At 37.6% G+C, this 72089-nt stretch overlaps 1 protein-coding gene and 2 pseudogenes across 1 annotated transcript; 1 reads left to right on the forward strand and 2 right to left on the reverse strand.

Annotated features, from left to right (window-relative positions):
* Nucleotides 1-13070: 13070 nt before the first annotated feature.
* On the reverse strand, nt 13071-42608 carry UGCG (UDP-glucose ceramide glucosyltransferase). The gene is made up of 9 exons (XM_016126354.2): nt 42064-42608; nt 25562-25703; nt 21067-21169; nt 20307-20408; nt 19320-19432; nt 17761-17939; nt 16694-16780; nt 16031-16220; nt 13071-15595 (listed from the first exon to the last, which is right to left on the reverse strand). The coding sequence occupies exons 1-9, from the start codon at nt 42159-42161 to the stop codon at nt 15425-15427; spliced, it is 1185 nt and encodes a 394-aa protein (XP_015981840.1). The 5' UTR covers nt 42162-42608; the 3' UTR covers nt 13071-15424.
* Nucleotides 38213-38330, reverse strand: LOC118600834 (annotated as a pseudogene).
* Nucleotides 42609-63449: 20841 nt separating the features above from the next.
* LOC118600390 lies at nt 63450-63799 on the forward strand (annotated as a pseudogene).
* The last annotated feature ends 8290 nt before the right edge of the window (nt 63800-72089 follow it).

Genomic DNA, 72089 nt, shown 5'->3' on the forward strand with positions numbered 1-72089 from the left:
CCTTCTAAACTAGCAGAGCTCACAGCTGTAGAAATGAGCATCAAAATTTTCCTATGTGGGTTGACAGATGTAATAGTAAAAAATAACTCACCCACCATTTCATTTTTTTTCTTGCTTTCTGTCCTGCTCAATCCTGGAAGTATTGTAGCTCATATAGTAAAAAGGTCAAAACGGCATGCTAACATGTGGTATGCGGTGCCTCCAAAATCTAAAAATGTCTGTCAAGGAACGCGCTTCTTTCTTAATGGTAAAAGTTGCACCTACTTCTTCCTTTGACCGTGACATCCAACACTCCAGACTTTATTAATGGGGTGGCAGCCCTTACGTTTTCATGGGACACCTCTCTCACTTTACACACATATGTATCTCTCCCAAGATAGCTAAAGCATCTGCTGTATCCTGACCTCCAAGTCCTATTAATGTGATGTCATCAACATAGTGGGCCAACATCATATCTGTGGACTACGACAAAGGTAAAGGATGGTAGCACAGAGGCAGAGCTGATGTAATGCCAAGGCAAGATAGTGAAGGTGGGCAGCTCTGCCTGCCAGGTGAAACCAAATTGCAACTAATACTTTCCCCTTATTTGAATGGGCCAAAAACAGTTACCACATTCATAGATGAACACCAGATGTTAGGAACTGTGATTTGCTCCAGTAAAGAAACCACATCTAGAAAAGCAGATACAATTTGAATTACTACCTAGGTAAGCCTATAATAATCCACTATATATTTTTGAGAACTGACAGCTACATAGGCAAAACAGATATGTTAAAAAGAGATATGAAGGGAATTTTACCCCTGCAACTTTCAACTCTTTTTTGATTGCACACACATTTCTGAGAATCTCCAGGAATGTGGCATTGCTTTTGGCTTATTCTCGTGGTAGGGAGGGGACGCTCTAGAGCTTTGCTGTCCAGTACCATAGTCACTAGCCACATGTGGCTGCAGAGCAGCTGAGATGTAGTTACTCTGTGATGAGATGTTCTGTAAGTATAGAATATGCACCATATTTTGAAGGCTTAGTACAGAAACAAAAATAAGCTGTATATTGATTAGATATTAAAATGATACTGTTTTTGATATATTTGGTTAGATAAAATATACTATTAAAATTAATTTCAACTGCTTTTTTTTACCTTTAAAAATAAGGCCACTAAAATTTTTTTAATTACATACGTGACTCGCGTTATATTTTTATTGAACAGTACTGCTCGAAGGCTTAATTTGCTCTTCTTAGTGTAATGGTTATCGTGAAAGGGGCTGGGAAGCAAATTTGGAAATCATGCCAATTGCTGAATTCATCTATTCCAGCTATATCCTCAATCACAAGATGGGTTTAGCCTCATAGGGCCCAATATGAGGCTGATTAGAATTAAAGCATTTATAATGTGATCGCCATAGGCTGCTACTGACTGGTAAATTTATAGTGACATTCTAGTTTCCCATTATCTCAAAGCCAAAGGTGTGGATATTTTTCCTTCCTAGTGTACATTTACCTTGATAAGTAGCTATCTCTTTGGAGTAAACAAGGAGGAAAAGGCTCAATATAAACCTGCCATGTTATCACAGTCTTTTGACAAGGGTATGCACCTTTCATTTAAAGGGCTCAGAGTTCTGAAATAAACCAGACTTTGGAATTGAATCGGGATTCTGTATTGTAGTAGCTCAAGTAAGGTCTCTTTCTACTCAACTTGAGTTATTTTTTTTTTGGGGGGGGGGGAGGGGAGGTCCTTAAATCAAGAAAAACATTGTGGTAGGCTGCTTATCTGTTTCACTTCTGGATCTTCTGATTAATTAATTAGATATCATCAACATTAGACCATTCAGATCACCACTATAGTACCTTTGCCAATTACAATAATTATAGACACCATGCCTCTGACGGTTAAGTGTGGTGCTTGGACTTTCTCCAGTACCCTGCCCCCATCTCATCACCCTTGTCAGAATCAGAGAGACTATTTTACACGGGCAGTTCCTCCCATCTGCATCTTTGGTCTACATGTGATTTACAAAGATTCTGGCTTTCCTCAAACCAAGATATTTCTCAACGATTTGATGATATAAGTATACTCTTGATCTTTAATGGGAGCTGTGCTGAATCACATGTAATAAATCTGCTCCAAAATCCCTGAATTCCTCAGCTTTTCTATTCTTTCCTCTCCATTATACTCAGGAATTTCTGACTTCTTGGTCTCCTTTGGTGGTCTATTTTTGAGTCAGTTTCCAGTCAGCCAATTGAGATAAACCATTAGACTCACTCTCAGCTGCTGGAGCTAGGATTTTCACCCAAAATTTCTGGAAAAAATGAAAAACAAAAAAACTCCACTATACTGAAAAATATACCCTAATTTTATTTATAAGTTTCTTTTTTGGTCAAGCCCTTAATCTTACACACATTCTACACAGTTTTGCTGACAAAAATTAGCAAAAACTTAAAAATCTTTCAATGTCTTATCCTTCTTCCTGGTCCTGGGCCCCTGGGTACATGCTAAGATACAATTCTGTTTGCAATAAATTTGAAGACGATCAGACATGATAAGGGTAAGGCAAGAAAGAAATTGGCTACCTCTTGCAAGATAACACCCTACAGAAGATTATGGGTGAGGAAGAAACTTTTCTCTACCCTCAAGGTTCTTTTGGCTGATCTAATAATCAAATAGGAAGTCAATTCAGCAAGAGAAAAATGACCAAATTTAATTACATACATATGTATGGGAACTCTGCATACAGGAGAGGTTTTAAGACAGGAAAGATGACATTCTGAGCTAAGGTTCACTTTGGGGCTTCAGCAAGGAGGAAAGTCATTGCAGGATGATAAGAAGAGCATAATTTCAGTAAATAGAAGTTGGCCCTGTCCTATAGGTAGGTCAAAAAGTTTATTTCTAATAATCTCTTATTATGGGCAAAGCTTCTAATTCAAATTCTTTTAGGTAGTTAAGTGGGGGAGAGGGGAGAGAATTTTCTATTCAGTCTGCAAGGTCTTGGTTGCCTTTAGCTCAAAACAATCCACATACCATAGAGGCACATCTTGGGGTGACTTGCTCTGAACCCCTACAAGATCATGTGGGCTCCCCAATGGAGAGGAATAGGAGTAGCTGTATCCACTGGCAGAAAGTTCAGTGGGATTTGGGATACTCTGAATTACATGAATTACATGAATCTCCCCTATCAAATCAATTTTTGGGACCTACTTCTTTCTGGTCAGTGCCATAACTTTTGTAACAGACCTAATGAAGCTATGAATTCAACTAAGGTTTTAATTTAACATGCTGTACAATCAAAGTTTGAATATTAAGTAGCAGCAGGAAAAGTGAAACTAGTCATCACGTCCAAGAGTGAGTAGGAGATGGAACAGAAAGACAACGTCAGTAGCACTGAAAGCCAATCATACTCGGGGTTGTAGTAACGTCCCGGAGAGGCCAGGTAAAATAAAGGTGGGAAGTCAGATGTAGTCAGCTGTGATCCTGACCTGACTTTTTCTTGGGTGTCAACCTCCTGAGACTTTGGGAGGTCACATCCTAATAAAGGCCAACTTAGTGTTGGTCTGGAACAAGGAAGGATTCCTACTGTAGAAAGTAAGTAGTTTCTAAGTGGCCCATTCCCATCTGACCTGCACGAAGGGAAAAAAAAGTTTCTAGCCACACTTATACCGGCAGGAATGGTTCCACAAATAAACAGAATCCCTCATTAGAATTAGAACGACTTTCCTGTTGGTTTCTCTACCTTCAAGTTCATTATCATTACAAACTCATTTATCTCCGCATAGCATCCAGAGAAATCTAACACAAAACCTTCAGGATAAAGCCTAAGTTCTTCATCCAGGATTTCAAGGCTCAGCACACTCTGGCCCTGCCACCCTCTCCCATCTTCATCTCAGTGTCCCCACCTCCACCCCTACTCCTATTCTCAGCTCTACGGCCTTTCAGTGACCCTGAACTTCTTACAGGACTCTGTAACAGAGTGGGAGAAATAGTCTTTAAAATAAGTGCACAGGCTTCTAACGGGGGTGGATTCTATAAAAGGAAACACCATAATCACAGCTTTCCACTAGTCTTCTTTATTACTAGGCGAGCAATTTTTCCTTTAGTTCAGCTGAACACCTTGATGGGTTTTGGATCTGCAGAGGTGAGCCGAGAGCTAAGTTTGCAATCTGGTTAATTTGCCCTGTGTAAAGAGTGAGACGAATGGGTAGGAAAGGATGAGGAGTTGAGAAGGTAAAGAAAGGAGACAGCTAGGTTAGAGAAAGGGGGGAGGGATCGGGCGGGGGAGGGGAGAGAGACAGGAGGGATATTACTGCCAGTAGTAAATCCTGTGTGGAAGAGCATACTTTTCGTGTCTAGGAAGCAATTTTAAGTTGTTTTCTGTGCACTGTGTAGTGGCATTGCAGGCCACCCCCCGAGACTCCTAAATCTCGACAAAGCTGGAAACCACAGTTACTTACCCTTTTTCTGTCACATCTCCATCCCTAGGTTTCGAGGTAACTCAGAATTTTAGCCTAGGCTATTTAAATTTCCTCTTATCTGATTCAAAAATTGTTATTCCACATCACACTAGCATCATCCGTTTAGGTCACATCGAATAAATACAAGATTCATTATTCACACTGTTTTCTTGTATTCTTTCTTTCCTCTTATGCAGAGACTTTTGTTTGGAATTATTTTTTTTGGGTGGTATACTTCCTTAGGAGGTCCTACATGTCCAAAAATGCTTCCTCTTTGCCCTCATATAATAATGTTTTGACTGGATATAAGTTTTTGAGATCATTACCCATTTTCTCCCCAGCAGCCTGTAAATATCATTCCTTTATCTCCCAAGAGCCTCCAGTATTGCTGGTAGTCCATTGATGGCCTGACTTTCTTTCCTTTGTCAATAAGTTGTTCTTTCTGGCTGATGAGCATTAAATTTATCCTTGAAGGTCAAAAATTTCACCAGGACACTATTTGTGTGAGCGTATGTCTTTTCATTACATCCACCTAGGACTAGGGAGTCTTTTACATCAAAACCATTATTTTTCTTTCTCCTTCTGCAACTGCTATTATTAGTCTATTAAGTTGCCACCTAATTGGTCCTCTTTGTCTTATTTTGCTCTGGATTATTGGGACATCCTCATACCCTCAAACACTAATTTGGTTTCCAAAGGTAATCTTTCTCTTTAATTTTCTACATTGAATTTCTAAATTTAGAAGTTATGCTTTTTACTTCCATAATTTCATTTTTTTTATGTTCTAATTCAATCTTCTTAAAAGTTCTCATTATGTTTTAGTTGAATTTCTCTTCTGTGTCTCCCATTAACTCTGCCTCAATTTATCCATATATTCTGGCCATTCTGTTTGGTCTGATTCCTAAAAATGACACGTTCCCTTTGTTTGTAATAACTTAGGCCTGATAATTTGGCAAGTCGGCTGTTGAAATTCTTCAAGCAGTGGTGGGTGGACTAACTGCCGCTGTAATATGGGCCGGGAAGCAGGGACTTTTCTATTGAGGCTTTTGTGGGTAGGTCTCTGTTCTTAGGTGCAAGAAAGCTAAACCTCTTTCTAGTGCTGCCAGCATCAGTGAAATCATGTCAGATTCCCCAGAGAAGGTCACAGTAGGGACGTAAGGCAGCCAGATCTGGACCCTCATCCCTGTGTCTGGACTCTTCATTTCCTGGGTAGAAGGGACTGTGATCTGAAGTGACCATACAGGTTGCCACTTTCCTAGAATTCCCTGAGGACAGGCAGTGCAGCATGGCTGGCCCAAATTAGTGGGGACTCTGAGGAGGGAGACTGCTTCCTACATTCCCCTGGCAGGTTTGGTTCGGTCTCATTGGATAGCAACTTCCTTAGGCTAATACATGAAAACAAAGTAAAAATTTGAAGTTCTAGTTATGCTGGTGAGAAAATTTTAAATTGCTAAAAAAAAAAAAAATTGAAAACTTCCTGTTAACGTTCCAACAAGTGTTTCTCTTTCCTGTTACCACACCTCTCGTTTGCCAGTCCACCTCCGCTCTTCCACATGGCCTGCTTTGCAGGCTCCTGTGTGTTGTTGCAGCCTCTGGTGATTGCATTTATACTGGGCCACTATTTAGTTCCCGTTTAAAACTCCAACGTCTGGATGGGGGAGGATTCCCCCTCATACTACCAAGCAATGCTCAGGACACAAGCTGGGTAGCCAAGAATTCAACTTGCTTCTGATACTATGTACCTGGAAATACCTTCAAATCCCACCGGTTAAGGGCTCAGTCCTACAAGACTGCCCCCTCCCTTTCATTTCAGATGCCAATCATAAGTCCAGGTTGTCACCCATGCTTCTAACTGACTGGCTATAGATTGAAGGTTCTCATATCCCTTCCTCCGGTTCAGTTAGTTGGCTGGAGCAGCTCACAAAACTCAGAGAAACATTTTCATTTACTAGATTACCAGCTTATTATAAAAGGATATATATAACTCAGGAACAGCCAGATGGAAGAGATGCACAGGGCAAGGTGTGGGGGAAGGGGCGCTGAGCCTCCACTGCCTTCCTAAAGATGCCAGTCTCCCCAAATCTCCATGTGTTCCCCAACCTGGAAGCTCTCTGAACCCCATCCTTCTGGGTTTTCATGGGGCCTTCATTACACGGGCACGGTTGATTAAATCATTGGCCATTTTGGTGATTGATTCAACCTCCAGCCCTTCTCTGGTCCCAGAGGTGGGGGGGGCGGGGGCGAAATTGAAAGCTCCAAACTTCCAATCACATGGTCTGTTCTCCTGGCAATTAGCTCCCATCTTAGCCGCTTTCTAAAAGCCACCTCATTAACATAACACAAGACATCTTTACATATCTCATTGCTTAGGAAATACTAAGGATTTTAGGAGCTCTGTGCCAGAAACCAAATATATGTTTCTTACCATACATCACAATATCACAGCCGCTTCACCTAGAAATCAAAAAATGATGCCCTAAGGCCTGAGCCTCAACCCTCTAGCCCCCGAGGCCTTCATTTCACTATCCTTGACTTGTGTAAAATACATCCCTGGTGATATGTCTTCACTGTAATGTTCCTCAAAGTATACTAGAAAAGGCCTACATCAGAATCTTAGGAAAGTTTAGAAAGGTTTAGAATTCTTGGCTTTATCACATGGGGTACTGCAACTGGCACTTAAAATAATTCTTATTCATACTACGGGTTGGGAACCATAGAAGATACTAAGCCATGTGGAAGAAAATTCCCTTCCAGATGACCAGTTCCCTCAGTGCCCCGTGCTCACTGCTCTCAGTGCCTGGAGTCATGGAACTCCTCAGAAACCATCTTTGAATTATACAGAACCAGTTGTCCATTAAAAGAATAATAGCTGGACATGTTCCACCCAGGTAAAATTCTCTGAATGTTGCCCATGCCCTGGGTGCATCTCATTCCTCATATGCACATGTTCAGTGTTCTGCTGTGAACACCAGGTTCTCCCAGCCTCCAGATTTTGTGGGTTATTTTTGCAAGATATTCAGTGCAAGCCTGTGCAATGCAGTCTTGCAACTGCCTGCCAAGCCTTGCAACTCAGTCCATTGGCACTAAAATTCTGGACGGTATTATATGGGCTACAATAGCACTGTTTATAACAGACCAAATAAATCAGATTGATTTTGTACTTGAACACTAGAATATTTACTCTGAAGCACTGAGGGCTGAGGGTCAGTTGCCCCAGAAAATATGCAACGCTCTCCATCAGATTGTGAACAATTCTTTTCCTCAGGACTTGAAGGAAAAAGAGCGACTTTGTTCACGGGGTAACCAAGCTTTCATTAGTGACCTAGCACTTGAGAGCCTTATTAGAGTGACACAAAGCTTTTATTGAGAATGTGGCTTTCATATTCATTTTCTCCTTTAATTCTCATACTGACCCCGTCCAATGAGGCACAGAGAGGTCCAGGAAGGCAATGTAGATGCTGGAAAGTGTACCCAAGCAGTCTGCACTCCTACCATTATGTAATTAGCTATAGGCATGATATTAGTGATAAACGCATGCTTATCTTTGTTTGCTCATTAATTCATTCACGAGAGTGGACTTTGTGTCGGGTCCTAAGCGAGGTGCTTGGAACACAAAGTCGAATGTTACTGACCTCCCTGCCCTTGACATTTTCAACCTAATAATCAACAACTAAAGGGGCAATTAAAATAATGTTAAGGGCTAAGGTGGACCTGAAGGGTGAGGCTGTGCAGGCAGAGACATGGGAGTACATAGTCTAAGAAGATAAGTCATAGAGCACTTGGCATCTGAGTTGAGTCCCGAGGGCAGGATGGGGTTAGTTAGAGGAACTGAGGGAACCAATAGAGGAAGCAACACGTCCAAAGGTCCAGAGCAGGAAAGGGCAGATGTCAGGGACACTGCGGGACATTTATTTGAGGAGAGTTTATGGTGAGACATGAGGCTGAAGATGTTGGCAGGGACTTCACCCAAACAGCCTCTCTGCAATGAGAAAAGCGTGAGCTTTATCATGAAGGTAACATCAAGCCATTTTGTGCTAAAAGAGGGAGGGAAATAACATTTGGGAAAACTGATCTTTGACCTGGACAGCTACGTGGGCCATTCAGTTAGTTGCACAAATGCCAATCAATTATTTCCATGCCTACTCCATCTTGTCTTGGGAAACATTATCCTAAATACAATGATTTTAGCAGTGTTCTGTTCGTAATGTAAGTTGTTTCACATAGTTAAAAAGCAAAGCGATATAGAAAGAGCACTAAGAAAGCATTAAGACCCTCATTTAAATAAGATTAATAAATGGAAGAAATTCCGATGACTAAAAATCATACATACAAAAATATTCAATCTTACCGGTCACTACAAAAATCAAACTATTTAAACAATAAGGTGCAGTCTTTTCATCTGTCAAATTTAGAAAGATCTAGAAAATAACAATTCTGAGTTCTAGTAAGGATGCCAAATAATGAGCAGCTACACACATCCTCTCTGAAAAGCATTTCGGTAATGTGTCAGAACACTGGAAATAATACGTTAACAGTAATTTTTCCTTTTCCTTTATTTAAAAATTGAGATATAGGTCACTTAACATAAAATTCACCTTTTGAAGTATGTAATTCAATAGTTTTTAGTTATGTTCATGAGGTTGTGCAACTATCACCTCTAACTGCAAAACATTTTCATCACTCCAAAAAGAAACACTGCATCTGTTAGGAGCCACGCCCCGTTTCTCCTCCCCTCCAGCCACTGCCAACCACTAATCTACTTCCTGTCTCCGTGGATTTGCCTATTCTAGACATGTCATACAAATAGAATCATATATTATGTGGCCTTTTGTATCTGGCTTCTTTTACTTAGCATGTTTTCAAGGTTGTTTTGTGGCATGCACCAATCTTCATTTCCTTTTTAGTGCTGAATAATATTCCATTGGATGGATAGACAATTATACATATTTTGTTTATTCATTCATGAACTGATAGACATTTGTTTCCATTTTTTTGACTATTATGAAGAATGATGCTATGAACATTCATGTTACAAGTTTTTGTGTGGACATATGTTTCTTGTTTTCAGTTCTCTTGGGTGTATACCTAGGAGTGCTTTTATTAATTTATGTTTCAAGCCTTCTCTAGTAAATACATACTGTTTTTATAATTTGAAAAGCAATGTGTTACCTTAAAAAAATAAAACACAAGAACCAACAGGCTTGTAGGGTGCTGGTGAGTGTTGATGAGAGGATTTACCATCGCCATTTCTGATTCCTTCCAATAACCACTGGCCTCTTAAAGTAAACAAAGAAACAAAAACCAGAACTAGAAGTTTTCAGAAGAGTGCAACAAAAATTTAGTATTTTACTCATATGCAGATAAATGCTTTTGTTAAGCAGAGGGAGGAAATGAAATAGCCAATGCATCGCTAACACAACGAGCAGGTGAAAAGTGTTACAAGACATTTGAGCCTGAATTAATGAGTTTCTCCTAGAGTATCAATAAAATACATTTCCTGAGTGACTACTATGTGAAACTACTGGAGGTTAGGAAGGAGTGAAAAGAGTAAAGGGCACAAAAATGCCTATGAAGCCATGCCAAGTTCAAGCCCTGAAAAACTGGGAATAACTTGCAGACCTGAAGTAGAATGCCTGACCGAATAAAGCAGACGATAATGTAAGTACACAGAGCTCTGGAGAAATTCTGGAATGTGAGTTCAGGGTTAAAAGACAGAGGATCCCAATGGGCCGAGAAAATGAAAATAGAGGGAAGGACGGGAAATTTCAGGGCAAGGAACTAGCAGGAGAACAAGGAAGCTCTGGTTCAGTTTGGAGAACAGTTGTCTGGTGACAATGGGACACAGAGTGGGGCTGGGGGACAGAAGTTCTAATGAAATGAGAAAAGGAGGGACCACCTTCCACTGGGCTTTGAGTAATGCTAAGGAACATGGAGTCAGAGAGATGCCAAAGCAGAAGTTAAGCTCTAGGTCAATATAGGGACAAAACAGGAACTAAAACAAGCGAATTAAAAACAAAATGAAAAGGTGCAGACTATGGGCAGGGCTGCAGAGCCCCACAGTCCGATCATGGGGTAGGGAGATTGGTCTAGGAAAAGGTCGCAGGACTGGAAGATGTGGATGGACAATTACCCTTCATCATCTCTTTCTGACTTGAATTCTTGAGACGTCCTTTCAGCGTTCATTAAGGAGCTGTATTACTCGCCTGCTGCTGCTTCACCTATCGTTTTCTGAGACAATTCACAATGGACTGCTATCCAACACCGCCGACGACGCTGCAGGAAGCATAAGGGGCGTGCCTATTCCAGAATTCACCAGCCCTTCTCATTCGTTGTCCACGACCCCACACTTAGCCATTTCCTTCTTGAAATCTCTTTCCAAGGCGCCTGGAGCATGCTTACGATTCTTCTTTGAAAGGGGAACTAACCATCACTATGCTTTATGTACATTACCTTCCCATGCCACATGGTAACAAATTTGGGCTCAGAGATTAAGTAAACTGCCCCAAGTCCCACAGCTACCAAAAGGCTTTGTCGGACCTCAGGATTGGCAGCCTCTTTTCCTGGATGTTTTTCTCCTACTGTGTATGCAAATTTGTCCCCAAGATTCTGTTCCTTAGCTCTCACCAGTTTACACTGTTTTGGGTTATCACATTCAGTCTTGAACTGTCACTTCTATGTAAATTAATTCCAAGTCCCCACTTCTAAACCTACTCCTTTCTGCGCTCTAGGGCTGCGTGTCCATTGTCTGCTGGACATCTCCAGCACTCCGCCCACGCTCCCTTGGCTGTCCTGGTGTTGGTCAGCCATGAGGGGAGATGATAGAAGTTCCAGGGCTGATGACAAGTGTTAAGGACACAAAGTAAAAACAAGGTGTCAGTAGGAGGTGTGGAGGCAGCAGGGGAAGGTAGTATAGAATACTTCCACTCCTGGAAGAAATGGCATCTTTAATTGTTTAGATAATTATAAATCCATGCTATTAGCATGATTGTCTTGGTGACTAATAGTTTAAACAGCATAACCACATGAAACCATTCCACAGACACCCACGGTCTCTGCCAATCCCTCCCAGGACTGCGGAGGGGCCATGCCAAGGATTTAGCATACAGTGGTTCTTAGACAACTAGTTCCTTAAGAAACTTTTTAAGAATCTATTTTTGTTTTTAGAAAATGTGGAGGTAGTGGTTTTAAACTATCTTGCAGATATTAGTATTTTTTCAGCAAATGACTCAATTAAAAGCATATCCTTGCAGCTCCGAGGGGTTCTTACTTGCTCACCATTTTGCAAGGTTCATTTTCCCTCCAATAAAATGAAGTTGGTGTAGTCAAACTGTAGCTTGAAATGAATAATTCAGATGATACATCCCTAATAAACTTTAGAAGGAAACATCTGAACTGTTATTTTCATCTATGTGAACATAGTCTTTTTCTGTATCAAATGATGTGTATAAAGCATTTTATCTTAAACTAGCTTATAATAATTTATATTCTTGTTCTGCAGGTTTGAATCTGGTTCTCTATAACAACTTTTAAGACTTGGAATATAGGTGGTTACTAAAAATAAGGACTTAAACGTTTATTTTTAGGGTTTATATACCAAGTTTTAAAACTGTTGTAGGCAGAACTTTAAACAAGACCTAGCGGAGTAATGTATAAACTGGGGACTGATCCACGAAGGAGCCATTCCCAGCTCAGCTAGCAACCGTCTGTCTAACCCTTGCGATCGTAACTTTCCCAGCAGCTGTCTCAGCTTCTTTAAAATAAGGCGAGGGCTCTTTGAAGCTTGCCTAGCTATAAAATTCTAAGACTTACCCTCAACTTTTTGTTGATCATTTTTTAAACTTCAGGGTTCATTACAAATTACAAACTCGGAAGGATGAGCTTCTCCACTGGGCCAAGATGCCAGACCCCTGTTAAAGAGTCTCCCCGCCCTTGCCTTTCCCTGGGATTGGCTCTCCACCTGGGAGTTCTCTTCTCTCACAGGCTGGTGGCGAAACAAGCCTGGGAGTGTGTCTCGCCTGGGAGGAGCCAGCCCTGGACAGTGTGTAGGGTGCGGCTCAGTCTACCCCCCATTCAGGCCTCCAGCAGAAGTGTCATTCCATTCCTCTCCTTGGATCTGCCTTTTCTAGCCATTGGAGTTGTAAGGTCTAGATGGCTGAGTTCAGGCTGTGACCAGATGAGAGGGGGACCAAAGGGACCAATGGGACTTCTCTAAATGCTATTATGGGCCAGTGCCTCTCAGGGCTGTGTGCACAGCAGAATGGAGAGCGAAGCTCAGACTCCACCCCAGAATTAAACCAGAATCTCTGTGGGCCGGGCCCAGGCATTTATATTTTAAAAAACGTTCTCCAGGTGATTCTAACATGCAACCAATATCAAAAAGCCCAACTTTAAGTCATAAAAGTCTGCCTGTGGTGCAGATAAAAGCAGGATTTCAAAATTAACACTTGATAGAAGTTTTCCAATAATTCTGATGCAAATGGTGGAACATGTTAAGATTATAAAAATGTAAACTAAAAGGAAACAAAAATACATCACTGTTAATATTTTGATTGTATTCAAATTTTTATTCTTTGAACAAAAAACTTAAGACAATGATTTTAAATAATAAAACATGGTATATTCTATACACTTTTTAAAGACAGTTTATTAAATCGGGACTCCTACAGTTCTGTTGTGAAAAAAAGTTCTTCAACATTTACATTATTTCTTATCATTTTATCATCACTCTAAACTTGCTAGACAAAGAATCACTCTTTCGGCTTAAGTGAAGCTTCACTTTAAAGAAATATTCCACTACCACATAGGGACATACAGACGGAACAGTCATTTTTTATATTTACAAAACACAAGAAGTCTGTCCAGCCATTTTGATTTTGTTGTTCCCTTGCCCACACTGAGATCAGCAAAAAGCTAAGTAATAAGCAAGATTTCACTTCAGCAGTGCAAAGGATGGCATCAACCAAACTTCATTAAACAAACCAACAAAAAATTACAAACATGGTCAGCAAAATTCAACTTATGTAATAGTGATTTAAAAACATAAACACAGAGTGGGTCACAACTAGACTGGTTTTCACTGTGCGACTTTCCTCAGGAAACAATACTACCCATTTCACATAGAAAGGAATATGCATCAAAGCCTTTGTTCATGAAGAAGATGCCCTTCAAACAAATTCATCATAAGGCAAAAAAAAAAAAAAAAAAAAGAAAAGAAATAAAAAAAAAGAATGCAGCAGTTTGGCCCAGAAAAAAGCTGTTGTATATACTGTGTATACACAGTATATACACATTTATAGATATATTACAATTTAAACCATGTGTATAGTCATTAGACAATTAAATGAATTGGCTCAGTGAAGTAAAAAAGTGTTCATTTTCTATAAACATGTAGTTATTGCTAAGATGCTACACATTATGGTTTGAAATGGAAACTATGTTAACTTAGAACTTAAAGCTGCCATATTGCCAGTGTCAGCCCTGCAGCAGGCGTTCATATGGACAACATGCCACCCAATCCTACAGAAAAAGCAAAAATCCCACTACAAACAAAAAAAGGAAAAGAAAAGGAAAGGCTTATGCACTGTCCCTTACCTATTTGCCTATTTTTTAAAACAAAAACAAGTCCAGTTCACCACAAGTTAAGCACAACCTGACAAGCAAGTTTAGCGGCATGATGGGAAGAGAAGAGTGAAATACAGCATGCATTTACAACTAGCGTGGATCTAGTCTATTTTGTTGGACAAACTGGAATACAAAAATCCAATTTAAATAAGACTAGACTAACTGTAACAGTAAAAAAAAAAACCACACACAGTAGACTTAGTTTGATACTGATTAATTTTAAGAGTTAAATTCATCCTGTCCCCTCTTAATACTCTACTGCAATTTATTTATTGATGGCTAGAATATTTACTTACTTAAAAAAGATATTAAATACCTGTATCATGAAATTACATTCTTTTTAACAATAAGACATACTGTGTAAGAAAATAGCTGATTGAAATGTGTCTGAAATGCATTTCTCCTTGCGACTATCAAAACATCCACTCACACTAAAACAAACACCCCTACCCACCACCCCACCCCCCCAAAAAAGTTAAGGAAAGATTGGAGGGGGTGGGAATCAGGTGAGGAGCAGGGAAGGAAAGGTTTACCAGCACAGTGATTAACAACGGTTCAAGACAGAACCAACAAGCGTTGGTCAAAAAGATGCCTTCAATACATGGCTACAATTAAAAACCAAACTCAATCACTTTTGGTTCATTGCAGTGAGACCAAAAAAATATCTCTCACAGATTCATAGAATACTAGACTTCAGCTCTTTTATTATTATTGTTGTTACAGTTTTTCTGTTTGTTTTTGCAAGGCCTAGCTACCTTATTACAATTTATATCTGCTCTGCAACAACTACAAGAGGTAGGCGTAAAGCATGAAAAAGTTTCTCAGTTAGTACCTTGCTGTGGATTGTTCACTGTTCATCACTATTCCCTTTAGGCAGGAATAGTGATTACCTTCTCCTCTTCTAAACCCCCAAACAAAGCTGCTGCCATCCCATAAATGTTCTAAAAGAGTGTACTCACAAATAAGAAACTTTCTCTACTGAAGGATACTGTCAGTATTTGTTGCAGAGCACTCAAATATATATATATATATATACACACACATATATATATACACGCACACACACATATATATATATTTATTTAAAAAAATAAACGACAACAAAAACCTAACCCAGGTTCCTAGAACCGATTCTCTTGATTCCCTACTTCCACAAAATAAAGTATACCATTTGGCCAAGACTACAGATGTGTTGGTTTTTTTTTCCACAGATGCAAATGTCATGCAAAATAAATTAAAGAACAGATACCAAAACATACATGTGATAAAACTACTGAAGGTAGATCTTTAAAAGCATTTATATAAACATAATTTATAATACTTCTCTTTTTTCCTGTATGTACAGTCCCAAAGCTGTAGTTATACATCTAGGATTTCCTCTGCTGTTCCTCCACAGCGCAATCTGTAGCGACCAGTTCTCCAGCTTATAGTAGGGTCCCATAATGCCGACAAAAAAATGTATATTGTCATGGATTCACGGATGAACCAAGCTACTGCATAATCAAGTTTTGAAAAACACAGTGTGCCACCCTAGGAATTAAAAAAAAAAAAAAATTGATATACTGTCAGACAAAAGACACAGTTAAAAAATTAAATTCTTTGAATTCACTCGTTTAACCACACTACATAAAATTAAGTCTGTTCCTTTAGATAATTCAATTGTCATGCTGTATCAGTTAAGAAAATGTTTATTATGAGTAGATGAGAAGCATTAAAAAACTGCTATCCTAATATAGTCTGAGTTGTTGGAGTCTTAATAAAAGTGATTGTATAACCAACTGAAAGTTGAAAATCAAGTTAAGTTTTGTGCCCACATTCCATTAAAGAAAGAAATGTTTAAATCTGATGTTAACCTTCAATGGGAAGCTGAAGAATGGCTCAGGTAGATTTTCTTTGACCTTTTCTAAATTAAAAAGTTTTAGTTGCACCAAATGATTGCTAACCTCTTCATGTCTATCCACATACCTGGACACCCCTGAGTTGAATGTAGTCAAATATAAACCATGCCAGGCAATGACACATGAAAAATACCATAATATCCCATCTGAATACATGGTGGGCTGCCCATCCAATAATTAAGCTGGCAACGAAGCATTCTGAAATGGGCTCACAAATTATTGTAGCAGGAAGCATGTTAATTCGTAACTTGGTCCACCTTAAAAAAAAAAAAATTCTTTAAATGATAGTTATAAGGCTGGTTATAAGACTAAACAATCAGCTCTTTATCCTGTGATATAAAGGCCCACCTCTTTAAAGAGTATTTAATGAATATTTCTTCTATTATTATTTAGTACATAAAGGGAAAAAGTCTACAAATTCATTTGCATGGTCTATACTCTGATGAGTAAAGGTTATAAACGTCAAAGTACAGAAAGTAAGAAAATAGAGACATGTAAAAGAATCCAAAGTCTTAACATCTCTTTTTTGAATGCTTCAGTGTTACAGAATGACAAAAATATATTTTGACATTAAATTTACTTTAATAAAGAAGCTAAACTTTTTTTCTGGAATGAAACCAAAATACGACGTTTAGATTTTTTTTTTTAAACCAAGTTAGATCATGTAAAAATTACTCCCCTTCCCTCTTCCTTGCACACAGTATAAAAAGAAGAAAGCCAGCTGATTCACCTGATCATTCTGGATTGAAACTGAGAAATTGAATATGAGCCAGAGTTTTGCATTGCAACTTGAGTGGACATCGCGAACCTCCAACCTCTGAAAATTAAGACAATTATACAATGAGCTATGATGATGAACACGTGCATGTGTCACTCGTTATGCAGTCACTCATCACTGTAAAGAAGGATCAGGGCGAGCCTAGTCCTCAGGATTAGCACCCTGCTTAGGGCGCATCATAATTATGGATGTTTTAGCAATTATGCAGGTCCGTGATAGTACCATCTAAGAGCTGGAAGGAGCCACAATCCTTCAGTTCACGGTTTAAGGAACTTAAAAAACAAGCATTCTGAGAGTTCCACATGGAACGGGCTCTGTATTTAATAGTTCAGTCTCTGTCACTACTGACCAAAAGGGGATGGGAGGGCGATGTGTGTGCACAGTCAACGAAAAGTAGCATGATACGTCTCACGTGAATTGCTATGAAGCCATAAACCGCACTGAACTACAAAAGAGAATTTTTAAAAACCGACTTCGAGTTTTAAAATCACATCTAAATTATCACAGTAAATTATCACAAAGATGAATCCCCTTTAAAAGCAAAAACAGTATCATTTGGTGATAGAGAAATGTTAAGTCAGTCATGTGAACCATTAGTTGGCTTCTTAGCAAAGTATCGAATAATCAGAAATTTCAAAATTTAAAATCATATTCTTTAAACTTTCACCTACTGGCTTATGACTGCACTGATACTTTTAATTCTTCTAAAACACAGAAATTTACATCCATAATAATGAAAATTCACAATTACAGAGACGCTTCCTTTCAATCACTTCAAACCACATTACTCTGAAGAACGTAGAAAAATAAGAACATTTACATGTTTCATTAGTCTAACATGTCTATAAATAATTAATGGAAATTTCTTTCTAAAAATATTAACATATTTTGTATTCATTAGCAAAAAAAAAGAAAAAAAAAGAAGATAGCCCATAATACATGGGTTTAACAAATATAATAAACCAAGGTAAGTTAGGTCTAAAAAAATACTATAGCCTAATGTAATTTAGTTTTCTTACCGGTCAGCTATTGCTTTGGCCATAAAGTAATCTTCAGCGATGTACTGAGCAAAAGCTATAAGCCCTCCTGCTTGATCTAACACATCTTTTCTCATTAAACAAGACATTCCTGTCACACATTTGAAACCAGTTACATTGGCAGAGATATAGGACCTTGGATGAGAAGTTCCAAAGTAAACCTGCCAAAAACAAAAACAAAAATCCAAAAACCTATGTATACAGTTAGAATTTTATGTTAAAAGTATGATGTTTATACACTCTTATTCTTAATGAATTTTCCTTAAGTATGACTGAATGAGTGTCTTATTATTCTTACATAAACTACTTGAAAAACATTGGTACAAAATAAGTCTCTACATATAGTAGGCAATTTCTTATTTGGTTGAATACTCTTGCTATTACTTCTATTCTCAAATAAATATTATCTCCCCTAAAACAGCAAGATTCAAAGATTTATCCAAATAATACTTAATTTGGATATAAAATAAGGTAAAAATATCACTGTCATAAAAAATATTAATATTTAATATCCTTCTTCCAGAATGTTCATTTAACTACACACACACATCTACACATATTGGTGTATGTATGTGTATACATGCGTATGTATGTATGTATGTATATAAGCATGGGCATACGCACATGCTTATATACACAAACGCTGCTTACAGTTATATCAATCTTTAGGACAATCATATTTCTTAATCCATTTCTTGTAACCTTTCATAGCTAGCTGCTTCCTGTCCTCAAGTCACTGAGCTGAGCTTCTTTCCAATTTCTCCCATTTCATTTTTCAATGTAGTTTTCATAAACAGGGCAGACACTAAAATTCTATCTCCCATTTTACTGTCCTTTCCCTCAATATGCTCTGAAGTCATGAGATATGCAGCTGCTAAATTAATGGTAAAAGAAGATGGTCATCACCCTAATTATTAGATATAATTTTATTTATTATTTACATCTTAGATATGTTGCCTTTTCTAATTAGCTTGAATCATAGAGGGCAATGATCTTTCTCAATGGCAGGAGTTACACACACTGCATGGAACATGAGAATCATCAGAACTAAGGATATGATTCTTGCCACCTACCCTATCTCCAGACTATAATGAAGCCCTTTGTGGTACCTGAATGAAACCAAACTTCTAAGGCCAGAAGCACACTTAACTTCCTTAAGTGTTGTTAAGTGAGGTTTTAGGAAGAAAGTGGGACTAGGGACTTGGTTTCTGCATAGAATGGGATAACCCCTCTGGCCTATTTCCATTCACTCTGTGGCTGATTAAACCTAACCTATGGGAATGGGTATAATCAGGGAGATGTTTATCATTAGCATATAAATCAACATGAGTATTTCAAAAACAAAAATGCAAAGTGGAGTATAAGAATACAAAAGTTTTTTATTTTGATGTAACTACCCAGGGTTTCTTTTCAAAACAAAAATTCAATTAGCGGACAACTGGCCCTGTCCAAAATGTCATCCCCACTCTCACAATAGTCTCAGGCTTCTGGAAGATTAGGAATCTGATAACAAGAATATTGTCTATGACCATCACACTTACCTGTTCCAACGTGGCGGCAAAGCCCTGTCTGTCTGCTACATAAGGCAGCCCATGAACCAGGCCTACTTTCTCTGTCATTTGGTTAACCATATCAGTGAGGGTGTCTGGAATTACTGCAATAAAAAAGACAAAAAGGTGGCAAGGGAAAGAGAGGAAAACTTTTTAGTAAAGTGCCCATTAACGTAAAATGTGTTTTATGAGTTGTTATTAAATGATTAAGAAAAGCAACTTTTTCCTTCAAGTCTTTAAGAACTAAATTTACTGTATAAAAGTGTATTTGGACCTTAAATACACATATTCTAGGGCAGCGGTTCTCAACTGGCACTATTTAGAGACACTTCTGGTTGTCACAACTGAGAGAGGGATCCACTGGCGTCTAGCGGGTAGAGACCAGGGATGCTGCTAAACATTCTGCAGACAGCTTCAATGACAAAAATATCCAGTAGTGTTGAGATTGAGAAACCCAGTATAATCAGAATATAACAGAACGCTGAAATTATTTTAAGTATAAATATTTAAAAATGCAAATTATAATTTTGGTACATAAAAGATTTTTTTGTTAAAACCACCTAAGCAAAAAGCCATGAATGTGTTCTAGTAAAATACTCACTTATTAATTTCTGTCCCTTTGTGTGAGACAGTATATTATGCATGCCACCAACAGATTAAAGTAAAAGGTAAGTGTCACATGAACAAGACAAAATTTACACCTATGCAAAAACTCAGACTGCTTAAAGGATCATGACTATACTTCTTAAATGGTTGAAATTTTCTCTTCAAAACGAAAATGTTTTTATACATGTAACATTCCAGGTTAGCATAAAAAAAGTCAAAATCTTAATATAACTTGACATATAACCATGAAACAATAATGAAACGAATTTATTAGGAAAACAAATTTATTTTCAGAAAAATTTATTTTCAGATTGCTTTTGGCATTTTTTTCATCAAATGAATAGTTTTATAAAATAAATAAGAAAACCTTACCTCTTATTCCACTATCACAAATCCAAATAAGATCATACTTTGCAACTTCATATCCTGGCATTAGATTATTAATTTTAGGATTAATGCCAACTTTTTTGCCACCTAAAAATTTAAAGGTACAGCAGTGAAAAATTTATGCAACACTGAAAATTTTTTACTTTTTTCTACCATGTATCTAGACATGGTAGAGAGAAAAGTATTTGCATATTTAATAATTTAAATAAACATACTTTAAAATTATATTTTACATTCCTTATTATTCATAACATATTTATAAAAAAATTGTTCATTCTCAAAAAACATTACATTACTTATCTTTGAAAATGTATGTTTGTTTTCTAATTCTTAAGTTCTTGTATTAATGGTAAATATGAATCACTATTTTAAAGTCTTTAGAATAAGCCTATAAGCTTTTAAATAAATATTCTTTTTGCAATAAAAGTAAATTCTATAACTCATTCATAATTACGGTCAATGAGATACAGAAAAGGCCACACAGTGAAAATATGAGTACATATAATTTGGGGTAATTTTTTTTGTTGTTATTTTGTTAATTCCAGATATGAAAAAAAGCTCTTTGTTTTTATAACTTAAGTTTTCTCGTAAGGATATAAACACCTTGCACTATTCCAATAAACATGCATAAAGCAAGCATGCCAATAACTTCAGTGGGTGGCTAACACTTTATAGTTTAATGCAAAGATTACTGAAAGCAAATACTGCTAAAGCAAAAACAGTTATTGTAGAACTTGTTGCTTACCTATAAACAACCTGGCATCGACATTTGGATATTTTCCAAGAAGCTTCTTACATACATCAATGGCTGGATCATCATGATCTTGCACACAAAGGAGTACTTCATACTAGTCAAAGAACGTATTTTATGTAAATTAACCCCTTTTACAAAAAGAAGCACTTATTAATATTTACTGACTGATCAAAAAGCATTAAGAAAAACAAGCAATTGTACAAAATTTAAAAGTTGAGTGAGTATTCATAATGGATGCAAACATTTATGACATATAGTGTTGGCTTTAACTGAGAGCAGCTTCTCCAGAACAGGCACCTATTTGTAAGCAGGAGAGATGGGCAGCACCCACAGCTGAAGTCTTGCCATCCCCAGAGAGGCAGGACCTAATAGTTCAATTGGATCTCAAGCTTCTCTCCATGCCCTGCATCGCTGAAGATTTACTAAATGCACACAGGGTCCCTAGCAGTGTTAAGAGCAACATAGAAAACAAACAAAATAAACACACCCTCTATTCTCTAGCATTTTGTTTCTGAATGTAATATTATTTCATAAAGGTGCTATAAATTACATACTGCATCCCATTATGATAAATTTAAAGGGCTTTCCCAAACTCTTCATGTGAAAAGGATAAAGTGATATTAGACTTTTGTCGCATAATAATTTTTGAAATAAAATAGAATTTGATTTAAAATGTATCACTCTGAAAAATATGCTTAGCCTTTTAATTATGACAATACTCAGGATTTTATTTTGCCCAGTGCTGTTTACTCTTTGGTAGTAAATTAAGGAAGTCATTTCTTAGCACTTAACTGGCTGTGTCAAAGATGCTCTGGGACCTTTATTTTAAAAAGAGAATACTGGGCCCCAGTCTTAGCCTTTTGAATCAGAATCTTCAGGGTGATTCTGACATTTAACCGGATTTATAAAACCAGATTTACAAAACCAGATCTAAGTTCCCATTTAGTAAACCACTAAATTTTTTAAAAGTGTTTCCTTTCACATACAAAGGCTACTCTAGTATTTTGTGAGATATGCATTCTAAGTAGTTCTTTTTTTCAAAAGCGGTAATAAATTGATGCTGACTCAATGACAAATTTCCTGCCAATTTTCTTTCTAAAACAGGTTGGACATTTTTAAGCAAAGGAGGGAAGTTACTCGTGTCCATGCAAAAATAACAAAGTTACATGTTCTAAAACATAAAAAGAGCTAAGGACACAACTTTTTAAGTGTCTAACACAGAGACTAATTCTGGTAAAGGGAAGGCTGTTTTATTTACTTTCGCTGGTTAGTATACACAAGTAAAAAGTGGAAATCAAATTTTTACAGTGCCCTTTAGCACAATAATTACTATTTGCGTAATATATAGTATATCTCAGCAAAAACTGGCAATATAGAAATTACTGACTGAGCACAAAAGAGCCAGGACTAAGGTTCATGAAGAGGGTAATAAAGTTAAGACTTTTTTTTCCAGGTGAAGAAAATGTTTTCTCAATAATTAAATAGAAAAGAAAACAACGTATACTTTCCTCCTTTCTACCTATTATATATTCTATTCATTATCTACTTTTAACAATGACTAACCAAAGTGCCACTCAGAGGTACTGAAACCAACTTTACGGCTACCTCGTTTACAGAGATCAGGTAAAAACCTGAGAATATAAGGGCATCACTCTTGCCAGACCCTTGAAATTTCCCAAAGGGTTGACTCTAAGTCCCATAAAGTATCAGCCAACCTCCCAGTTTACCTGACTCAAAATGGTAGTAGTGACGGTTAGCTTCCTTACTATAATGAGCTGCACAGCCAGGCTTGCTCTAAAGTGCTCCTTGTTTTGCCAAACATAACAGTTTCTTTAATGTTTTTATAATTGATGCTGTTTCAGGTATGAGTGAATATAGTGAAAAAAATGTTTATAAGCAATACAATCCCATAAAATATAATTATAAAGCTAATCTTAACCTTTTTCCCCAGTAGGAGAAGACTTTGTAAAGTAGAGTACTAGAAATTTACTCAATAGGAAGAAAAAAAAGCTATACTAGGTTATACTAAAAAAATTTTTGAGAAGTATATGGTGTTAATGTTAGGAACGTTGTAGTTTACTTTTATAATTAGAAAATGAAATTATGAGCCAAAAAAACTAAAAACAATCTCTTGCATATACTGCTCCTTGTTTTATGAAAAGTACCAAAATAGCTTTCTCAACCAATTTAAATGCCTTGATGACATAATTTAAATGGAAAAGGAACTAAGTGAAACTAGAGCTCTTGAGATAATCCCAAATTGTAAACCTTCATTCAGAAGAAATCAATGACTGATTCATCTTAAACGTTCATAATTAATGGCTACGTATGTTCCCGGAGTTATTTTTTAAAACTTTCTACAAATAAAGCCCACATTAACTTCTCCAACCATCTAAATTCCATGGGTATCATAAGAGCTGGAATATAAAAATTCCATAACTAGGTTTTAAGAGAAGTTGAGTGGGAAAAGGGGAAAGGGTAGAATGATGGGTAAAAAGTGAAATGTGAGATTATGTTTCACAAGAATAAATGCATATGATTCTAAGCTATGCTGAGATTTACTCATAATAAGTGAAAATATTCTTACATTCATAAAAATTAATTCTCCCTTGCATTTATTTATATTTATATAATGGGGTAACTGAAACGGGGCTAAATATATATATATATATAAAATGAGGCTTGAAAATTTTCCATTTTGCTCATTGCAAAGCCTTTTTTACAATTAATTTTATTTATACAATTCTTCCTGAATTATAAAAGGCCACCCTTTGCATTTTTAGTTTGAAAAAAAAAAAAAATCAAGTACAACTCAGCCATAAAATAATAGGAAATACTGCCATTTGTGACAACACTAGCATGCTAAATAAAATAAGTCAGATAGAACAGGATAAGAACTATGATTTCGATCATTTGTGGGATATAAAACAAAAAAGCAACAAACAAACTCACAGACACAGACAACAGTATGGTGGTTACCAGAGGGGAAGGGGATTGGGGGAGGATGAAGAAGGTAAAGGGGGTCAGAAATACGGTGATGGAAGGAGACTAGATTTTGGGTGATGAGCACACACGGGAATACGCAGATGATGTATTATAGAATTACACACCTGAAACTCACATAACGTTATTAACCAATGTTACCTCAATATATTTAATTTAAAAATTAAAATTGAACATTTTAAATCAGGTACCTATCTTCTTCTTTTAAATTACATATTTAATTTATCAGATAGATTAATACATGCAAGTAATTCAGCTCTCTAAAATTATTCACTATATAGCAACACACACAAACGAGGATTTTTGGCTCCAAATTAGCTTCAAACACCTAGACTCCAAAACTCTGAAAGTGATAATATATAACAACAACACTAAAAAGTAACTGAATGATATTCATGTCTACATACTTAATAAGAGCTGGATTAAGGCTATCACATCTGTCTTCACCATTCTTTTCACTGGTGTTACTGAGAAAAATAAGGGCTAAAAGGAAAAAGAGCATGAAAACTGTTTGAGACATGTGGTGAGTAGATCACCTTCCTTTTCTAACTACTTGGGCAACACTGTCCTAACGAAATAAGAGAGAAAGAGTCTCCAAGTGGCAAAAACTATCAAAAAAGTGAAGCAATAAGGGTAAAAATTGAGACAAGTGAATAGAGACCACAGAGAAAAAACTACACTGGACTGAAAATCAAGCAGGCAGAAATTTAAAGACATAAACTTCTTAGAACTATCTACCTCCACCAGAACACCCTTTCAAAAGCAGTGTCTCCAACAGGCAATTTAAAAAGCAACAGTAAACTAATAACATTAAGAACTATTAAGTTCTCCCAAGAAACTAAAGGGAAGAGATAAAAAGAATACTCCCAACTCAGGAAAACTAGAAGTTCTCCAATGAAGAAAGTACTCTCCAATGAAGAAAGTACGTACTGAGTTGATAGATTTACAAATTATGTAAATAAATGAGATGAGCAATACGATTATGTAGTAAAACCCAGAAAAACAAAGAAATTAAAAATTAGGTCTGACAAAGCCCCACCGTACCACTAACATTCTTGGCACAAGGCCAGGTTCTCAAGGGGAGTCCATTTAGCTCTAGCTGTCCTGCACCCCAGTTCGGGGCACTGAGCTCTGCTTTCTCACTTTCACCCACTCCTCTTCTACTGTTCACATGCGACTCTCATGGAATAAGATTTTTATACTCAAACCACCAGGTACTTAATACTGTCAGAGTTCCAGGAGGTTTATTCCGGGACTTCTAATTCAGATAGACACATAGGTGGTTAGAAAAGGAATTTACATCCCTTCTTCAACCCCATTTCTGTGACTACTGCTTCTACAACATACATTTTATGAGGTTAACATAATGAACTTTCAATACCTTCACTTTATACACTGTCAAAATACCTCTTTAAGTACCATGAAGGGGGGAAAAACAAAAACACGGTCTAGCCCATTTCTGAGGAGGACAGCATGGACTTACCTTGGGATAATCCAACTCAAAGAATGTTTCCAAGTTGTTGATGAGGTTAGGGTCCACCCCTTTCAGTGGTTTCAGAAGAGACACACCTGGGAGCTTGCTATATGGCTGTTTGTCCGTTGCCTTCTTGTTGAGGTGTAATCGGCTAAAAAGCAAATGATATATACATTATTTCTAGAGAATATCTTAGTGCCAAATCTATATATAGTATGTACAGAGTTGTCAATAAATTGCTAAGTTGTAACTTGAACTATTTCTTAATTGATATCTTTCTAAAGGGGATCTGAAAACAAAGAAAAGCAGAACCAAGTAAGGTTCAAGTTTAGGAAAACCAGAACTTAGCAGAAGGAATATTCCAGTGTGAAGGCCAGACTAAAGACTATTGTCTACTGCTGTACTCTCGGTGCCTAGAACTATGCTGGGCATAGAGCAGACATTCAATAAGTACCTGGTGAAAAAAATGAAAGACAGTGTTAGAGCCCACACATTAACTATTCTTCCTCCCCAACTGCCATCGAACTGGCCCAAAACTATAAAAACGGTGGGGGAAGGGGGGGAACCCCTATCTGCACTGGAAAATATGGAAGAATAACCAGAAGAATGAGAAATTTCCTTCACAAACGGCCCAGATAGTATGTAACTGAAAGAAGTACGAAGCCACTTGCATGACAAGCAAGAAAATGGGATAACTAGTAGAACTCCCACTATTTACAAGTTCCAAATGGCAAGGGTGGAACAGGGGGAAGTTGAATGTAAGAAAAAGAAATCTTAACGATGAGAAAAATGTCTATGAATGACACCGGAAAATATACCAGTGCCAGCAACTCACAGATAAGTTTGCCAAGGTTCTCAGGGCTGGTCCACGCCAAGAGTGCTGCAAGCACAGGGCTTAAGAGGGAAGTCAAGCCAATGAGGGAAGAGAGAATGTACCCAGTTAATGTCAGGCTGCTGACACCATAGAGAGATGAGATGCCTTCAGCAGAGTAGTGAAGTTTCTAGAGGAAATCACCAAAGGCTTCCTTCCCCCTTCTCGTAAGCATCTCCAAACACTCAACAGAGGCCAGAACAATCAGGGGACATCTGCCAGATATCTTAAGACACACGTTCTTCCACATTTCAACACATCTGAACTCAATGGCATCTTACCATTGTTGGCAGCCATATGGCAGTCCTGACTTAGCAGCATGAAAACCAACCAATGAGACCTTCTAGAAGATGAAGAAAACACCAGCATCAATATACTATTAATCTATGGATGACTTCTGAAATACACAAGTGCTATCACCCAGAGCAGTCAGCCACAGGCTCACTCCCAGCTAATTAAGGCAGAGAAGTACGACAGTAAACAATGTTTCAGGTAAGGCTGAACGAACATCTTTACAGAAAGAAAACCGGTTACCCACAAAAGAAAAAAAAATTTAAACCAACAAGAAATTAAAGGACAGTGTATCCATTTCCAATCAACATGCCAAAAGCCAGAAAACAAAGAGCACCATCTACAGCAGTGCTGCTCAGTGCAGTCCAGTCCACGAGTTGCTTTATACTTGTCGGTGATGAGAAGAAACCAAGAGAAAGCACCCGCGAAGTTTTAACAGCCATTTAACATTGCCACGACACCTTCGGGGGGGGGGGGGGTGACCAGTAATTTATTTTTATTGTAGTTTACCGAAGTATTAGTCCATGACGGATTGGAAAATTTTCAAGGACTGATCCTTTGTCCCAGATAGGTTGAAACACAATGATCTGCAGAGTTTATCTAGAGGGTTGGACAGAGAGATTACACCATAATCTAAAATTTATATAACCACAAACATGACCACTATTCCATTTCTAACAAAAGAGTAGATGTCTAAAGAAACCCACCGAGTACAGTACATCAAGATTATATACTTGATTGAACAAGGAATATAACCACATGATTCACATCATAAAATATATTAAGATGTTCATTAATATATTGTCTCCCTGTCCCTCATTCTGCCTCATTCTTGTCACCACCTCCCCAGCATTAGTAGTGTCTTACCTACCCTTCTAGAGATTTAAAATGTATATATACAAACCAAAACATATACATATATATATAAATCCTTATATAATGTTTATAATTTTATCCCCTCCTTTTTAATACAAGTGCACTAAAAGCATGTTTTTAAATACACAATTGAACTGTTAGAAAAATAAACGAAAGCCTCCCAGGACAGAAATGAGGAGAAATCTCTGAGTGAGTGAGTGAGTGCTGGAGACATTGCTTGCCCTGGGGCCGTCTGTTGGCCCTGATGACCTAGAGATGGTGACAAACCTGAGACAAGAGTTACAGAAAACCTGTTCATAGAACCTTTTATAAATATGGAATCACTTAAGGGCAAAGTAGGAAATCCTGGCCCAGCGAGGGAAGATAGGGATGCTGCCTATCTCAGATTCATCGTGAGTAAAGTGAAATAAAAGGAAAAATTCTCTCTGGAGAACACCTAATCACATGGGTTTGGAACCCGGAAAGCAAACTACCTGTGCTGGTTGAACAGATCTCAAGAGACGGAATGACAGAGACCATCCTATGTGACCACTAGAAATGAAAATTATGATCCCTGACATTAGGAACTCAACAGACAAGTAAAATGGAAGGCTGCGTATACACAGTTTAAGAGAGAACTGGAGAAGTGGGACCAGATTTGAAGAAATTATCCAGAATGCAGCACAAAGAGGAGCAGAGGCAAAGACACTGAAATCACGAAAGAGTCTGAGACACGGAGCACAGAATAAAAGGCCTCAAATCCCAGGAATTTTTATTTCTTGGTCCTGTTGTGTGATCACTAAGTGCGATTAAACGCTATCAAAACACGCACGTGAGGCGATGACCAATCACAGAGAAACCCGGCCCACAGACACACTGCATTTGGCAAGGCTTTAGATTAAAAACAAGGATAGTTTAAACAGTGCTCAATAGTCAGGTGCTGATCTTATTTCTCCCTTCTTCCACCTCTTCATTAAGATGTTTTACTTTAAATGCTAACACAGCGATGCCGCCCTCTGCTTTGAAGAGCTTTTCACGACAAGAATGCAGTACTTTATCAAAGACTCACTGTGACTTGCCAACAACAATGATGCCCTCTCCAGGTTTATGGTGAAGAGAATTGATCACAGTACCCCTTACTGGTAGCTCAAAAGTGGCCTCAGTGGTAGCGTCCTCCAAGTGGCCTGGTTTTATGAGTGGCTCTGACAGGGTCCTACAAGGTTTACTGGTTTCAAGCCATGGTTCCTGTATCACCTAGACGGCGTGAACTTGAGCTTACTGCACCCACGTGCTACACAGGATTTCTGGGGGGTGCCCATTTCTACCCGTAGCCTGGACCACGTGTTTTTTGCTTTCTTCCGGGATCCTGGGTACGGAAGGTTCTCAGTTTCAGGTTCTATACTGGGAATCCAGTTCAAACTTCCTATCAAGCATTTGGCTTACAGCCCTGACCTTTTGGGGGAAGGAAGCTGGGGAGAGCACTTTTAATAACGAATGCATTACATACATAAAGTTACATATAAGTATACAGCTCAATGAATTTTCTCAAAAGTGCAACATCCATGTAAGCAGTACCCAGATGAAGAAACAAGAGTGTCACCAGAACCCAAGGACCCCTTCGTGTCCCCTTCTATCCGCTCCCCTGAAGGGTAACCACTACCCTGGCTTTTAACACCACAGACTAATTTTGCCAGTTTTAAAATTTTATCTAAATGGAGTCCTATAGGACGTACTCCTTCGTGTCTGGTTTCTTTTACTTCTCATCATGTTTGTGAGATTCATCTTTGTGGTTACACTGAGTTATATAGTTCACTCACTCTCATTACAAGCAGAGTATTCCTTATATTAACAGACCACACTTTATCTACTTTCTGTTGATAGACATTTGGGTTGTTTCCAGGGTTTGGCCACTACAAAGAGTCTGCAGTCTTGTCTCTGTCCTTATGTAAGTATCAAAATCCCTGGTGTTCCCCCTCCCATCCCGTAGGGCTGCAACTTTTGGACAAGATGAAGAGACAGAGACTGGATTTACTCTCACACCTGAAACGATTTTTTTAAATCATACATACGTATACATATGCCTTACCGTTGAATTATATGCCTGAAACTTACTGGATTTCATTAACCGATATCACCATAATAAAAACAAAAAGTCATACAAAATGTAGGAAATGATGTTTTTTAAGAGACTGGACATCGAGTAAAGAGGGACAGTGATTCCTGAGACTTGGAAAAGAAATGAGGTGAGCCCCTCAACTGCCCCAGGTTACTGCTTTGAGACAACTTCCAGGCTGTGGCACAGGGAAGAGAAACCCAGGCAGAACCCAGTAGGATCTCTCCTGACTTGAAGAGATGGAGTTGACAGTCCAGAAATATAAAAATAGCCAGCACCCAGCAGAAGTAAATGGAGAATGTCTGGCACCTAATAAAAAATTACCAGGCAGGCAAAGAACCAGGACAATATAACCAATAATGTGTGTGTGGGGGCGGGGAGGGGAGGGAGGGGGAATCAATAATTAGAAAACACCCAAAAACTGTCACTGGGATGACAGCAGATAAGCCTAACTTTGCACTCCCTCTTCATTTCTGGGACCTGGAGATCTTCCTTTCTTATTTTTAGGCACCCTCCTCTACGTGTGTGTGTGTGTGTGTGTGTGTGTGTGTGTGTGTGTGTGTGTCCATTACAGCACTTCCACGCATTTCCACGTGTTTAGACTAGGAGAAGTGATTCTCACATGTGCACAGGCCGCCACCTCTGGTTCAGCAGCAACTTCTGTACACGTCTCTGTAAATGCACTGTGATATGGACTATAATAAAACTATCTAACTTCTCCTGAGAGGTGGTCCTTTAAGACTTGCATACTCCAAGTCTGGTCCACTGACCAGGAGCATTGACATCAGCCGAAACCTTGCTAGAAATTCAGAATCTGTGTTTTAACAAGATCTCCAGGTGATTCACAGGCACATTCAAGCTTGAGAAGCACTGCATTAAGGCTCTCCTGAGCTACAAACCTGTCCTTGACTTCACTGACAAGGCTGAAATGGCTGTAGTTCATCCCATAGGCAAGAGATAACCATGAAACACCATAAGGAAGGAACAATGATCATTTCTGTATCTACAGAAGTTAGAGGCAAGGGAGATGGAAGGCGAAGGAAAATATCATAAAAGCCCCAAAGGAAAAGACAGGTACACGAATAAAGAGCAGAAAGTAGCAAAAGAAATGGAAGAGAGAAAGTAAGAATTCAGAAGTCACAGGTGGAGAAGTGCACATGGATGACTCCCGGGTTCGGGTGTGGGAACCCAGTGGCGTCATTCAAGAGTCTGGGAGGGAGCGATGAGCGCTGTCTCGAACACACTAATTTTAAAGTTACTCTTAAGACTACAAGTGGGCACTACTGTTTTTCAACAGTTAGTATACGTGACACCCACAAAAACCAAAATTTAATGAACCGGTTGCAGAGCCTATAAATGTGTATTTTTATAAACATCCCAAAATGATTCTGGTGCAGTGAATCACACGTGAAGACACACTACAGTAGACTATAATTTCCCAGGGTCCAGCAAAAACAATGGCATAGAATATGTTTCTAATTTTTTTTTTAAATGCTGAGTAAATGAAGAGTAGATAAATAGATACATGGAGCTTAGAAGGTATGGTTAGTCTAGACATAAATATATGGGAGCCATCCACAGTTTGATAAATACATAATCTCCCAGGTAGCACATGCCATCAGCAGGTGGCCACAAATCAATATAACTAATATTACAAAACCAGTAATGCGTGAAGGACAGTAAGAGTGACTGACAGAGAAGTAGAAAGACAGCCAGGAAGAAAGTAAAGGCACAGAAGGGTTTATCTGGCTAGGCTGTTTTCTTTTTGAAAAGGTTTAAGAAAGAACAACATTGAATGTTCTGAAGAGGTCAAGACAAGAACTAAGACGTCCACTTGTCTGAAATATCCACTGTCCTGTGTCCTTGGTGACCTCAGAGCACTCTGGGCAGGGGTGATTTAAAAAAAAAAAAAAAAAAGGTTAAAAGGTACATGAATGGGAGGTGAGATGTGATAACAGTGAATAAACAAACACTAGTTTTTCCTGAAATCTGAAGGTGAGTAAAAGGGCCAAAGGCTAACTAGATGGAGAAGGGCTTTTCAGTTTAATTTTTAATTATTTTTTACTTTTAATACTTGAGTATACATGGTAAGGAGAAAGAACTTGTGAAAGGGTAAAGAAAGAGAAAATAAAAGTAATTAATGACATGTTAGGATCCACTGTGCAAAGTAGGAATTACGGTAATCTGACAATCATGACGGTAGAATGGTGAGGGTTTAGAAGAGGGTCTGCCAGTAATGGGTGACAGAGCTAAATACAGAAACAAAGCACTGCCAGATAGCACTGTGAGCTTAGCTGAGATCTGAGACCATGAACGTGCAGCAGTACTAATCCACATGGCTGTGAGATTACCCTCTACAGGGCTTTGAAAGTTGAGAAGCTATAAGTTATGATGGGTTCAGGATAACAGGGCAGACTGCTAGGAGGGGAGGCCCGGGACGAGCTAATGAAGTGATGAACTGTGAGTTCTGGGTTAGGTGGAGAAATGGAGCCAAGAGGCAGAAAGGTAAAAAGTAGAGGTCACAACTGTGGATAAATACCACAGGGAAGTTGTTCTCAACTTTGACTGCACGTGAAAATTACTTGGGGAGTTAAAAACAAAACAAAACAAAACAAAACAAAACAAAACAAAACAAAACAAAACAAACAAACAAAAAAACCTGATGCCCAGACCACTTAAGTCGAAATCTCCAGGGCTGAGACTCAGGCAGCTGTCTTTAAAAAAAAAAAAAATCCCTCTCAGTGATTCCAAAGTACAGTCAAAGTTGAGAATATTGGGCCAAAGAAGACTAGATTACTGTAAGAAGAGGACTGAGGCTGAAACTCTTAGAAAGATCAGCAGTTATGGGATGGCTTGAAAACCAGAAGCCTGTGAAAGAGCTATACAAGTGGTGTTGAGAATGCGGAAGAGTAAATAAGGAGGGCTCTCTCCATAGTAATCAAAATGTTGCCAATGAGCAGTAATTTAAGATTCACAGTAACTGGAGAAATTCCCATACGGATACCCTATTCCTATGGATTACTTCCGGGATTATTTTGAGGTTATCATTGGCAGTATAGAGCGTGCTGGTATAACAGGCTGGGCCGGAGGTAGAATGTCTGGATTTCTATCTATATCAGCTTCACAGCTGTGTTATCCTTAGCCAAGTTACTTCTTTATGTAAAGTTTTTTTTCTAAGTGTGGATAATAGTACCTACATTATTATAAAGTAGTTGTGAGAAACAGATAACATTCGGTCACAAAGTAAACGTTTAATGATAGCTATTATTGGCAATTTAAAAAAATCGGCTAATTTTAAGGACATTTTCCATCAAATATAACTTCTCTGAATTACCATAGTTCTGACAAGAGATTTAGAGATGTTGAACATTGATGACATCCATACACCAAAATGGAAGAACTAGAAATCCATACATTTAAAGATTCACATATATTTAAATATTAGGCCGTCATGTTGGTTTTTCACAAAAAAGAACCAACTCTCATGTATTAAGAAGATCTAAAGGGGGAAAGGGGAATCATCAAAAGCCCAAATCACAATAAAAATTGTCAAAACATGATATAAAACACATTTAATGCAAAGTTTAAATTATATCCAATATTTAGGATAAAATTATTTTCAAAGTTAAAATCACACCCAATATTTAGGAACCAATTTAAAGTTCTATAGACATCATCCGAAATGTAAAAACAATACAAGTATGACCATGAGGAACATTAAGTATCACAAATTATTATCCACTGAAAATGATCTGTTATTGTTTTATAGTTGAGCTCCCCTTTTAAACTATGAGATGAGTTCTCAGTTGGGCAGAGCTACCACATAATCCTGGCTTCTCTTAATTCCTCTATCTTCAGAGTCTGATTCAAAATGTTAAGATACTGTAGCACTTGGCCCAGCTGGAGTGAAAGGTTGCCAATCTCAGCAGAAAGACAAAGGTAAGGTAATTTCCACAGGTCAATGTACAAAGTAATAGATACAATGGACAAAGTAATTACTGGTTACTATGTAATCCAAACAATACCACATTCTAGAATGAAGACGTTTTAAGGGACTCTAGGAAAGACTTTATTCTGTTTTGTTGACCATTAAATCACCACACACAACACAGTCCCCAGAGCAAAGATGACAAGGTGGCCTTCCCAGGCCACTCTTGCCAGAAGGAAGGCCCTGCCCCACAACTCCAACACCTGGAGTTCTCAATCAATGGCAGCACATCCCAGGCATCAGGACCAGCAGAGCCATAATTTGGAATTTTAATATTATTATTAGTTCTCTTGGAATAGAATCTCCCCACCTAACATGTACATCCATTTGATTTTCAGAAATTTGATTTTGTTACATTTTCAGGAACACTTTGGGTATAAAAGAAACGGACCTCCTATATGGCCAGTCAATGGTTTTGATTTGTTTCATTTTTAAAGAATAAAATGATCCCAAAAAGTAAGTGAGCAATTTAGGGAACATAGAAAGCACAGTCAAATTTCAATATGTGTACTTTTCCTGAGGAATTATTTCTAAATTAAACTTTAAATTAGGAGCTGGAGTCACTCTGTGGGAAAACAGAAATCCCATCCATATAATTAAGGCATGTCGCCCCCCTGCACAGGGAGGGGGAGGTGATCACAGTGTGCTGTTGCAGGGTTGTCCCTGCCAGCAGCAGGGACAGGGAACAGGACTGCATGTGGGGTGCCTTCTCAGAGTAACAAGTCCAAAAGATCACAAGGGATGAATCACAGGCAAAAGAGAGAGGCCTTGAGGGTCCTGTCTTCTGTTGTGACCTTGAATAGCATCTATTCAGGGAACATTTCAAAGACCTCCAAGTGATGCTAAGAAATATCCAGGGCGTCTGCTGGACTTCACAGCTGCTTCAGCTTGATGACTCCTAATTGCCTCTCTGCATAAAGGTTTTCAACTTCTGAACTAATGGGGTGGTCTGATTTTTCCTAGCTGATTTTTTATTGCCTAACATTTCAATCTCTAAAATTCTTAGTCTTTGTCATCATTTCAACTTATTGTTTTATCCTTTTCCGTCCCGCCCCAAACTCGCTTACTCAATTTAATGGCTTGTACCATTTTAAAATGTATTCTAATTGAGTTTTGAAAAGGAGGGAAGCCTGGTATGAAGGGAAACTCCTTAGAGAGAGGATGGGCTGTGCTCTTCCCGGTTAGTCCTTTACTCAGAGGAGCAGCAACCTAATACTACACTGCTCCTCCCAGAAGTGGGGCACAAGAATCTCCCTCCCGGCTTCTGAGGGAGAATATGGATTCCTTGAGGGCGAAGTTCACCTTGCTAACAGCCCCAGATTGTGCTGTCTTTGTATTTCGTCTGTGTGATTCAGTTGAAGCAATTTATCTGACTCTAGGAATTTCTCTGTGCTGCATGCCACCAAGCTTGTTAATATTTCATGTAAAATGAGGCTGACTGCTTTATCAGCAGGTCCCCTACTTCCTATAGTCCATGCCAGCAATTTCCAATGATTAAAGGCTTCATTTGTTGTTGCTTATGACTGCCTCGGAGACTGTTACTGTGTGTTTATGATCACTGTGTGTCATGTTATTTTCATACAGTACTTATCTTTTCAAAAATGGTACTTCATCAAGAGGGGCTTCGACAGCAACACAAAACACCTGAATGAACTCTGCACACACAAGATGCCCCAGAAAGCACATAATAACCAACAGTGAGTTAAATTTATTGGAAAACACCAACTATTTCCACTAAACAATAGACTTATATACTACACAATACAAAAGATTCCATCACCATAGAAAACAAATAGATCTTTACTAATTTTGCTCCTTCCCCCCAAAAAACACCCTAACTCACCAACTCTTAGGTGATAATAATTAGACCTGGTGTATAGCAAATAGATACAACGTAGTATTTTGCTACTAGCAATTAAGAAAGTCACCCAGATGATGTGGTCTTAGTAGATAATGCACAAAAATACAAGAGACCTTCAAATGTAACATAAAGTCAAAATCCACTCTTTTCAAATAAGAAGGAAAATAATAGGACTGTCCTGACTCTTCTACACAATTCCCCAAAGCTATTGTTCAAAAGCTGAACGTAATGTTTAAATTAAACTCTTTTGTGAATAAAATTAAATTCTGTGGATGGAGGAAAAGTTGGGGGAACGTGTTATGACTTGCATGTCAACTAACTCAGGATAGCATGGGACTCTGCATTTCCCAAAGCACAGATCCAAGTGTAAAGATTATGAATAGCAAGACAGGCATTCCCTCTGGAAAACATTGGGGGAGAGGGATTCACATTTGTAGGTAAACATGTTATTGATAGAGCTGCTTCTATTTTAACCAGCAATTAGAAATAGTGAGAAAAAGAGATTAGCTTTGGTCCAACAAAGTTCATTAAAGTCCACAGCTCTTGAAAGCATCCTAAATTCCGGCCATCTACCTCAAATCACAATGGCCAAATGATACTGAATTAATGAATGAGCAAAAATCAACCATTACTACTGGAAAAAATTCAAAGATCATTTATTTGACAAATAATAATTGAGTATCTAGTAGACGCTAGAGAACAACAGTAAATAAGACGACATCCCTACTCTCAAAAGTTTATGGCCCAATTGGAAAAAGTAAAAACTGAACACACATTTACGATTTAGATGGGTAAAATCAAGGTACTACGAAAGGACGTAAGAGGGGGCGCCTATGCCAGTAAGGAGCTAACGTCTAAATTTACTTGACTGAGTTGGAGTTAAAACAAAAAAGGAGGGAAGGGAAGCAGGGTAGGAGGGAGGGAGGGAAAAGAAAAAAAAGAAAGGAAAGAGAATTCTAAAAAAAGTACATTGCATAGTCAAAAGAATGCCGGTAACTCAATGTTGCTGAAGATACAGGTTCAAGGGATGGCTCTTGAAGAACTATACGGATGTTGTTAGGGAGTTTGAATTTTACCCTGAAGGCAATAGGGAACCATGGTAAGATTTTAAGCTGCATGATCTAAGACTAGAGGTCCAGTAGGATAAGGCTACAGTAAGAGAAATAAAGTACAAAGGGAACAAGGCTATAGGTAGAGATACCAGTGAGAAGGGATAGTTTCAATTATCTAGGGTAGAGATAAAGTACGAGAAATGATGTAGAAAAGGGAAAGGGATAATGAATCAACAATCATTACTGAATATTAACACTGAATTACAATTTTCATTTTGCTTTTTAAGGCTATCACATTATAGTCCAATTCAGTATCCTCTCAGGCTCAGGTTAAAGGGGCTCAATTGCCCCTTTCATGCACCAAAAGGTGGTCCTGGCAGCAATGACCTGCAGTGATCAACACCTGACCAAAGTCCAAGTGCATCCTCAGAACTAAAGAAAAGAAAAGCTCTCAATCTACATTCCACTAAGACTCAGAACACCAATGTATTACTGAATTTAAGGCAAAAACCTTGCTATCTAAAAATGATATTCAAAATTTATAATTAATTTCTGACAGGTAGTTTATCAGTTATGTTCGTATTATGAGTGTTTAAATTCCATTCGAAAGCTGTGCAGCAGGTATAAAAGTTGTTATACTAGAAAAGTCAGAGAAAGCAGAATTAACTTGAAAAAAAAAAAATCTCCAGGAAAAGGATCTCTGGTTTACTAAAGAGTAGTTATTATTTACAGATGCAAGATGTATTTCCATACAGGCCTGGCACCCTCAGTCAATTAACAGAAAAGATAAAGCCTAATACTAAACATTAGGACATTATGTACAGAAGGGGAAATTTTGATAATCTGAAGAGGGGAGGAATGGCGAAGAGAGAGAGGAGAAAAAGAATGGAGATGGAGGAGAAAGAGGCAAGGTGTCGTGTTTAGATTCCCTTATCATCCAGCAATATGGCTCTTAAAGGCTAAAAACAGGAAAAAAACAACTGGTTCCAGGCCCCGATATGATGTTACTGCAGTCCCCTGCTATCAAACCACACTAGCTCTCAAAAAAGAAAAACTCGTAAAGATCTCTTAACCAACTCTGCCTACTGAGGCTATAATTATTAGCTATTTTTAGGAAACAGAAATCTTGGGGAATAAGAGCCTTGAATTTCAAATGCTCTCATCTGAATATTACCTTTAACATTATCAGCAGAAATCTTACAAATGTCTACCATCTAAAATGTGTAAGGAAATGACTAAGCATCAGTTCAATATTAAAATTGGAAAGGTGTGCTCACTTCGGCTGCACATATAGTAAAATCGGAAAGGAACAAAGCAGCATGTAGAGATATCAGCGAATATAGTTTCAAAATATTGAAAATAATCTTCTAGTTTATAAATTACCTCATTTAAAAAAAATTCCAAGCTTATAGCAATTATAAGATATTTGTGATATCAGAACAAATAATTTCATTGAATATGAATTATTCATTGGATTAATCACATTCAGCTCCATTTTTAAATACAGGTCAATCCTGAGCTCTTGATCTCATTTATTTATTTATTTTTTTAGGCAAGGAAACCCTGGTTGACCTCACAGACTGCAAGGAGCTTGTCATCTTACAATCCCTTATTTTTTTTTATTTTTTTCCCCTACAGCACCTGGTTTTCCTAGGTGGTCTCCCATCCAAGTACTAACAAGGCCTGACTCTGCTTAGCTTCTGAGATCAGACAGGATCGGCTTGTTCAGGGCAGCATGGCCATAGACTCTTCATCTCATTTTAAGAAGATACGACACATCAGAGCATTGAATCTAAATTAACTACATACCATTACACACTGCATTTAATTTTTAAAACATAACCAATAGTTTTGTTTAATGCTTTTTAAGTTTTTTCTCAGCAATTTTACTAAAATACTTGCATGACCTAAACATTTTTTTTTAAACAATCAGGAGCCCGCAGATTCTGCATCTGAAAACCAGACATGGAGCCATCTGAGTTTTTGAAAACAGGTTCCAGTTCCATGAGTTACAAAGAGAGTACTGATACCTGTGTATTTCAACTTATTTATACTTTACCTTATTTCAAGAGAATTTTGGAGAACATAGAACATGTGTTCAGAAAATATAGTCTTCAATAAAATACAGAATGCTTAGTACAGTATTTTAACCAAAATGTTGTTGCCAACATTCTTTAACTTTGCTTGTCAAAATGTTGAGATATCAAATTTGCAATTTTACTAAAGAGTAGAGAGAGAGAAAAAAAACTTAGTTCTCTGCTTAAAAATAACTCAAATTAATTTTGGAAGTATCTTTCCTTCAGTAAGAAAGGAAGCGAATCAAACACGTAAATAATTTTGAAGGTGAGACCAGAAGGAAGGAACTTAGCAAAAAGAAAAAGGTAAAACAATTGATACATCAATTAAGCTGATTATTTGCTTTATGTTCGGTTATCCATTTCAGAAAGGTATTCATAAGATTACTTTATTTAGCTAGTCATTACAATGTTATAAACTAATTGAATTTTCTTTATTTCCACATAACTTTATAGGATCTTGTTACTGTCAATAAAAAAAAGTAACTCTGTGGGGTATTAGGAAATAAATGCAAAGTCTCTCTACATTATTTCAACTTAGCTAAGTGTTTGTATTATTCTCAAAAACTGGAAGTATTTTAAGAAAACTGCAGTTCAGCAGAAAGTAAATAACTTAAAATGATTCGAGAGTTATCTCAAGTCTAAACACTCCCTGATGGTTACTCAGAATATTTGGCTACATCACCAGTGTTAATTTTAATTAAAGAAGTGTGACCTCATCGTTTGTATATATAAAATAGACAAAAATGAGTATTTCATGGTCCTATGCTGAAAGAAGTCAATTTTCTCCAAATTCAGCCACACATTTAACAATTCCAGTTTAAAAAACAAGATTCTAAAAGTTCATCTTTAAGTGAAAATGTGTAAAAACCCCAAAAAAGTTTTCAGATGAATAATGAGGGGCTTGCCTCACTGGTAATAAAACTTCTAATTAAAACAGTGGATGTCCAGTACAAGAATACATCGATGAAAGAACACTGGGAGCTTTTAACAAATCCCCCAACTATACAGAAAAATTTACTCTATAATAAATACAGTATTTCAAAACTGTGGAATAACTAAATAATCATTCAACAGATGATACTGGAAAAAGTGTCTAAATATCTAACCGAAGCTAAAATGAAGGCTTTAGATCTCATTATAGAACAAAATGAAATATCGAGTACATTAAAGAGTAAAGTGTAAAAAAAGAAAAAAGAAACTAAGAAAACTCAAAATACTAAGAAAACAAATGGGAAAAAATTGTATCACAAAAAAATCTTTATATCAAAAAGATCAATGCAGCAATAGATTACAATACAGGCAAAGGACTATAAATATGTCATTTACAACTAAATGTAATTAACATGTAAATGTGTTCAATGGAACTAGTAATTAAAGAAAAAAACAAAACAGTAAAAAGCCTGATACTTAGTAAGGAGAAAATGGGGACCATCATACAGGGTTACTAGGGCCATGAACAGATACAACTTTGCTAAAGAGCACTATGTATCAAAGTTTGAAATGTGCACCACTTCCTGCAGAATAATAACTCAGAAATGTAAACTAAGGAGGTCATCTCTCAAAAATGTATGCAAATGAATTCATCGGTGTTGTCTGTAATCTTGAAATACTGGAAACCTAAATACCAACAAAACCAACAAATATATGTCACATATGAAAATGCTGTGCATCTATTAAAAATGATGCAGTGATCATACACTTATTAACATGAAAAAAAATAGCCACAACTTGTTACATGGAAGCTCCATGTGAGCAGAGGCCCTGAATGTCTTGTTCTTCGATCTTATTTCCAGCACCTAGAACAGTGCCTTGTACAAAAGAGTGTCCCAAAAAGCATTTATTAAATAGACGAATTTCAAAAGCAGGTTACAGAACAATCATAATAAAGTCCCTTTCATTTTCCTCCCTTCTCTTCCTCCACCCATCCCCTTTATCTTAACACACAGAAATATAATAGGAAGGAGTGTCGAAAAAAGTTGACATGGTAATGGTTAACAAAATTTTGGGGGGTGTGTGTGTTTAACATTCTTCTTTACTCCTCTCTGTATTGTCTAGATTCCTTATATAGAAAGCACTTCTTATTTTATGATTGGAAAAAGTAACAAAATTGTTTTGAAAGCATCCATATGAACTCCAGAATGTTCAGTGACCACAGCTCACAAACTCTAAAAACTAAGACCAACAATATCCAATGGCATGTTTCCTTTCATCTTCAAAGAAGTATCAATGTGTCTTGTGGTGTAGCATCCCTCTCCAGTACCAGGAAATGCCACACTCTACAATAAAATGCAGCATTTTCAAAAGGAAAAGCAAACTTTTTCTGTAGTAACAAGTGAAAAAAACTAAAAATAATCCCTTAAAGTCCTCCCCTCTCCTCTACTAACATATACCCTATTCTAGTAGATGGTAAAAAATACCCCTGTACAATTATCCTTTTTTAGGCTAAGAAAAACAGCGACTCTACATCAGTCCTGGGCTCTATGCATGTCATTCATCTCTTTACAAAGGCTGATTTCAGTTTAACATTTAAACAACTCAAATATCACAACTAGCCACATACTCCATGTCATTATACCTCCCATCGCCCTGTTTTATTTTATTCATGGACTTTATCACAATTGGAAATAATTTTATTCGGATTTTTACTATCTGTCTCTTCCTTCTGGAATATAAGCTTTATGAGGACAGAAATTCTGTCCTGCTCACCACTGTCTCCAGTGAACGTGGCATCTAGTAGGCCTCAAGAAGTATTTGTTAATTTAATAATGAAAGGGGGGGAAGACGACACACAAATCTAAACAAGACAACAAATAAGAAATTGGGGGTGGAAGGAGGAAAGAAAATATACTGAAATGTACAAGGTGAAACAACTCAAGGCTGTAATGCCAGCTCAGAGGTTTGGTGGCTATTTTTCAAGGTGGACAGGTGCTTCACACCTATCTAAGGGCACAGAGTTCTTCCAGGAAGAATACACACAGGTTTCTGGCTGGCTGTGTACGGCTCCCTTAAAAGTGGAAACGGTCACTATATAATAACAGAAATGTGGCCCAAGTCAAGAGGGAAAAAAACACACCATACATCTGGCTAGGCTGGAAAATCATACAAACCAAGCAAGCAACCTTCCGCGCGACATGTAAGAAGAACGTAGTCTCCTTTCCCCTGGCTGTGCCGTCGCCTGAAGCACTGCAAACCCCACCACCACCGCCGCTCGCCACTTTTCCCTCCCAAGGACCCCCTCCCCAGCTCCTCCGGGGGGAGAGCGAATGGTGGAAAGAGTCTGAGAATTAGCTTTCTCCACCCCCACCCGAATCCAATTCCCTCCGAAGCGCAATCCCTCCCACCCTCGCCTGCCCCTGAGGCCCCGACCCTCGCCTCTGGCTCCTTCAGCTGCCCCTTACTCACGTGTAGATGATGGCCATGAAATGCATCAGCCACAGCACCAAGAAGAGGACGAACCCGAAGACGGCCATTCCCTCCAGGGCCAGGTCCAGCAGCGCCATCCCCCGGCCCGGCCCGCTCCGGCCGCCGCGGCGGACAGCGCTCCCGCAGTAGGACAGGGTAGGCGCCCGGCGCGGGGGCGCAGGAGGGGAGAGTTAGGTGGGGAGAGGAAGGGGCGGAGTGGGGTGAGGAGGAAGGGGCGGGCAGGGTCTGCGCGCCCCCGCCCGCGCGCGCACGCCCGCGCGCAGCCCTGGGCGCGCTCGCGACTGCAGGCGCTGCGGTGGCCGGGCTGAGTGGTCAGGGCGGCCGTGATTCCGCGCTCCGGCTCGCCTCTCCACACGCGCGCGGCCACCGGCCGGACCCCGCGCGCCCGCGCCGCCGCCGCCGCCGCCGCCGCCTCGCCGCCGGGCTCCCCGCCGCGCCGTTCCGCGCCCTGCTCCGCCGCCGCAGCTCCGCGAACTAATCGAAACCGGCGGCTTGCGCCCCGACTCCGCGGCGCGCCCCGCCCCTCCCGGCCCCCGCCCTCCGCAGCCGTGGCGCCCGCCTCCCTGAGGGGCGGTGTGCGCCACTCCTCTCCGCCCACCCTGCTGCTGTCGCGCCCGCTGCGTCACCGTGGCCAGCGCGCCCCTGGGAGGCTTTTCTCGCTGGTCGCTGGCCGTGTGTTCCCCCAGGCTCTTGTCTCCGGCCGCCCCCTACCTCTCCGCGTCGGGCCGAGGAGCTCCAGGCCACCGGTGTTGCAGCCTGGTGTTGCTGATGGTGGCGGTGGCGTGACCTTGTGTCCGCCTTGGAGGCAGCTCTCCGTCCGGCTCTGGTGTTCCACGGCGCTCTAGAAAAAGAGCCGGGGTTCCAGGCAGCCGCAATGTAACTTTCAGCGCTGTGTTCGCAGCCTCTCCGCGGGACATTGCGCCCAGCGGCCTAGGCCCTCCTCCAGGCCACGTTCCTCCGCCCAAGGGTTTCCCATCACCTTTCCCCCTCCACGGTTCTAGTGCTGTGGCATCTCGGATCTCAAAGGACCTGGCAGTAAAATTATCTTCTGCCTCGCAGAGCTCCAGCATGTTAGAAATCGCGTTTAACACCTAAGACATTCTCAATTCAAAACGTAAAGAATCAGTTATTATTGAACTCCCCTAAGACTATCTTAACAGGGTAGCCATTTGTGGCTACTGAGCGCTTGTGATGTGTGGCTAGAACGAATTGAGACGTGCTGTGAGTGTGAACCATGCACCAGAGGTCTAAGACCACCTCATTAATAAGTTGTGTATTGATTATATGGTGAAACAATATTTTCGATATGTTGGGTTAAATTAAATGATTAATTTCACTGTTTTGTTGTTTTTAAATGTGACTTGTTACTAGGAAATTTTAAATTGCACAGATGGATAGCCTTGCTCTTAAAAAAAATGTGGCACTTTGGTTAGTAACTTAGTGTTTATCTTAATTTAAAATCAGTCCAGGAAGATGTTTTAATACAGTACTAAATGTTTCTGTTTGTTTCTTTAGCCTAGATGAGTTTATATTGTTTCTTGGTTGTTTTATGTTTAGACAGTGTTTATTATTTCAAGTGATTTCCTTTTAAATAATCCATGACTGCCTTGAGAGAGTTCAGAATTGAATTCAATTTTGAAAAGTTATTTATTTTATCATTGAAATTTATTGTAGTTAATATTGATTGAGCTACTTCAATCTATGATTAATTTGAAGAGGAATTTTCATTAAAGACTTATTCACCTTTTTGTTCTGTTTCTGTAAGTATGCTGCAAAGGCTCACTTGCCCTGTTTGTTAGCAGCTCCCCCACTTTGTAACACTTTGCAGGGGAGGGTAACCCATAGCAACTCCTGCCCTTCTCAACATGTTACTAATGTTACTAATAACCGTAGCAACTCCTGCCTTTTGTAACTGTCTGAATGCAAATCAACCAATCAGCTTGTGTAAAAATCCTGTATATAAGGACTGTTGCAAGTGAGCTGGGGAGAGGGGGAGCGCATCTTCAGAGCACTAGCTCCTCTGGAACTGCAGGTAATAAACCTGAGTTCTCCAACTCTCCAAATGCTGCTTGATTTTTCACTGGTCTGATTTTGGAATTTTTCCACAACAAATGATAAACTATAATCAGGAAAGTTTAATGTCCATACTGAGAACCAATCTTGGATTCACTGTAATTTTGTTTTAAAGTTAGAAAGAACAATGCTTAGAAACCAAACTTACCTTGTGGAAAGTTACTGGTCGATAAAGTTATAGCAGGATATAACAAAAAAAAAATGATAAATAGAAAATTTTAAACATTGGTTAATCAATTCTAAGACGTACTTTAACAAACACTTTAACACATTTTAACATTTCTGAAATGGAATGCATCTCACAGTTAATGACACCTTACAATTAATTGATAAGTGCTTTTTAAAAATCATATATAAAATCGTAAAGCATCTTACAATTAATACCCTTATAGATCTGATGAACTACATCAATTGGTCTTTTAAGGCATTTGGTTATATTCTGCAGTGCTCCAAAATGTTTTTTGGAATCTTCCAACAAAGGATATTTTTTACAGTATGATCAATAACATGGAAAATGAGACCAAAGAAAGATGAAGAAGTAGATATTCTTAACAATTAACAGATTTGCTATAAATTAGTATAATCAGTAGATTAAAGATCAGCTATGTTATACTTGAGTCTAGTCAAACTTGGGCTTTCCAAACCTTCGTTGCTGATTTTAAAGCAGCAGCTTTAGAATATGTAATCCTAACATTCTGTAGATACTATAAAAGCCTAACTTTCTTCCACATAGCACAGCGGCATAGGAATCTAGCAAAGATCCTGTCCACAAATATCACTTTTGGCAGTTAACATTGTTTTGGTTGTCTGTCTGGAGGGCTTCTCTTTTAGAAAATCAATTCCACCAACTTAAGGACTTCTTTTTCCAGTGGCAATCCGGTAACAACAGTATATTAAAATTTATGCAGCTTAAGGAGCAATGTTTTTAGAGGCAAGTAAATCCAAATTTGACTGTCACTTAATGGACTCAGATACTTTCATTTACAAAATCTTAAGAAGAAAAGAATCCAAAATGTCTGGTTCAAACCAAGTAGTTGGAACATGTGTTTTGATGTGAAACAAACCCAAACCAAATAATTTAATTATGGCAGATTCCAAATTGAAACTGAAATGAAATTGTATTGGTTCTAGTCCCATGTCCCAGAAAAGACAAGAGCAGAGGTGTGAGAACACTTGGGAAGTTGATACTCTTAGCTGCATTGTGCCCAAAATGCCTATACTGCATTTAAAAGTTTCTGTTACATTTTTTAAAGTTATTCTCAATAATCAGGGTTCTTGATTTGGGTTGTGTCTAAGAAAAACATCATCTTTGGTGAGATTTCTAGATAAATCAAATTTAAAGTGTGACACCGAAAAGCTATGTACACAAAAAAAAGACGGAAAGAAATTACCTCAAATGATTATGAGTCTTTGAGGAATAAAACCTTTTTTTTTTTATCTGCCTTTTTATATTGTTAACTTAGTATAATGAGCATTATCGTTTTTTATGATGAAATTTTTTTTTCTATTTTATAAAAAAGTTAAAGATGAAAACCATATAGAGATTTTTCATAATTTATTTTTTAAAATTACGAGTAGCAGAGTCACCGTGGAAGACAGTTTGGCAATTACTTATAAAACTAAACATACTCTTACCATATGATCCAGGTATCACACTCCTGGGTATTTACTCAAATGAGTTGAAAACTTATGTCCACACAAATACCTGCACGTTTATAGCTGCTTTATTCATAAATGCTAAAACTTGGAAGCAACAAAAATGTTCTTCAGTAGATGAATAAACTGTGGTACGTCCAGACAATGGAACATTCAGCACTAAGAAAAATAAGCTATCAAGCTATGAAAAGACATGGAAGAAGCTTAAATGCATATTAAATGAAAGAAGCCAACCTGGAAAGCCTACATATTATATGATCTAACTATATGATAGTCTGGAAAAGGCAAAACTATGGAGACAATAAAAAGATCAGTGGTTTCCAGTAGGGAAAAGAGAGGGATGAATAGGCAGATTACAGAGGATTTTTAGGGCAGTGAAACTATTCTGTATCATACTTTAATGGTGGATACATGTGTTATATATGTATCAATACCCATAGAATGTACAACACCAAGAATGAATCCTAATGTCAACTATGAACTTTGAGCGATGATGTGTCAATATAGGTTCTTCAACTGTAATAAATGCATAACTCTGGTGCAAGATGTCGATAGTGGGGAAGGCTTTGCATGTGTTGCGACAGCGACTACATAGTAACTTTCTGTTCAAATTTTGCTGTGAACCTAGCAACTGCTCTAAAAAAATAAATTCTATTTAAAAAAAATTAGTGAGTGCTCAGCTAAAAGAAAAGTTATTGGAAATATTATGTGTCTGAATAAGTGAGATAAGCTAGTTTGTCATTAGATCCAAGGGCTTTGCACCTTGTTGGCACTCAAATATGTATTGAATGAGTATTGAGAAAAGTCACTGGAAAAATTGCTCGACTTTCTCTTTTGTTTGCAAATACTTTAAAATATTGTTTTTTCTCTGTGTGTGTGGAAAAAACTACTATATCCCCTCTTCCATGTTACAAAATTAGATCACAGAGTTAGAGTGAGCGAGAGGAACTACATATCAGTTCACCTAATCACAACCTGAACACCTACTGCAAAACCCATGCTCTACTTGGTAGTCAATAGCATATTTTTATGTCAATATTGGACATAGTTTCCATCTCTGTCATCTTTATAAAAAATCTTTCATATATAAACATTTTAAAGATCACAATTCAGTTCCCTATGGTTAATGTGTTGTTATTTTTAAAAGACAGGTATACTGTAAATTATTAGTCCTATGAAAACTTTTTTTAAAATAAGGTTTAAAAAAAGGAGATCCTCCAGAAATTGGGTAAATTTGAAATTTCAAAAACAAAGTTAAAATTTATCTGAAATTTATGGTGCTAATGCAAAAATAAGCTATTCTTGTCTTTCCACCCCCCCAAGCATGTTTGAAATTAGTAAAAAAAAAAAAAAAAAAAAAAAAAAAAAAAATGCCTTATCTACTTACCAGCTCAGATTCTTAACTTATGTTGGTTTTGTTACCCATAAAATGGTAACTTTGTAAAAAGCCTTCAGATTCTCAGATACTGTTTTACTGTGAATAGTCTTCAAATGCACAGAGATTCTAAGCAAATTATCAGTTCAGGACCTAGTCCTGATAAACCACTGGTATAGTGTGTTGGTATGTATGGGTGTGGTCCAGGGGAGTGCCTGGAGTTCTCTAGAGTTCATTTCATTCTCAGCTGTCTTGCTAACTCATATCTAAATGACTAATTAAAATGTTTACCTCATACTCATTTTTCTTTTCAAATTACACATTTCATTTTGTTTTAATCCATAGTATGCTAGGATGAAGCACTAATTAATGTTCATTCTTCAAGGAAGCTAAATGGAAAATATTTCCAAATATGTCCCATGTAAATATCAACTATTTTCTTTTTCAAAATGTTTTTGAAATTTTTTCTTTTTAGAGATATCAATCAATTCATTTTGTTTATTAAAGTTTATAATGTTAAAAGCTTCACCTAGGCCTTGAGTGAGTGAAAACAAACTTGGTAAGTTTATTGAAGAAGTGTGTGGGGGCGGGGGGAGCCTAAGACTCTATTTATTGAATACATGGACATAAGTTATGTGCCAGGCAAAACTAAAAATTTTTAACTTGATTTTCACAAAAGCTATGAAATGTATAATTGGAAGCCAAGAACATTAAGTTAACTACCCAGGTGACACATCTGATAAGTAAGGGAGCTGGAGTTTGGATCCAGGTCCATCAGACTCCAAAGCCAATGCTCTTTATATACGCAAGTAGAATATTAAGTTAATTTAAATGATATATAGTAAATGATCAACCCTCAAAATTTAGATTGCAAAGTAAATTTAGTTTAGTGTTATTTAGCTTGGTAACCAATGTTCTCTATAAGTCTATTTGACCATCTGAGATGTAGGAAAATATATTAAGACTAGATCATATATTTTATGCTAAGATACACTGCCAATTTAAACACTTAGCTCTTTCCTTTTACCGCGTGTTTTGCTTTAGTTAAAAGAAATTTCATGAAATAACTGTCATTTCAGAAATATTCATCTAGAAGAGTAAACAAGTAGAAGAATTTAAAAAGAAAACAGGAAAATGCCCATAAAATCTGTTTCTTAATGTATTAGTTCATAATAATAATAATGACACTATAATTAAAATATACACTTCACTTTTATTAAGAAACAAAGACCGTTGAGAAAACCTGGATCTCCTGAATTTAAGACCTCCACAAAATACTTCCCATCTAAGAATACTTTGTTTACGGTGTAGACTAGGTGTTCAGCATGTACACTGCAAACATCAAACAGCCTGGGTTTAAATCCTAGTTCTACCATTTACTAGCTATATGACTTATGTTGTGAGGACTAAAGTTAACATATGTAAAACATGTAGACTTCTGGGCAAATGTAAATTCTATGAAAGTTTTATTATTATTCATTAATAGAGAGAAGTTATTTATCCAATTTTATCTAGATCACTAACTTGTTTTCCCCATGTCTCCCTTTTCTGTTTTTACCTACTAAAAAATAAAGTTAACAATACTTATAAGGATTTTCTAGTAAATCAGTCTCTCTGTAGCAGAAGCATACAACACTCCATAATTTTTACTACACAAACCAGAATATCCTATAGCAATCATCTTCTTTCTAACATAATTGATTTAATAAATCAGAAACAAATGCAATTAGATGACATCATATGGAATAGAAAAAATATAATTAAATAGTAAAGAGCTAACAAAGATACTTTAATTTCATAAGAAAAATAGATTTCAGGCCTTGAAATAAAATATTCTACATACGTAAAAACTTAGAAAGGTATTTAGATACAAATGGGGCCTCTAACATGTAAGAAACAGTGATATTGGATAAGTGCTAATATTATTTTTGGTAATAAATACTTATTTAAATATTCAGAATAAAATGCATCATGATATCAGGATTAACAGAAGGCAAAGTTTTCAGAGCTCAGTTTACATGACAATATTCTTTTAGCTGAGAATTGGTAAAAAATAATTTTAAAAAATAACATTTGCATGAATGAGTACCAAAGTAACAATGAATTGGTGAAGATGAGCCCTCTACTCAGTCTAATAATTTTATGGTTCAGAAATCATATCAGATTATTTTTAAGCTTTTATTTCATAGTGTAAATTTGACGTGTTATCTCTTGTATGAAGAAGTATGAAACAGTCCATTGTGCAATTTAAGGAAATAGAAACAACTATTGGTGTCTTTTCTATACTAAGCTCATCCCTAAATTCAATTGCCCATTTTCATTATTTTGGGATCATTTGGGTTTGGAAGCCATCATCAATGGTTAGTCATTATACAATGGAAAATATTGAGCAAAATTATTTGAACAGACTCTCAAGATGATAAAGTCAACAATAAATGGCTTTCCTATCCAGTTATTTCTTTTCCTTTATTCTTCAACAACTATCAAAAGAAGCTATGTTCCAGGAGCACATTGCCTTCATGCTTTGGATACAAAGTTAAAAATTATATAATTCTTTTTTCAGGAGAAGTTCATAGTTGGCTGTGGAAGATAAGTACAGGAATAGATCATTGTAAAGCAGTGTTATGTTCAAGAGGTATGAGAAGAATTGTTTGGGAGTTGAGGATGATTGCTTTTCTTTATAAAAGTCTAGAAAGACTTCATAGAGAAATGCTGAGTCCTAAAGAAAGAGTGAGAGGAAAGCAGGATGTCTCCTGTGGTTACTTTTGAATTCAAGTATTTTAAACAACTGAACAATCTGCAGGAGCATGTTGGGAGACAGCCAGAAAACAATCTGAGTGGACACAATTTGAGAAACAGTGACCTTGGTTCACTGATAAGTTAATTGATACGTAATTAAAAACTAGTTACAAATCATTTATAAGTTATAGCCATATAAATGATTATCTAATCAGGGCACTTTTGAGAAAGAGAGAACTATTAACAATCAGGCTAGTGATGTCAGAAACATGGTGGTGTGAGAGACCTCCCCTGATCGCTCCCCTTGAAATCACAACAAACCGAACAATAACAATCCAACAGACAAAGATGACAACCAATCGAGAACACTAACATGTCTGAGAGATCTGTGCATCAGAGCATCTGAAGGTGGGCAAATCCAGCAAAAAATGGAGGAGGAAAGGAAGAGGAGAGGGGACAGGTGCTGGAGTCCAATGCTAAAATGCAACCTGGATTCCCCTGTAAGATGTGGGGCAGGGGAGTTAGGTAGTAGTTCTCACTCTTTGAAGCCCTGAACAGTTCTTCTTGAGTAATCAGTATATTACACTGAAGCATAGCCCCATGATCAGGGCAGAGAGCAGGGCAGAGACTGAATGTGGAGGGGCAACAGCTGTGGCTTAGCAACAAGTATTGCCAGGTAGAAAACTTAGTCACAGAGACTGGCACCTACCTTCAACATCCTAGAGTGCACTGCACCCCTGTACCCTCCAAGAGCTAGCAAAGAGCTCTGAAACCTAGGTCACCTGGTCACAGAGGAGACACACATCTCCCTGGAGAATAAAGGGCATTTTTAACCTCAAAGCAGAGATCTAGGAGGCTTGGGTAGTGCAGGAGTCTTGAGTGCCACCTACTGAAAATCAAAAGAAAAACTTCTTATCAATCTGTTAAAGAGATCACTATATAATAAATTTTCTTTAAAAAAATTAAAAAGCAGGGTACATTCCCATTAATGCCTAGATAGAAAAATAGTCCATCTAACACCATGAACAACCAAGATGACAAGACAGCTCAGAAAGAAAATGAAAATCTCAAGAAACGAAACTTAAAGACATAGAAATATGCAATTTAAATTACAGAAAATTCAAGATTGCACTTCTGAAAAACTCAATGAGATGCAAGAAATTCTGATTGACAGTTCAATAACTTAGAAACGAAATCAACAAACAACAGGAAAACTTTACCAAGGCAATTGAAACTCTAAAAAAGAACCAGATAGAACTTCTGAAGATGAAGAACTCGTTAAAAGAGATGAAGAATGAAATAGTAAGCTTCGGAAATAGAGCTGATCAGATGGAGGAAAGAAGTAGTGATACTGAAGAGAGAAATCTAGAAGTTATGCAGAAGGAAGAAGAGAGAGACTTGAGAGGAAAGAAAGAAAGAAAGAAAGAAAGAAAGAAAGAAAGAAAGAAAGAAAGAAAGAAAGAAAGAAAGAAAGAAAGAAAGAAAGAAAGAAAGAAAGAAAGAAGGGAGAGAGAGGGAGGGGGGGGGAGAGAGAGAGGAGAGAGAGAGAGAGAGAGAGAGAGAGAGAGATAGAAAAGAAAGAAAGAAAAGAGAGAGAGAGAGAGAGAGAGAGAAAGAAGAAAGACAGAAAGAAAGAAAGAAAGAAAGAAAGAAAGAAAGAAAGAAAGAAAGAAAGAAAGAAAGAAAGAAAGAAAGAAAGAAAGAAAGAAAGAAAAGAAACTCTACAACAGGGGTCTCCATCCCCTGGGCCATGGACCAGTACTGGTCTGTGACCTGTTAGGAATAGAGTCGCACAACAGGAGATGAATGGCAGGCAAGCAAGCAAAGCTTCATCTGTATCTGCAGCCACCCTCCAGTGCTAGCAACGCCGCTTAACCTATTAGATTCTCATAGGAGCGCTCGTCCCTGGTGCCAAAAAGGTTGCGGATCCCTGATCTACAAGAACTAACTGGCGCTATCAGAAAAAGCAATATAAGAATAATGGGTGTATCAGAAAGAAAAGAGAGGAAGAAGAGAAGAGCACATTTAAACAGTTGACAAGAATTTCTCAAATCTATGAAAAGAACTGGATCCTCAAATCCAAGATGTAAACAGAACACCTAATTATCTCAATCCAAAAAAAAAAAAAAAAAAGAGCCTTCTCCAAGACACGTACTGAAATTGTCAAAAATTAATGACAAAGAAAGAATTCTCAAGGCAGCCAGAAAAAAAAATGGTAACCTATAAAGGAAAACCCATTAGATTGTCATAGGACTTCTCAGCAGAGAATTTCCAAGCTAGGAGGAAGTGGAACAAAATATTCAAACTACTGAAAGGGAAAAACTACCAGCCAAGAATAAGATATCCAGTAAAATTCTTTTTTAAATATGGAGGAGAAATAAAGATCTTGATTACTGTAGATTTGTAGTGAGTTTAAAATTAGGAAGCAGGAGAGCTCCAACTTTGTTCTTTTTTAAAGATTTTTTAGTTCTTGTGGGTCTCTTGAGTTTCTATATAAATTTTAGGATCGACTTGTTAATTTCTGTAGAAAAGACAGCTGAGATTTTGATAGGTGCTGCATCGGATCTATAGATGAATTTGGGTAGTATTGTCATCTTAATAATATTGTTTTCTAATCCATGAACATGGGATGACTTTTCATTTATTTAGGTCTTCTTTAATATCATCCAACAATGGTTTTCTAATTTTCAGTGTATAGGTCTTATATTTTTTCTCTCAAATTTATTCCCAAGTATTTCATTCTCTTTGATGTTATTATAAATAGAATTATTTTTTTAATTTCATTTCTAGTGTATAGAAATAAAATTGAATTTTGCATATTGATCATGCATACTAAAGCCTTACTGAACTTTTTAGTTCTAATAGCTTCTTTGTGGATTCACTAAGATTTTCTATATTTAAGTTTATAATCTTTTAATAGAAATAGTTTTAGTTCTTTGTTTTTGATCTGGGTGCCCTTTATTTCTTTTCCTTGCCTAATTGCCCCAGCTAGAACCTCCTTCACAATGTGAATAGAGATGGCAAAATCAGGCATTATTGTCTTCTGGAGTGAATATAGATGATATTTTGAGTGTTATAAAGGGGAGCAGAACTGAAGGGGAAAAAGCCTTCAGTTCATCACCATGACGATATTAGCTGTGGCGTTTATCAGGATGAGGGAGTCTTTATATGTTCAAGGCTGTTGAATACTTATATCATGAAAAAGTGGTGAATTTCGTCACATACTTTTTCTGCATCTATTGAGATGATCATGTGGTTTCTGTCCTTTATTCTATTAATACATGTATTACTTTATGTGATTTTCAAATGTTAACCAATCTTGTATTCCTGGAAATAAAGAAACACAATAGTCATGTTGTATAATCCTCTTTATATCTTGCTAGAATTTTGCAGAAGATTTTTTATGCCTGTATTCATAAGGGATATTTGTCTATAATTTTATTTTCTTGCAATATCTTTGGTTTTGGTGTTGGTAAAACTGACATCACAGGATAACTGGGAAGTTCCCTCTTCTAAGTTTTGGAGAGTTTTTGAGGGATTTTTTGTTAATTTCTCTTTAAATGTTTGGTAGAAATCACCAGTGAAGCTATCTGGGCTTGGGTTTTTCTTTGGGGTAAGACTGATTTTTTTTAATTACTATTTTGATGTCTTGTTATAGATCTATTCACATATTGTCTTCCTTCTTAAATCAGTTTCAGTAGTTTGTATCTTTCTAGAAAATTTTCCATTTCATCTAGGTTTTCTAATTTGTTGACAAACAGTTGTTCATATTATTACCTTGTAATCCCTTTTTATTTCTCTAAATTTGATAGTACCCTCCTCTCTTTCATAGTTGATTTTAGGAAACTGAGTCTTCTTTTCTCTTGATCAGTCTAGCTAAATGTTGTCAATTTTTTTTATCTTTTCAGGCCAATTTCTGGTTCCATTGATTTTTCTCTTTTTAAAGTGTCTATTTCACTTATTTCCACTTTAGTTCTTTTTATTTTTCTACTTCTGCTTACATTAGGTTTAGTTTGCTCTTTTTCTGTTTCAGTTTCTTAAACTCAAAGTTTAGATTATTGATTTGAGATTTTTTTTTCTTTTTTTAATGTAGGTGTTTACAACTATAAATTTCTTTCTGCATTGCTTTTACCTATATCCCGTAAGTATTGGTGTATTGTAATTTTGTTTCCATTCACCTTAAAGTATGTAAATAGGGGACACGAAAGTGTCACTAAGCTGTCGTTACCTAAATTCAGCCATTTTTCCTGAATAAAAAGGCTCTACAGATGGTAGGTCTTTGGTTAATTTCCAGAGTTCTGAAAAAGTTTATTTTGACAATTTTTTTCTAGCATTCACATTGCTTTTGGTGTTCTAAAAAGATAGAATTTGATATTTTTATGTTGACTTTGGATATGTTACTAACCAGAAGGCTTCGGTGTCATAGAAGCCAAATAAAGAAAGGGGTAAAAGAGAAAAACATGATTAATTATAATTATATCAATTTTTGCAGAGGTCCAATAAAATAAATCCTGAGAACTGAGCATTAGATTTGGCAATAAGAAGGCCATTAGTGATCAGCATAGCATGGTTTCACCTTTTCTGGAGTGAATATAAATGATATTTTGAGTGTTATAAAGGGGAGAAGAGTAACAGAGAAACTGCATGAAGGGGATATGTGGTCAAGGAAGTTTTTTTTCTTTTAAGATATTACAGCAAGTTTTCAGACTACTGAAAGTAACCCAGTAAAGAGTAGTGGAAATACAGGAAAGTACTTTAGAGGTAAGTAAGTGTATGGGATCCAGGCAAATAGCAGTATTAACCCTAAGCAATTTGGGGAGCTCCAGAAAAATTGGCACCAAAAAACAGGAACAATTAATTTTGAAATATTTTATGTTTAATATTTCTTTAAAGACTCAATGTGGTCATCACGGGGGAAAGTCTGAAATTTCTTGAACTTCCTTATTTTGAATTTCATTTGGAAAGGAGAAAAGAATCATCTTTCTAATGTTAAGAACTTCCAAATGTCTGAATCTAATCTTGGGTTCTCCAAATTTGAGACAAGGTATATTATCCACCAGAAATTCTTAGAATACCTGCGACATGGAAGACCCGTTTTAACCAGAGGTACAACGGGAATGGCGAGATGTGGACATTAGGAGGCTAAAGTAGAATAAGCATCTTTCAGCTTCATGTCCATCTTTTAGAAATGAAAATACAACAGAAATTTATTTTACTCCTTTGGAGAAGTTACCTCCTCTTTAACTTTCTAGCTATACCTCGACTGGCCCATATTAAAGAAAGAACAAATAGATTGTCATCTTGTCTCTTAGTTTGAAGGGTGCTTTTGGTAAACATTAATAAAGTTAAGGTTTAGTGAATTGAGTTTAAAGATGAAAAATTTTTAAATTTTACCATAATTTTATGTTTGAAAGTGTGAGCAGCTTGGGAGGGCTCAAGATATTGATTTATATTTGATATGATTGATTTGGATTTTTTCCTTTTGTGGATACACATAAGGAATTCTACCAAATAAAACACTATATCAAAGATAAACAAATCTCAGTTTAGTAAACCGAAGCCCCTTCAAGAAAAGCTATCTATTGAGTGTCTAAAAGTCATTCTGAACCATATAATCTTTTTAAAGAGCTATGACACATAGTTATGGTGGCCCAGAATAAATGCCATTAATATTAATACTCCATGGACAGTGAAAACAGGTAGTGATTTTTAAAATGAGCTCCAACTCAAGTGTACTAGAGAATCTTTATGCTGGGTCAATGTTAATTTTGTGATCACTTTTGAGCCCTGAAATGGAAAAGCCTAAAGAAATATGCTGTTCCAATTGAAGCTTATTACCAAGTCCCCAGAGCTGTTGGTATCTTTTATCAGGAAAGCAGCATTTAAAAGTCACACTAAAAATAATAGGAATATTAATAATAATTACAACCTCAGGGCTCCAAGCGGTACACTTCCAAGGAGTGCGATAAACGAGGAATTAGTATTTATCACTAGCATATTACTGATTCTCTGGTACTAGCTCCTTTGTTTTCAACCTTCTCAGCAAACTTTTGTTTCATGCTGACATTGTGTAGGTAACAAAGGAGTTCCAAAATTATAAGTGATGATTTGAAAGTAAGTTGCTTCTCACTGGAGCAATTCTATCTGGTATAGTCCCAGTGGCAAGCTGTGCTCTGAAAGGAGAAATGAAAGACCGAAGGCGAGAGAATGTGCGCCTCTGAAAGGGGAACAGAGTGGCACAGCGACCACCTGGGTCACACATGTGCAATCTGGTTACGTATATGCTTATGCCACCTGGTTGTCACTTACAGTTGAAAGGAAAGACACAGGGTCTATTGCTTAGACACTGGCTAAGTTAACAAAAAACAGTATTTGCTATACTTCCACCTGAAGAAGGAACACTTGTGTGCATGTGAGGGGTTTCCTTTCAATATGAGGGCAAAATTACATTTTATGATCATACGCAAAATACGTACTCTTTAACTCAGTGAAATTATTTTTCTGATGATAGCAGTGGCATAACTCATAAAGTGGCTCGTTTCTCTTTCTGCTTCAGATTTTAGTGTTTAGGTCTCAGCTTAATTATCACCTCCTCAGAGAGGCCTGCTCACACCATCAAGTCCAAAGTCACTCGGTTTTCATTTTCTGCCAAGTATTCATTATAACCGATTTCTTAAAAACATTGATTTATCTCTATTTTTGGCCTCCCCCAACTCAGAATGAGTGCTCTTTTCCACAAATGTAGGAACTTATCTGTCTTGTCTACTGCTGTAACCCCCAAACCTAAAATTATGCTCAATATGACATAAATATTTATTGACTGAGTAGATGAATGAATTAATGAATGAGCATCAAATGATAAACTTCCCAGTTTATTATATAAACCTGATATAATCTTCAGACCAACATCCAGAGTTAACACATGCAGAAAGAAGACTGGCTGGACCAAACTTATTATCGATGTGAAAATTATAAATAAAACATTACAATAACGGATATAACCACAAATTAATAAAATTACCCACCATGACCAGGTATGGTTTCTCTTATAGTTTTGGTACTTATTTTTACTTTTTAAAAATAATCAGAGTACTGCAGAGATGTGATTTAAAATTTTTCAAAACTGGATAGAAGCACAGAAATTTAAAAATGAACATATTTTATAAATTCTTACTCCTAAGTTTGTTACACTTTATGTATTTGCTCCATGTCCCTTATCTTTCCACTTCCTAACTTTGACCAGATACACCAACATTGCCAAAATTAATAACATTTTATCCCCTCAGTTCACCGCAAATAATCCTTCTGTGCTCTATGACAGAAGGGGAGCTTGGTACAACACAAATTCAGAGTGATAGACAGTGGTCAGATTATTAGTACACAAATAATTTTTAGTCTAAATTTTAACATAGGTCCGAAAGTTCAAGTCAATGTTGCAAGATGCAAAAGAGAGATAAAAGGCATAATTCTGGAAAGTGGTCAGAGAAATATTTAATTATTTGCTTAAAATACATGTCAGGGTACAAGTCACATACTTATTCGTTCAATCATATTTATGTTATCTACATCTAACTTCATATTCTGTCTCTTAGTGTTACCAGTTGATACTGTTGAGTTTAAAATTCCAGTTATGCTTTTTTGTTTTTTTTTCACTTCAGTTTGTGTTTCCAATTGTTTTTATCAATATACTTTGTACAGTAATATAGGACATGAAGTTCTAACGATCCCATTTGAATACGAAAATAATATACGCCTTGCTTTTATTATTTATCACTGTATCTTGGAGATATTTTGTGTAATTTACTTCAATTTCTAATCAGCTACATAGTATTCGAGTGCATGAGGACCCATCGGTCTCCCGCCGATTGAGGGCACATAGCACACCTTTGCACTTGCTGTTCTCTTTGCCTGAAGTGTTCTGACCTCGGATATCTGCATAGTTGACTCACTGGCTTCAGATTTCTGGTCAAATGTCATTTTTTTAGAGATGCATTTCCTGACTACTGACCACTAAGACAGTGTGCATGCACACACACACGTGAACACACCGACTTGCTCACACAAAACTGGTACTCCTTAGATTCTTTTTCATACATACAAACATATGCACAGTTGGCTACAGAGGCAACCCAAGGATGCCTACCTGCAGACTTCTCTTACATGAGAAATTCATTTTTCTATTTTTGAGTGATTATTGTTTTAGGACTTTTGGTTCAGGGGTCCCCAGTCCATGGCCTGTTCGGAATGGGACCGCTCAGCAAGAGGTGAGTGGTGGGCAAGCAATTGAAGTTTTATCTGTATTTGTAGCCACTCCCCAGTGCTAGCATCACTGCCTCAGCTCCACCTTAGATCATCAGTTTTTAGAATCTCATAGAAGCACTGGTCCCTGGTGCCAAAAAGTTTGGGGACTGGTGTTTTGGTTAATGCTGCCAAACTGATCCTAATTAATACATTGTCAAATTGATGATTCGAAGGCTAAATATTCAATCTCCGAGTCTCGTACAACAATCTTTAACAGCATTCTGATAAAACAAAGATGAGGGATCAGAGATGGAATGGACAAGAATAAAGATACTTCCCATAGCACTTAAGGGTTACTTTTTAAATTTAATACATTATAGCAAGAAGTTGATTACTTCACATGATTAGGAAAGGTTGCAGAATAGGATTTTGAAAACCAATTTACAGAAGGCACAGTGATATTTGGTGAAGTGATTTGAGTAAGCCATTTTACCCTTAGGGCTTTTTATATGAATTTAACAAGAGACTGCTTTGTCTATAATAAGAGGAAAAGAAAATCCATATGAAGTATATTAAATACTCATAATGAATTAACTTCTTCCACGTACATAAAATTATTTGAACATACACCTGGGATTCTTTGTTATATTTTCAAGTAAAGAAACTGAAGCTATAGACGTTTAATTGGCTTGCCCTCAGTTATAATATAAGTATGTAGTAGAGATGGGATTTGAATATGTGTTTCTGTGGCCCCAGAGCTTTTACCTTTCCCCTTCACCCATATAAACTCAGTCTCAAAAGTCCAAGATCTGTGTTCCTTACCACATGTCCAAAGATGGTCAGCATATTTATTTTCCTTGGCATAACTGCCTTTACTTTTTCCTTTTCTGGCTTTTTGAAAACTTAAGGCCCATTGCTTTAAGTCCATCTTTATTTTTCATGGGCCTCGTTTTCAAACTACGGATTCCTCCTATTCACCAGTTGACAGTGGCTCCTTAATACCTCCCTTGACAACTCCGAATAGCTAGGGCCTGTCTTTCCTGTGCAAATAAAATGAAGGTGACTCAGTTGAGATTGTGAACCTCTCATCAGACCAGCCGGAGAGAGTGGATGACCTGCCCGGGCCGCACCCAGTTCTCCTCCCGAGTTTTTCCTATTTGCTAAATATTACCTCCTGAGTTTCACCTTCTGTGCTTCCTATCTCAGTGACTGTCATCGCCATTCATCCTGTTGCCTAAGCCAGAGCCTCTGAATCAGTCATAATTCTTCCCCGTCTCTCATCACCACATACAGGAAATGCCAAGCCCCCTTTTTCCTTGCTTGTTATGTGTAAATTTAATCTACCTCCCATTTCTCATGCTGATATTATTGCTAATTCTTCTCCTTGCCTCCAGCCCATTCTATAACTAGGCTGGTCACTTCAAAATGCAAATCCTGTTAAATCGCTCTTCTTTTTATTTTAATGTTTATTGAGATATAGCTTAATAAAGGTATTGACTTAGTAAAGTGCTCAAAGTGAAGTATAACTTAGTCAAGTGTCCAAAACTTAAATATATGACTTGATATCTTTTTAAATATATATACCGGATCAAGATATGAAATATTCTGTCACTCCACAAGACTCCTTCACGACCCCATTTGAGTCATACTCCACCCCCTAGGTAACTACTATTCTGACTTTTGTCACCACAGTTTAGCTTTGCCCACTTTATTGTATGATTACACTTCATATAAGTGGAATCATACAATAAGTTTATGTGTGTGTTACCTTTTCACTAAACGTCTGTGATATTCATCTAGTATGTGGCACATTTAAATAGTTCATGCTATGAATAAATCTCAGTTTAGTTACCCTTTTTATTGTTTATTGGGTTATTTGTAGGTTTTAGGTATTAGGAATAAACCTGCTATAAATATATATATATAATATATATATTATATATATATAAATAAACACTAGCACTCATTTCTGTTGGTAAGTAATCATGAGTGGAATTTCTGCATCATAGAGCATTAATAGGTATTGTATATTCCAGAATTCCACATACTCCACGTCATTGTAAATGCTTGGTGTTGTCAATCTTTTCAATTTTAACCATTCCAGTGGCTTTTAAAATCTTTCTATGACACTCCACCTAGAAAATGTCCAAACTCTGTACCATGATGGACAGAGTCCTGCATGATCCTACTTTTGCTTATCTGTTCAGTTGTATCTCTAATCACTACTTACCTTGAATTTTAAGCTGTAGTCATACTAAACTACTTGTGAATCCTTGAGCGTTCTTTGGTTGGTTTTCTTCTGGCCTTTGCACACTCTTCTCTTATGCCTTCTTTCCCTTTGGATAAGTCCTTCTCATCCACCAAGTCTCAGTTTGGACAATTCTTTCTAAACTTACCCAACCTCCAAGATTCAGTTAGATGCCCTTCAGTGTGTCTCCAGGATTCCGTGGGCCTACTCTTTTTTTAACATGCATCACATTGTATTGCAATTTCCTATCCACTTGTCAATTTTTCCCGAGGGCAGAGACTATATCTTGTTCATTTTTTGTATCCCCAGTGCTTAGATGAGTATAGGCACATAATAGGAGTTTAATAATTTTTTGAGTTAATGAACAAATTAATGAATGAAATAACAGTAAAAATGGAGTAACTCCAGTTATTATCAGGAATTAAATTATCAGCATACTTCAAGATTAATATATTGATTTATAAATTCTCATGCCTTAGGTTGTGTGCTTTTGACAAGTGATAGTGAGGGGAAAACATAATAAGTACTAAATAATTAATAATTCAATCCATAGAATTAGATAATCTTAAATCTCATCTTATTAAATACCTCAACTAGTAGGAAGGGATTTTTTAAAATACACATGCCTCCAAAGAATCAGTTTTTGTAACTTGTGACTAAGGCAGAACATTAGAATAATCTGTAGAGCTTTAAAACAGTTCTGATGTCCAGAGACCCAACTCTAGACTTTATTATTTGAGCCAGAGTTGGTCTTTCCGAGGTTTGGCCACTATAAAACAGAATGGGGCATTAGTCAGAAAGTTTTGGGGAAATAAGGTGATTTATTGAAAAGAAACAAGTATAGAAAAGCCAGTAGACAATTATCTTCATGCTTCTTGAGTGCTGTGAAACTATAGGTCTGTCTTGTTCATTTTCAATGAGAAATCTCCTTCAATAGAGAAAGAAGAGAATCAGACATACAGGTAATATTATAAACATTTGTTAGCAAAATAAGAAATTTGGCTATCTGTCTGAAATCTTAAGCTTGGTATAGATTTTAATATCTCAAATGTGAATAACCTCTTGAAATGTGTTAAGTACTAAATTTAAGTATGAGCCTCAGAGTATTGGGCCCAAGGATTCAGACTGAAGCAATGGTTGGTATCAATCTGGTTTATTCTTTCCCCCAGTGGTCTTTTTAAATAAAAGGGCCCAGAGGATTGAACCCTTTTTAATAGATCTGATCTTAACCTGGATTTTATATGTGGCCTCCCTAATTCTTGAGAGCTAGAAAAAACTGACTCAAGTGTCCTAATTCCATGGTCAGCAAGAATTCAGAGCCCTTTGTAGGTTTTTGCATAGTTCGGAGGGCTAACGTCTCATAATCTCTTCTGCATCCTGGGCTTCTGCTTCCTCTGTCCCATTTTCCATTCTGAGTAGGTCAAGCTATACGTGAAATTCAGTTCCTCCACTGATTTCCACACAAAACCTCACTCATACACGTAGATTTTATTTAAGACCAGGGGCTTATGGCGGAGAGATTACATCATATAAAACTCATTAAATAACTTTTAAAAGCCACTTTAGACATTCCTGTCTTTAAAAGGTCTTTTTGGTGACCCTCCCCACTTCCTGATTCAGGGGACGCCTTTCCTGGCTCATGCAGATCGCAGGCTCAGATCTTCCCCACGTTCCCTCTTTTTCCTCTCCTGTCACAATCACTTATTCTCTCATGTCCTGCTGTCACCCCACCTTCTCCAGATAAACAAATTTCTCTTTGACTAAGGTAGCAAGCTTGGTCCCCTTTGCCCAGCCATCAGCTAACACACATGCTCTTAGGGTCCCATCTCGCACCCCAAACAGTTTTGAGACATTTTCCCCTCTTTGAGTTTCTTCTCTGAGAAATATGGGTGTCAGTTGTTAATTGAATATTTTTTCCATCTTATTACAAACATTTGCCAGGGTTAGAGGTGGGCCTGTAACAAACAGGAGAGCCTTGCTTTCCTCACCCCAGGCAAGCTTAGCTACCTGACTGCTTTCTCTCTCCTCTCACGCATGCTCCCCTGTGAACAGTGGAGAAGGGAGAACAAAGGGAAGGGACAGATATGAGAGGACTTTTAAGAAGGCACTCAGGGGAAGTTAGTGCTGTGGCTTGGGAGAGATCAATTTAAACTACAAAAGGAAGGCAGAAATTATATTACTTTTCTTTGCTGCATGCGGCCTCCTATTTTTCCCTCTCACACTTTTCTCAAAGCAGTATCTGTGGGTCTGAAATCTGGGATCTGGTGTCTTGGGTTTGGATAGGTTCTGGCCTGACCTTTACTTTCATTAAAAGTTTGATTTATTGTTCATTGTATTTATTTTTTAATAATAGTTTTATTGCGACATAATTCATGTACCATAAAATTCATCCTTTTAAAGTGTGCAATTCAGTGGTTTTTCAGTATATTGAAGGAATTGTGAAAACATCACCACTAATTCTGTAATATGTTTAATATCCAAAGCATTAATTTTTATTTTAAAGATATTACTTTAAATTTATTTATCTCGATTACCAAGTTTTTGGACACCTCCTTAAATTCTGTGCCCAAGAAAAGCAACTCATTCATCTTACCCTGGCCTTGGCCCTGCTGGGCTTTACTGGCAGATGAAGCTGGGGATGCTTCCTACTTTGGTGACTGTACTGGATAAAGGTATTTGTCAGCACAGCAGGTAAAGGTAAAGGCATCTGTTGAAGGAAATGGGACTCATAGTCATCGCCTGCCTGCTCTGAGCCATGCACTTAATATATGCATACTATTTAATTTCTATAACTAAATACAATGGTCAGTATCATACTATTTTACAGATGAGGAAGCTGAGACTCAGAGAGGTTAAGAAACTTGCCCAGGGTCACACAGTAAGAGATGGAGCCAATATTTGCAGAGAGATTTAATTCTAAATTATAAGTTCTTTCTTATTGTTGTTGTTTTTGTTGTTGTTTTTAGCAATAAGCGAAATAAACTTGGGAGCAAAGAAAGCAGGAAGGAGCCCTTTCAGTTTCACATTTTCAAGATGACTGAAAAAAGAAGGAACAATGGTCATCCCAAAAAGGGCCATGGCCATGTGCAGCCTGTTTGCTGCACCAGCTGTGCCTGATGCCGCCCCAAGGACAAGGCCATTAAGAAAGCTGGTCATTTGAAACATAGTAAAGGCCACAACCGTGAGGGACATTTCTGAAGTGAGTGTCTTTGATGGCCTATGTGCTTCCCAGGCTATATGTAAAACGATGTTGCTGTGTGAGTTGTGCCGTTCACTGCAAGGTAGTGAGGAACGGCTGTCCCAAAGCTGGGAAGAACCAAACACCACCATCCCGATTTAGACCCGCAGATGCTGCCCCGCGACCTCCACCGAAGCCCATGTAAGGAGCTAACGCCAAAGAACTATTCTCTGGAAAAAAAAATAAAATGAAAATTATACTTAAAAAAAGAAAAAAAGAAAGCAGAAAGGAAATGATAGGTATATTTAAGGGGTTCAGAAAATTATTTCTCTAAGTTCTCTAGCTAAATTTGAAGGCAAAAAGGGTGGGAGATTTCCTATTTCTTCTAAGAAATAGGTTTCCTAGGCATGCAGCTTCATAATTTGAGAAGACCAGAGTCTCTTCCTAGATCAAACATTAATGCATTAAAATGATTTTATATCACTTGATATGTTTAGTCCACTATCTATTATGAACATGTATTTCAAATGTTTCATAAAGTTCATGATCTCTCATCTTTCAGTTTTTATTGAAACTCGGGTAATGTATTTATTATTTTCTTCATTTCCCATTTTATGTTGCAGTAGATCTTTTTCTTTTTAGAATTAATTTCACAAGGAATGCTTATTTAGTTCAGCTGCTATGTTCAAGCTTGTACAGATGAAGCTAAATAAAATATAGACCCACCTACAAAAGGTTAGTGTCTTAAATGGGTCAAGGAACATTAAGCTGGCAAAATGCTTGCTGATCATATTGCCATTTCACTTTGAGAAGGATTCTTACCCTTTCTGTGTCTTAGATTTTCCTTCTCTAAAATCAGAAAAGACTGGATCAGAGCAGTGTGTCTCAATTATAGGAGTATAGAGTGGCATCTGAGTTACCTAAGGAGCTCTGAACCATTCTCCCATCCTCCTTCTCAATCAACGTCTAAGGTCCTGTTGTAGTTACTACCCCTTCCCTATTATCTTGAATGAGAAACACTAGCTAGAGTATCACTGATCTAACATTCTATGGGTCTGCAAATTTCCAAGACAGGGGTCAATAAAATATTAATATCACGTATAAACAAAGAGGCTGGTATGTCAGCTTCAGGGATGCGGCTCAGACTCAGGAATGCTAAGAGGGTGACTGCACAAAAGTCTCAGAGTGGACACAGCTGTGGTGTAAACTTTTCTCTTGAGTTCTAGGAGAGCACTTTGAAGGCCATACCCAGAGCATAACTGAGGAAGCCTTGTGGTGAAATCTCACTGCCCACTCGTCCTTCAGGCATGACTAACCTAAAGGGAGGGCTTCATTTCTTTTATTCACAATCAACTTGCTCTGAGCCAGCACTTAATGTATCTTCCTGGTATCTGGAGACAATGGAAACAGGATAAGCAGGTCAGACAGAAAACTGTGTAATGGTAACTTGCCTTCCTTTTTTGTAGGATCTTATTGTCACCACAGGGTCCATACCACACACATACTAACCAAGTATACATACTTGTCATTAACATGTGCATTGGTCTCCCACCCACCAACACGCTAGGGCTCCATCTAGTACACAAATACTCTGTTCTCTCTCTCTCTCTCTCTCTCTCTCTCTCTCTCTCTCTCTCTCTCTCTCTCTCATTCTCTTATACCTTATCCAAACAGAACCATATAACCTGTCCATATAAAAACAACTTTTTCAAAAACATATGCTACCCATAAATAGGCCTAGATATCCCAAATTTACCTCTGAAATAAAACACTTTGTTCCGTCTGCTTTAACAAACATTTCGTACAGAATTTATTCTTTAATTAACTCCTTCAATAAATATTTATTGAATTCCACTGGGTGCCATGCACTATAGTAGCAACCAGAGAAATAATGGTGAGAATGCCAATCACAATCTCTGCTGCAAAATCTACTAACAATGGCTTCTTTGGGGATATTGAAATTGAATTATGAAAGAAAACTTGAGATGATCAGAAGAAATTAGTAATGTGAATTGGGAAAGATATATGATTGTTCAATAATTCAGGATCCATTAGTCATTTCTGCTCTCTTGTTGAACTGGAAACTAGAGAGGAGGCAAGAGTTGCAGAAGCACAAAATCTGACATTAGTTAAGGCCAGGAAACAGTTTTGGTTCCAGAGAAAACTGGAGAGATGCAAGTGGACTCCAAGGAGTTTAGATGCTAGGCATCTCCTGAAGGTCTGGGGCAGCCCAGGATGCATGGGTGTCCGTGATGCTAGGGTTCCAAGATAAAATATAGGACATTCAAATAAATTTGAATTGCAGCTAGAAAACAAAGCAAAGAAATAGTATATGTTATGCAATATTTGGAACATATACTATAAATTATCCATTACTTATCTAAAATTTGAATTTAACTGGGCATCCTATATTTTTATTTGCTAAATCTGGCAACCTTACATGATGCCAATAATAGGTGAAGAAGACAAGATTCTCCAATTTGTGTAACTGGCTTTTTCAATTGATCAGTAAACAGAAAGGAAGTAAATGGTGTCAAATTGAAGAAGCCAGAGCCTCAGAGATCTCCATTGGGTAGAAAGAGGCAGAAGGAGGAGGTCAGAAACAGTGTACCGACAAGTGGTGATGAAGCTAAAGCCAAAGCCCTAGGGCCCATTCCTGGCATGGAGCCTGTACTATAGGCCCTACAGTTTGGTTTTGTTGCCAAAACAAAATCATTTCAGATTCCATGCATTTCTTAATTTAACATGTTGGGCAGATAAAAGTGAAGTGAAAAGGAGCCAGAAGGTATAAGGTCTCTTAACTGTGCTGACTAATTGCATTTTTGGCTGAGTTCTAGTTCACTTTAGGATTAACCTGTGACCTGGAAATTTACTCTTTTCTAGTAATCAGTGTAGCTTACATTGTTTGTTTGGAAACTCATTTTTATAGCAAAACTTCTCTTTAGAAAACATCAACTGGTCTAAGAAGAAAAGGATGTTTTACACATCCAAGACTGGCTACACAACTTGTGAAGCTCAGTGTATAGTAAAAATCTTCTTGTTTAAAAATTAGTATGGATTTCAAAGACACAATAAATTGAGTATGGAGTCCTTCCAAGTGCGGGGCCCTGTGCAACAGCACAGATCATATGTCCATGAAGCTGACCTTGTCCATACCTTAGTCATAATAGCAAGATAAATTTGTGTACTTGGAGCTAGAGATGGTGGTGGAAGAGGTTTGGGCTCATTTTAGAACTCACAGGGGCAAATGGAACACAGGTAGAACAGAGATGCGGGCCAATTGAAGCTATTGCTACCTTCCTCTTGAGTTGTTTTCTGGCTTACGCCAACCTTGGAACAGGTGAATTCATCTAGCAGGTCTTCTCCTTGTTTCTTTCCAAGTTTTATTTTTTGTTGTCACTTTCATCTGACATGGTTTATAGACTCTCTTCTAGTTTTGTTACATCTCACTGTCCTTCCCTTTCCATCTACCTCACCTGTTCTGCCTTACCACAGAAAATCATGTTTCAGATATGATACGACAATACACAGCACAGTATGACAATTCCTTCCTTTGATCTGGGCCCTACTTTTAATTCAGTCTAATAATGTGTTAGCCTTTTCTACAGCTGTTTCATGCTTTGGGCTAATATTCTATTAAAACCCTTCGACCTAGTCTGTGGGCTAATCTAAGTCAGGACTTGAGTTTCTACAAATCATGTTTAAATTTAACACGTCAAACTTTATATCTGCCTGATTTAAATTTCGGCTTATTGGTTTCATATGAGCATTCCAGCCAATTGAGATCATTGTGGAAACTGATTCTGTCATCTATAGTCTTAGTTACACTTCCTGGCTTTGATTCACCAGCAGATTTGGTAATTATGCTATCTATGTCTTCATAGTACATCCCTGTTTAAAATGTCAAGCAGGGCAGGGACAAGGATAGACAGGATCCTCCACAAGAGGCTTGCTCCTGAATGACCCGGAAATAATAATCCCATTCCTTTCAGTGTGATTCTGTCAAGCATGGGAGTATGTGAAGAATCGTAAGAGAAACTTATTTGACATTCCTTGAGAAGTGAGCAGTCTGAAGAATTATTCCAAATATTTTTTTAAGGAAAACTGTTAGAAACTCAAGTCTCACTAGAAAAAAATTTAAATGCCCAAGGAGATACTGGTAGGGATAAAACATAAATTAAGAAAGAAAGAAAAAAATGAGACAAGAGAAAAAGAAATGAAAAAAGAGGAAGGATGGGGATCAAAAGGAAGGACAGACAGAAGATCAGAGGGAGAGATCAAGAGAGACCTTAGTTATATCAATCCTAAAAGTCATGTGACCTTATCTTAAGATTTATTACTTCCTGCCTCTGAATGCAAAATGAGGCTAACAGCCAATCCTTAAAGAACCTCTCTTGTGAATGTAATAACTGGATTTCTGGGCCACGTCGGATAAAAATCAGGATTTCCTGAAGTTAATCCAAACTGACTTGGAATTCTTTAATGTTTGGATTCTACTTGATACAATCACTCATGCTCCTCTAGCTTATGAAATATAGAATTAACATCCTTCTGATTCGGATGAAATATTGCTGGGAAAAACAGCTGAGAACAATTGAGAAATTATTTCCTTGACTTCTATTAATAACCATCACCCTCAGTAAATAGTAAAAGTAACTCTTAAAAGAAAGTTGAAGAGATGGAAAATCTTCCTTTCAGTTTCCTCTCCCTGTATTCGATACTAAGTCACTTCTGATTGAATCATATAGAATCAGATTTTATCCTTGTCAGCTTTTACAGAACTCTACTAAAGCACAGGGTTAAAATTAAAGGCTAATTTTATTTTTACTGAACTGCCATCATCAGAATAGGTGACCAGGACCCTCCTTTATCCACATTTACACATTATGTTCAGCCACGTCTCCCATTTACAATTACAATCACCACGCACTCTCACTCTTCTATATTGTTGTTCATGATGTCTTTTCTGTTCAGAATGCCCTTTTCCCTTTGTCTGCTTGGCAAATCGCTACTAATTCTTTAGAGGATAAGTTCAAGCATCAACTCACTAAAAATATTTACTGATTACTCAGTTGAGTTAAGGGAAGTAGACAACCTTCCTGGGCTCCTGGATTTAGTAACATAATCTCTCTTTTTCCCTGCTGGTTAGAGTATTAAAGTCAGGAATGGATTATTTTCATCACTAAACCCTCAGCACTTAGCATAGGACCTAGCACTTTGTGAGTGCTCAGTAAATGTTCGCATAAAGAGGAGGACCGGAAAGAAGACAAGAGAGTAAGGAAGAAAAGGAAGGAGATAGGAATAGATTATAAAATCTCGTTCTATGAGGTGACTTTTATAGTATGGCACCTGAAAAGAGTAGGTGACCTTTAAAAGACTCTTCCAGTCTTATCATCCTAGTCTGTCTTTTTATTTATAGGTTTTTATCTATCTGAGCTCTGAATAATGACCCATGATTCAAAGAGAAGACAGATGACCATTTGGCAGAGCTGTGCTACAGTTATTCAAATACATTGATGAATGTCATCCTGTTGGTTCAAGGAAATCTTCAAATTTCTGATGAATATTCAAGTTTATCTTGTGATATTTAAAACCTGTGTGTTATTGTGAAAAAAAAAAGTATGATGATTATGGTAGTTTAAAGTAACATAAGGTAATTTCTAAATATATAGTGATGTAACTGAGACTAACAAAGCAGAGAAATAAAGCTCTACTTTATCAGAAGGAATGTGGAATATGATGAACTTCTGAGGAGTAGTTTCAACCAAAAAACAAAGGTATGCCACTTGAGTTCATTGGCATTTCTTAGACTCTGCCTCTTCCTAATCTAAGTGCAGCATATACTCTCTTAGAAGTTGGTACTCAGAAAGAGAGGTTGGAACATCTGCAGAATGGTGCACTTTGGCTCCCAGTGAAATAGTAAAGTCCTTTTCTAACAAGTGTTTTGAGAACCTTTCTTTTAATAAGTTGTTCTTCAATTATACAAAAATATAAGAATTCCTAATAAAGGCCCAGAGTGACATTCAATTTCTAGTCAATCATAAGACTAGGGAATTTTTTTCTACATTCCGCATCTGGAGATTGAGATGAAATTCAGAGTGATAATATCTGGATTTTCAATACCACTGAAATGAGTTTAAAATAATGCGTTAATATGCCCAAACTTAAAGGCCCTTTGGAGAAAATCACTAGAGAAGGAAATACTCAAGGACATCCTTCACTCCATCCAATTTAATGTGTAGTCATATGCCTTTGATGTGTCAGAGTAAGGAAGAAAGTTGGATATCAAAGACTGATTGATCTCTTTTCTGAAGATGCACATGTGCATCTCCACACCTCCTATCTTACATTTCTACTGGAATGGCCCATCAAACTCTGCATTTTAAAAACTAAAATCCCAATTCCTAATTTTAGTTTCTAAAAATGTTTCCCCTTTTCTGACTTTCTTACTTATATCAATGGTGCCTCTGAATAAATGCTCAAAGAAGATATTTCCCAAGCAAAGCAATGGTCTAGCGAACCTCTCTGGTGTAGAGCTTCTGAGGTGCAGGTAGAGAGGGAGACATTAATGAAACCAGAGAGTTAACTGATGGAGTAAAGGGATAAATTTCAGAGCACAGGTAGTTTTGGCTTTAGATTAGGTTTATATCAGAGAATTAGCTTTAGACCAGAGGAAGGAGGAAAGGATATGAACAGAAGATGGTAATTTTATGCAATGGAGATGAGGAACAGAGATTTAAGGTATTCTTTAATACTTTAAATTTTCTCTCTAAGGTATTAAATGAGGTCATCTTGCAAGAGTGAAGAGGTATGGTGGGACACATAAAGGGTAGAGACTTTGAAGAGAATGGAGAAGTTTGAAATAATTGCCATGAGGAGTAGAAGAGAGAGCTGATCAGCTGCTTTTCCAAGTGGGTTACATGAAAGGTTAAGGGACAAAAGAACAGACAGTTTTGTCACACAGTAATTGACCCGAAGAGCTAAGAATTTAGGTTGGATGGGACAGAGACAAATAGACTGGAAGAAAATGGTCTAGAAGGAGCAAGGAATGAGAGAAATGGAAAACTGTAGCCAGAAGATAGGATACAAGAGTTTAAGGTTCTGGAGGTGGAGTAATTTGGGGCAGTTTTTAAGATCCAAGATTTGTCTAGGAATGAGGCTGACTAAAGTTACATGAAGGTCATGCATGGGTTGAGGTCAAGAAGTTGTTGAAAAGGCCCTCCACAGAGATACCGTGGTCATCATCCATGGTGATTTGGCGATTGGAGGTGGATCAGGTGCCAGAGGTAAATGTGAGGAAGGGACCAGGAGGAGAGTAGTTTAAGTCAAGGAAGGGAGCTGTGGTATAGCCTAGTGACCTGAAATTTAACAGAGAAAAAATTTTTACTTGAGAGTGTCAGAGTAATAGTTGATAAATGACAATGGGATGTAAGAATGCTTCCATCTCTTCTGGGTCCTACGGTCGAATGTATATGGAAAGGTCAGTAGGAGAAATGGTGTCCTTAGGGGAGAACCTACGTCATTTATATCAAGAGGAAGAGGTCAAAAATATATATACATAGGACTTTAGTTATCATGGTCCAGGGGTGGGAGTGAGGGGAAAGTGGAAAGCTGGAAGTGGCAGTAGAATATGTGGAGCACTTCCTCCAGGGAACTTTTCCTCCCTGATCCGGATTTTGTTTGTCCGTTATTCTTGAATCATCAAAAAATTAATGTCTTGAAGTATAGAAACTGAAGGGCATCCCTCGATATTCAAATTATCTGAGTCATTATGGAATGCTGCCTTCCAGGCAGCCTCCTAGAGTCCGATGTGGTTACACACTTCCCTGAGTCCAGACAGGGCAACTATCCCAGCTTTCTTCAGCTGGTCCAGCAAATTGAGAATGATCATGAGTGGGTAGTTATTGCACGCTCTGACTGCCAAGAAGCCTTAAGCTTTAGTAATCCTAATACATCCTGATTCCTGCTCTTTTTTTTTTCCCCCCTATGGCAAGATAAACCAAAAGCCAGAGGAACCCTTACCAACCGATTCTATCCTGTGTAATTTCTAAGGACTCAGGCCTTCAGCACCAAAGGCAAGCATACTCTTAGGATTTAGGCATGAGGTCAGAGCCAAGGACAGCTCTTTTGCCTTTTCTTCTAAGAAACCTGCTCGATCAGGTACTTCAAGTCCTGATGGAGCCATTTGGTCACTAACACAAGTTGCATGTATTGTTCACAGCAACAGACTGAAGCCAAGGTCATCGTCTAGAAGTTCCAGGGCATGGTTGGGTCATGACCATCAAACCAACAATGCAAAGATGGCTGGTGATCATGAATTCACAATGATTCTTACCTTAATGTGCTTAGGTGTCTCACCTGGCAGAGAGAAGGACTTGAGCTCTCTTATACGATCAGGGTGGAGAGCGATAGGCAGAAAACTGCCTTCGCATTGAATATCTTCCATCTGCTTTCTATAGTCTTCCCTTCCAGTTAGAATGGAAATCTTAAGGTAA

The sequence above is a fragment of the Rousettus aegyptiacus genome, unplaced genomic scaffold (assembly GCF_014176215.1).
Source record: "Rousettus aegyptiacus isolate mRouAeg1 unplaced genomic scaffold, mRouAeg1.p scaffold_m13_p_3, whole genome shotgun sequence".
Lineage (NCBI taxonomy): Eukaryota > Metazoa > Chordata > Mammalia > Chiroptera > Pteropodidae > Rousettus > Rousettus aegyptiacus.

What these genes read in the sequence shown, in the direction of transcription:
- UGCG (XM_016126354.2), bottom strand. Translation starts at nt 42,161, where the DNA reads ATGGCGCTGCTGGACCTGGCCCTGGAGGGAATGGCCGTCTTCGGGTTC. An exon ending in TTGAGTTGGATTATCCCAAG is followed by an intron (nt 21,170 to 25,561) that starts GTAAGTCCATGC and finishes TTCTTTGACTAG; the next exon opens with TATGAAGTACTCCTTTGTGT. An exon ending in GCCAAAGCAATAGCTGACCG is followed by an intron (nt 16,781 to 17,760) that starts GTAAGAAAACTA and finishes CTTAATTTTCAG; the next exon opens with AGGTTGGAGGTTCGCGATGT.